At 38.1% G+C, this 70,364-nt stretch overlaps 1 pseudogene; it reads right to left on the minus strand.

Annotated features, from left to right (window-relative positions):
- Positions 1–12,675: 12,675 nt before the first annotated feature.
- On the minus strand, positions 12,676–32,884 carry LOC107773571 (putative disease resistance RPP13-like protein 1; annotated as a pseudogene).
- Between the last annotated feature and the right edge of the window lie 37,480 nt (positions 32,885–70,364).

Genomic DNA, 70,364 nt, shown 5'->3' on the forward strand with positions numbered 1-70,364 from the left:
AACTCAGAATCTAAGAAGAAAAAGACAAAAAAAAGATGTCCCGAGATATTCGGAAAGGCGAGAGGCGGATCGTTCAAAGGTTTGATCAAGGTCCCGAGTTCTACCAACCCCGTCCTATTCAGTATTGCAGAAATAAATAGGCGCCTACAACTTGCAAGCATCAAGATTCAGATCGGAGTCTACAAGCAGAATCAGCTAAGACCCAAGATCAAGTCATAAAAGAATCATAGATAGGAATCTTGTAACTAGCAGTTGACATGCATATAAGTAGTTAGTTCAGTTTCCAATTTTTGTTTGGTTGTAATAAGGCGGTCAGTGACGCAGCAGTGACAACAGCAACAGCAGTAGCAACAAGCATCGCAATCCCATGGTAGTCCCAGCTACCAAAACTTCCCGAACTACATTAACCTGATTCCCCTTTAGCCAGGGATATGCAGGAAACCTTTGAAGCAGAGGTTCGGTTAAATCTTTTTTTAAAAAAAAAAATGCTTCACACGGAGTACTCGGATAGGCAAAAATCTCTCACTTTATCTTTGCGCGAAAACCCTTCGTGTCTTCGGGAAAAGAGGGGCAGCTGTAAGCACGTGATTTTTGCCCTATATGAGAAATACTCCCAGAAAATGCAAAATAAAATGATTTTTCTTGGTGTGCAATTTTGAGTAATTTTGTGATATTTTTGGATAATCATTTGTATTTGTTTGCATTTGCTTATTTGTTAAGTTAATAAAAAATATAAAAATATGTCGCATTTTGCATGTAGGATTTCATTCTACAATTATTAGTAATTAAATTAGTTTTACAAAAATTAAAAATTACAAAAATAGGCATCTTTTGCATTTTTAGCATTTAATGTCCAAATGAACAATTTTATGCTTAATTATTACTTAATTGTGCGTTAATTGTTATTGGGAGTTAATTTGCGCTTTTATAATTTAATTTAGTTCTTAATAATAACTTAAGTATTTTTATAATTTAGTTTTAGAAAATAAAAGAAGAAAAGAGAACAAAAATACAAATAAAAATCGGATTGGGCCACTTCTTCAATTTTCAACCCCAGGCCCAAACAATTGTCCACGACCCAGTCCACTTCACACGGGTCGACCCGGTCCGCCCCATTAACCCAATACCCAACCCCTTTCTTCATTTTTTTGGTCTAAACACAAAAACAAAACAAAAAATAACAAAACCAAAAACCCTAAAACACTAACTCATCCGCCTCCTCTCAAAACTCCAAGCTCACAACCATGGCTACCTCCCCTTCCACACGAGCAGCTCCCATGCCTGCCTCCCCATCAATAGCACACACGCACACACATCAACCACACACAAGCTTCCCCTCTCGTCGGAACTCGGGCAGGCGCTGCTGCGTTGTCCAAACTCAGTCACGTCCAGCCCGTTCCGCCATGGACGTCGTCGACCAGCTGCTCCTGTTCTACGAGCTTCATCTTCTCCGAACTTCATCTGCTCCGAGCTGCTGCTCCGTTCCGTCGAGTTCGTCGTCGTTTGGTCGAGCTTCATCTTCTCCAAGCTGCTTCACCATGAACGACGAAAGTAGTCCGCCATGGCTGCTTTGACTGCCTCGTCGTCCAGTCCCCCCCGCTGCTGTTTCTTCATGTTCCAAACCCGTCGTCCAGTCCCCCCAAGCTGGTTACGTGACTGCCTCGTCGTCCAGTCCCCCCGTTGCTGCGTCTTCACAGAACCATCACTGCTGCCCGCGCCATTTTCTTCTTCGTAACCAAACACGCCCCAGCTGCTTCACAGGCCATCTTCTTGTGACGGGCGGCCATCTTCTTTGGTCGTCCGTTCGTGGTCGTCTTCGGCGACAAGTTATCTTGGTGCGATACTCGGTTCCGGACAGTCTGTTCTCATCGTCGTTTTTTCTAAGCTTTGGTCGACAAAACAGTCCGTACGTATTTCGTTTCAATCCGGTTGGTAGATTTTGAGTCTTATTTTTACCCGTATTTTGTTTTGATATTTTCGAATCTAAAATCAACAAATGTTTGTTTTGTTTATCGTTTGAATTAATTTTTAGTTCATGTTCATGTGTTGTTTGTTAAATTAATTTTTCAGATTCCAAATGAAAGATTAATTACTTGTTTTTCATGTTTATTTCATGTTTGTATTATTGTTGAAGTGAATATTTGTTAGTTTAATGTTTGTTAGATTCAAATTGAAATTTAATTAATTATTTCTTCAATTTGTTTCATGTGTTATGTATTTTCCAGAAAATATTAATGTTGTTTGAATCGTTAGAATCCATCATGTTTGTTGCTTAAAAACAGATTTAATTCATGTTCATCTTTGTTTTAAGTTCATGTTTAAATCCAGTGATTTAATGTGAGTTTATGTTTGTCTTTGATTTGTTAATTTAGTATTTTGTTATTTGTATTGTTGTGTTCTTGCTCATACATTCATGGTCTAAATTAACCAGGATTGGTTCCCGATATGGTTAATTCATTCCATTAATTTGAGTTGTGTTGTTCATAGTGTTCATATAATTGTTGTTGAAGATTGTTGAGAAATTGGTCATCTTGATCATATTTTGGTCGAGTTATGATTAATTGAGTGTTTAGAGCTGATGGGGGTAATTTGGTAAATTGTATTGCATTCGGGGGTAGATTTGTAATTGCAATAAGGTCGGAGGGGTAGTTTGGTAATTTAACATTATTTTGATTCTTTATGTTAAGCATGGGGGACCAATATAATGGGGTGGGGTTTTTGATGTACTTGTTTAATATAATGGGGGACAAGACAAAACATAATGGAGAGGAATCTTGTACTTGTTTAATGTAGGCATGGGGGACATATTGTAATGGGTTGGTAATGTGACATTTATTTAATGTAGGCATGGGGGACATATGGTAATGGTTTGGGAATGTGGTATTTATTTAAAGAAGACATTTAATAGTGGGAAAAAGCATGTCATTGGGGGAATAATTTGGGGGTTGGGAATTGAAGACTTGTCTTGCTATAAATATAGAGTCATTTCTTGACATTAAAAGGAGGGGAAGACTTGAGAGTTTTAAGAGGGATTTTTTAGGGGAGAGAAAAAGAGTTGAATATTATTGAGAGGATTTTTAAGAGAGAGTTGACAGATTCTTTTTACACTTGAGAGTTGACACACTTTTATACTTGAGAGAGTTTGTGATAGTAAAAGAGAAAGACAATTTGAACTTTCACTCGAACAATTCTGTTTGTTTTTCTTCGAGTGTTATTCAAAAGTCAGAAACTACTGCATCTCGTATCTTTTCTCTCTTCTGCTTTGACTGCGATTGTACTTTTGCACTGCTGAGTTTTCAATCTGTTACTGTGTTATTCTACTGGTTGTTACTGGTTTTGCGGTGTTGCTGAACCTGCTGTTGCCGCGTTATTACTGTTGCTGACTCCTACTTCTTTTGTTCTTGTACTGCTGTTTCCAGGTACACATTTGTACACTCTTGGCTTGAAGCGAAAAATGAAATATTAATCAGGCTCATGTTCCTGTTGAATTCTTTTGTTTGGATCTGTGTTTGAATATTAATTTTCCTCTCTTTGTATAAAAATGTAGTCGACTAATTAATGAGTAATGAGGCTGCATATGTATGATTTCTTCATCTAATAATGCTAGTTTAAATTACTTGAAGAATAACTAATCGGCTTTGATATTATTGTGTATCCCTCTCATGTTCCAGCATTAGTAAATAATAGAATATAAAAATGAAAGCAGTTTTTCTTTGTACAAACTCGATCGCAATTTTCCAATCGCATTAGCCGTAAACTAATAACTAATAAGTTACGTTTTCAGCATGTAAATAATTAAGAGATTTTCTTTTATTTTAGAGACAAACTTAATAGAAAATATAGTAACTATAGTTTTATCCTTTAAAATAAAAATGAGACGAGCCTCGCCAAATAAATCACAAACCGCCGGGGCCCTCAATAAAATACACAACCATTGACTAGACTTTGGATTTGGCCGTTTAATGAACCTTCACGGCCTCTTCCTAAAATAACAATACGCTAGTTGCTTTAGGCGTACCTTTAATAATTTAACCTTCTTAAACATGGGTGCACATTGATGTGACCCAAATCCAAATCTCAACGGAGTCAAAATGTGTCGACGACCACGGGTGCATTGATTGTGACGTGGTTCGAGATGCATTTTCACGACGTTGCAATTCTATAAAAATAAATAATAATAATAAAAGCGGTTTAAACTTAATAAAAGCACATAAGTCACAACATGTATTTAAATCAGATATTTAGCCATTATAATAATTTAAGCGACCGTGCTAGAACCACGGGATTCGAGGGTGCCTAACACCTTCCCTCGGGTCATCAGAATTTCTGGTTCGCAGACTTCATTTGGAAAAGTCGAATATTTTTCCTCGATTCGGGATTCAAGATAAACCGGTGACTTGGGACACCAAAAGCCAAACCTTTCCCAAGTGGCGAGTCTGAATTAAATAAATAATCCCATTTCGAATATTGTCACTTAAATTGGAAAAACTCCCTCGCGCATTTAACCCTTCGGGGCGGGCACGCAAAAAGGAGGTGTGACACAACTGATTCTGTAATTGAAGATGAAGAACCAGAAGCCGAATTTGAAGAAGAACTAGAAGCCGAACTTGGATCAGAACCAGAACCGAAACCGAGAGATAGAATCAAATGCAGAACCAAATCTGGAATCAGGACCTGAATCAAATTCGAATTCTGTTACTCATGAACCTACATTGAGGAGATCTAAAAGAGTCACGAATGCTCCAGATAGGTTAACTCTCTCTCTTCACTATTTACTTCTTACTGATGCTGGAGAACCAGAGCATTTTGTTGAAGCAATGCAGGTGATAGACTCTGATAAGTGGAAGCTAGCCATGAAAGAAGAGATGAATTCTCTTCAAAAGAATAAAACATGGATACTTACGGAGTTACCAAAAGGAAAGAAGGCATTGCAGAACAAGTGGGTGTACAGAGTCAAGGAAGAGCATGATGGTAAGAAGAGATACAAAGCACAATTAGTAGTAAAAGGCTTTCAGCAGAAGGAAGGAATTGACTACACCGAGATCTTCTCTCCTGTAGTCAAATTAACTACTATCAGGTTGGTACTAAGTATCGTAGCTGCAGAAAATTTGCATTTGGAGCAGCTAGATGTTAAAACTGCTTTCTTGCATGGTGACCTTGAAGAAGACATCTACATGAAGCAACCTGAAGATTTTCAAGTTTCTGGTAAAGAAAACCTTGTGTGTAAGTTGAAGAAGAGTTTGTATGGTTTGAAACAAGCTCCCCGACAATGGTACAAGAAATTTAATGGATTCATGCATAAAAATGGTTTCACACGATGTGAGATGGACCATTGCTGTTATATCAAAAATCTTGATGAATCCTATATTATTTTACTGTTGTACGTTGATGATATGCTAATTGCAGGATCTAACATAAATGAGATCAATTTGTTTAAGCAACAACTGGCAGAGGAGTTTGAAATGAAAGACTTAGGACCATCTAAGCAAATGCTTGGGATGAGGATTAGCAGAAACAGGTCGGAAGGAACCTTAAAATTGTCTCAAGAAAAGTACATACAAAAGGTACTAAGCAGGTTCAGTCTTCATGATGCAAAGACCAGAAGCACTCCACTCGGAAGCCATCTAAATCTGTCAAAGGACCAATCACCTAAGACATACGAAGAAAGGAAGTACATGTCCAAAGTTTTGTATGCTTCAGCAGTAGGAAGTTTGATGTATGTTATGGTTTGCACTAGACCTGACATAGCCCATGCTGTTGGAGTTGTCAGTAGATACATGTCAGATCCAGGAAAGGAGCATTGGGAAGGTGTAAAATGGATATTGCGATATCTCAAAGGCACCTCAGGTATGACACTTTGTTTTAAAAAGAGCAATATTATCTTACAAGGTTTTGCTGATGCAAATTTAGGCGGCGATCTGGATAGTCGAAAAAGTACCACGGGCTACGTGTTCACCTTGGGTGGTACTGCTGTTAGTTGGATGTCCAAACTTCAGAAAAGTGTTGCTCTATCTACCACTGAAGCAGAGTACATGGCAATCTCAGAAGCTGGAAAAGAGATGATTTGGCTCAAGAATTTTCTTAAAGAGCTAGGTAAAGAGCAGGACAATTGTGAACTTTTCCGCGATAGCCAGAGTGCAATTCATCTTGCCAAGAATCCAGTGTTTCATGCAAGATCGAAGCATATCCAGTTGAGGTATCATCATATCCGAGAGTTGATAAATGAAGGAACTTTTTCCCTACAGAAGATACCAGGATCAAAGAACCCGTCAGACATGTTGACCAAAGTTGTCGGTGTTGACAAACTGAGACTGTGCACTGCCTCAGTTAGCCTTCAAGACTGATAGCGTGAAGGCGCCACCAGAGAATAACAAATATTTTTTATTTTTTTCTTGTTGTAACATAGGTTTGAGGGGGAGATTGATAGGACCAAACCTATTGTTGTATGTGAAAGTAGACAAAACAAAAGAAAGAAAAATTAAAAAGAGATGAAAATATGATGTAAGCGCTTACATCGACATTCTTGTGATGTAAGCGCTTACCTCGGCATTCTTATGATGTAAGCGCTTACCTCGGCAGGGCATTCAAATGCCTATAAATAGGGGTCTACATTTTCATTTGTAGATCATCCCAAAACTTCTTCTTTCTCTCTTCAATTAATAAAGAGCTATTCTTTGTGTGACCGTGGAGTAGGCAAAAATTGCCGAACCACGTAAAACTTGTCTTGTGCAATTTATTGTTTTTCTCTCTTAAATATTCTTTTCTTTCTATTAGCTTGATACGCTTCCCAACAAGGATATGCACCAGATTTGGCCAATTCACCAAGTGTGCATTGACTACAACAATTACAAAGAAGTACAGGTTGGCCAGGTTTTTGGTTTCAACTCTTGGTTTTATATTTGCATAAACAAACAAAGTATTGAACACCTTTCTATTGGAAGAGCTATACTCAAGGAAATAAATGCTAGATTTTTAAAAATTTATATTTGTTTTTGTTCAATATATTTTCAATGTAATTACTGAACTGCACAAACACGCGTTCACCATGTGTCCATGACGTTTAGAGGGGCATTTCACATAATTAAGACAGAACCTTGACAACTCTCTGCCCAGCTTTTCCTTCCCATGTTAAGCAACAACGTCTGATCAGACAATCTTCAGATCGATGCCAAAATCCAAATGAAAAAATATTAAGCTAAATGTCAGCATGCCTAAGATTCTCATTCTACCTAGAAGTATTAAATTATGAGGAGAGAGCTTATATTCGTTTAACTTGGTGTGAATAAGAAATAGTATGTTTTTTTCATGTCCAAAACTGAAATTGAAAGCATAACAGAAAAAAGAGGTAGAAGTGTAGGAGATAACCATTCATGTTGTACTGGAGAATTGGAGATCAGAAACAGGGAAACAAAGGGACGAATAACTTTCACGACATAAATAAATTATGCACAACAGTCTAAATGATTTTAAAAAAATAATTTAATGAAAAAGCAAAAGAAGTTTTTTTTAAAAAAATAAAATATTTATTTGGAGAATCAATTACCTTGATAATACCACGAATGATCTTGCTGTTGAAGTTTGGCAAAATGCCAAAGTCCCACATTGGTTGGGAGTTAAGTTTGGAGGGGATTTTTCCCCTATAAAAGAAGGCCTAATGTTTAGGATTGAGACACACCTCTCATTTGCCTTCTCATCTGTTTAAGGCATTTGTATCTTCTCTCTTTAGTATTATTTCACTTGTATTTTGGAGTGGAATAAAATATTTGGTTGTGTCCGAGGAGTAGGCAAAATTAGCCGAACCTCGTAAATTCTGGTGTTCCCTTTATTATTGCTTTACTGTCTTATTTATTATTTGGTGGTTGTCATAATTTTTGGTATAGTAGTTGTGACTTATTCACACTCTATACATTTGGCTTCCGCAACAATTGGTATCAGAGCCAAGGTACTGTCTAAGTATGCTCTGTGGTTGCAGCATAGTCTGATCTTCCACATCAGAAAAGATTTATCTTGGTAACTGAGTCAAGGTTCTGTCTGAGTATGCTCTGTGGTTGCAGCTTAGTCTGATCTTCCACACCAGAAAGGAAATAATCTTGATTTGTGTCGTCAGCTATTAAATAATATTTGTGTCAAAGATGGGAGACAATAAACAAGAAGAATCTACATCAAGTGTCAACAATACGTCATCATTGGCATCTTCGCTTATGACAAGAATTGTGTCAAATGCGAAATTTGCGGTCGAAATATTTGACGGGTCCGGATATTTTGGGATGTGGCAAGGCGAGGTTCTAGATGTCCTTTTTCAACAAGGGCTAGATCTGGCCATTGAAGAAAAGAAACCAGATGTTATTGGAGAAGAAGATTGGAGAATTATCAACCGTGTTGCTTGCGGTACCATTCGATCCTACCTTGCTAGAGAGCAGAAATATCCATACACAAAGGAAACTTCTGCAAGTAAATTATGGAAAGCACTGGAGGATAAATTTTTGAAGAAAAACAGTCAAAATAAATTGTACATGAAGAAGAGACTGTTTCACTTCACCTATGTTCCTGGTACCACGATGAATGAACATATCACCAGTTTCAATAAGTTGGTTACAGATTTGCAAAATATGGATACAACTTATGATGATGGTGACTTGGCCTTGATGTTGTTGGCGTCACTTCCTGATGAGTACGAGCACCTTGAAACTACTCTACTCCATGGAAATGACGAAGTTTCTCTCAGAGAAGTTTGTTCGGCTTTGTACAGCTATGAACAAAGAAAGCGAGAAAAACAGAAGGGCGGAGAAGGAGAAGCACTATTTGTGAAGGGTCGTCCTCAAAATCAAACGAGGACAAAGAAGGGAAGATCCAAGTCAAGATCCAGACCCAGCAAAGATGAATGTGCCTTTTGTCGAGAAAAAGGGCACTGGAAGAAAGACTGTCCGAAGTTGAAGAATAAGGCCAAACATAACAATGGAAAGGCCATTATGGATTCAAATGTAGCTGATTGTGATGATTCAGACTTCTCATTAGTTACAACAGAGTCATCAACATCATCAGACATATGGTTGATGGACTCGGCTTGTAGCTATCATATGTGTCCCAACAGGGACTGGTTCATGGAATTTCAAGAAGGAGAATATGGAGTCATCCACACAGCGGATAACAGCCCTCTTACCTCATATGGCATTGGTTCAATACGATTAAGGAACCATGATGGAATGATCAGAACATTGATAGATGTTCGATATGTACCGGATTTGAAGAAGAATCTCATCTCTGTGGGAGCCCTAGAATCAAAAGGGTTCAAAATCATTGCAGAAAATGGAGTGATGAGAGTATGCTCCGGTGCACTAGTGGTAATGAAGGCTAATCGGAAGAATAATAATATGTACCGCTATCGTGGCAGTACAGTTATTGGGACAGCGACAGTGACATCCAGTGACGACAAAGAGGCAGAAGCAACCAAGCTATGGCACATGCGCTTGGGACATGCTGGAGGAAAATCCTTGAAAACTCTATCAGATCAAGGATTGTTAAAAGGAGTAAAGGCTTGCAACTTGGAGTTTTGTGAGCATTGTGTCAAAGGGAAACAGACAAGGGTTAAATTTGGTACAGCGATCCATAATACTAAAGGCATTTTGGATTATGTACACTCTGATGTTTGGGGTCCTTCCAAAACACCTTCATTGGGTGGGAAACACTATTTTGTAACCTTTGTTGATGATTTTTCTCGAAGAGTGTGGGTGTATACAATGAAAAACAAAGATGAAGTGCTGGGAATTTTTCTCAAATGGAAGACGATGGTGGAGAATCAAACAGGCAGGAGGATCAAGTGTATTCGCACAGACAATGGAGGTGAATACAAAAATGATCATTTCAATAAGGTCTGTGAAAATGATGGCATCGTCCGACACTTCACTGTTAGACATACACCACAACAGAATGGAGTGGCAGAACGTATGAACCGGACCTTGCTGGAGAAGGTACGGTGTATGTTGTCCAATGCTGGCTTGGGCAAAGAATTTTGGGCTGAGGCAATTACATATGCATGTCACCTCATTAATCGTCTACCATCTGCTGCTATTGATGGCAAAACACCATTTGAAAAATGGTACGGAAAACCTGCTGTAGATTATAACTCTTTGCACGTGTTTGGCTCAACTGCATATTATCATGTGACGGAGTCAAAATTGGATCCAAGGGCAAAGAAGGCTATTTTTATGGGAATTACTTCTGGAGTCAAAGGATATCGCTTATGGTGCCCTATGACAAAGAAAGTAATATTCAGCAGAGATGTTACCTTTGATGAATTTGCTATGGTAAATAAGGTAACAGAAGATACCAAACAAAATGAAGGTGCTTCTAAGCAGGTGGAGTTTGAGGGAAAATTTATTTTTCCTACACAAGAAGCAGAGGAGGAAACAAATGAAGATTACCCTCTGGAAGGAGAGCCAGTAGAGGAGATTCCAACTCAGGAATCTCAACAACAACTTGAATCAATAGCAACCAGCAGGCCAAAAAGAACAATAACGAAACATGTTCGTCTCATAGAGACGGTTGCTTGTGCAACCTCAATTGTAGCTGATGATGTTCCTACTACTTATAAAGACGCTGTTCAAAGTTCAGAAGAAGATAAGTGGAGGATTGCCATGAATGATGAGATACAGTCCCTTCATCAGAATCATACATGGAGATTGGCCAATCTCCCGAAGGGAAAGAAAGCAATTGGGTGCAAATGGGTATTTGCAAAGAAGGAAGGATTTCCTAACCAAGTAGATGTTCGCTACAAAGCAAGATTGGTGGCCAAAGGATATGCTCAAAAGGAGGGAATTGATTACAATGAAGTGTTTTCTCCAGTTGTAAAACATTCCTCCATTAGAATTATGTTGGCTTTGGTAGCACAATTGGATTTGGAACTAGTTCAGATGGATGTAAAAACTGCGTTTTTACATGGAAACTTGGAGGAGGAAATCTACATGACTCAGCCAGAAGGATTCAAAGTTGCTGGAAAAGAAAATATGGTGTGCAAACTTGAAAAATCGTTGTACGGATTGAAACAATCTTCTAGACAATGGTACAAGCGATTTGACGAGTTTATGTTGCGGCAAGGGTACAAGAGAAGCAAATACGATCATTGTGTGTATTTGCACAAGCTTAAAGATGGTTCCTTTGTATATCTTCTCCTATATGTTGATGATATGTTGATAGCTTCCAAGAATTCGGAAGAAATTGATAAGTTGAAGATTCAACTGAAGAAGGAGTTCGAGATGAAGGATTTGGGTGAGGCAAAGAAAATTCTTGGCATGGAGATAATTAGAGATAGACGTTCAAAGAAACTCTGTTTATCTCAAAAGGAATATTTGAAGAGAGTACTTCAACGTTTTGGCATAGATGACAAGACTAAGCCAGTTAGTACTCCACTTGCTTCCCATTTTAAGCTAAGTACTACTATGTCGCCAATGGATGAAGCTGAACGAGAGTATATGTCAAAGGTACCATACGCAAATGTTGTTGGTAGCTTGATGTATGCAATGGTTTGCACAAGGCCTGACATTTCACAAGCTGTTGGAGTTATTAGCAGATATATGCACAATCCAGGGAAGGAGCATTGGCAAGCTGTGAAGTGGATTCTACGGTATATTCATAATACTGTAGATGTCGGGTTAGTTTTTGAGCAGGAAGACAATCAGTCTGTAGTTGGATATTGTGACTCAGATTTTGCGGGTGATATGGACAAACGAAGATCAACTACTGGTTATGTGTTTACTTTTGCAAAGGCACCAGTTAGTTGGAAGTCTACTTTGTAGTCAACAGTTGCTTTGTCTACAACAGAGGCAGAGTACATGGCTATTACAGATGCTGTGAAAGAGGCAATTTGGCTTCAAGGATTGCTAAAGGAGCTTGGTGTTGAACAAAAAGGTATCACAATTTTTTGTGATAGTCAAAGTGCTATTCAATTAGCAAAGAACCAAGTTTATCATGCAAGGACGAAGCACATTGATGTTCGGTATCATTTCGTACGAGAAATCATAGAAGAAGGAGGAGTCACGGTGAAGAAAATTCATACTACAGAGAATCCTGCTGATATGCTGACAAAGGTGGTGACTGCGGTCAAGTTTCAACATTGTTTGGATTTGATCAACATTGTTGAACACTGAAGATTGAAGATGAAGACACAACCAAAATTTGTTATTGAGAGAGAATTGAAAATGTGGAATTTTGCCAAGGTGGAGATTTGTTGAAGTTTGGCAAAATGCCAAAGTCCCACATTGGTTGGGAGTTAAGTTTGGAGGGGATTTTTCCCCTATAAAAGAAGGCCTAATGTTTAGGATTGAGACACACCTCTCATTTGCCTTCTCATCTGTTTAAGGCATTTGTATCTTCTCTCTTTAGTATTATTTCACTTGTATTTTGGAGTGGAATAAAATATTTGGTTGTGTCCGAGGAGTAGGCAAAATTAGCCGAACCTCGTAAATTCTGGTGTTCCCTTTATTATTGCTTTATTGTCTTATTTATTATTTGGTGGTTGTCATAATTTTTGGTATAGTAGTTGTGACTTATTCACACTCTATACATTTGGCTTCCGCAACACTCATAACCTTCATTACAGCTGCAGTGGTAGCCACCAAGACCAGTGTCTGAATCAACACACTTGCTATTCCTTCTGCAAGCATAATCATCTCTTTTGAGCAGTGAACAACCAACATAGTGCATACACAAAAATATCATTTTTTGCTATGCCTAGAGTTTTCAAGAGATTGATGGAGTTGTTGCATAGGTTCTGGCGGATGAAAAAGAAGGAGTTTTGCCAAATTTAATAAAGAATTTCGACACAACTTTCTTGTCACCAACTGGCAATGAGCTAGAATAGCTAATTGTCACCAAAATCCTGACAAAGAAAGAAAAACGATCGTTAAGTTGAGATCAGATAATCATACAAAATAGCACTAATATTGTGCTGATGCTTTTAGAAGTTAAATTATGGAATACAAACTTTCTGTCTCGTATTCCTTTGAACTGCCAGTAGAAACATCAAAGGTCAAAGATAAAATTTGCTTTACTCCATAACCACCACCTCCTTCCTCAACTCACTGTAAAAAGAGAAACAACAAAAAATAACATGAATTTCTGTTGAGGTGAAACTTCAAGCAATACTTAGACGAAAAAACTGTCAAGTAAGATTGACTCATATTTCAAAATGACTATGCACATCTGGCTGACATATATGTGCATGATATAACGTAATATTTATATCTTCAGTCCAAACCTCTGAATATTCAAAACAAAAACTGTTGTTTTAACTATTGTGCTAACATGATAAAATCTTAGTATGTGCTATCAAATGCAGTCGTATCAACTTGAAATCAATCTGATATAACATGTGCTTAAATAACGGAAGCAGACATTGAGTATCATATCCAATCTCTTTAAAACTCAAGCTTGATGTAACTCTTTTCAAGGTTTGGCTACCTTACTGAAAAGTGAGGTTGCCTTTATCTGGACCTTTTATCTTCTGCATATATTTGACCAGTTGTATTAGAACCTTTGCTTCTTATTTTCCACGGAAAGGATATCGCAGGCAAGTTAACCGAAAAAATAGATTATGTTAATAAGAGGACAGAACTTCAGTCAGCATACTAGATGAGGTGACCATCAATCAATGAAGTAGAAGTATAGGAGATATTATGTTAGAGGCAAAATACTCATATTTCAAAAGACCTACATATGTCGTATGCTAATGGTAAAATTGTTTGTTAAAATTACATTTTGCTATGAACTTCCTAGATAAAATTTTCAATTTCAGCCGATACTATGTCTTTTCTTTTCTTACAATGAATAAAAATTTCTGTAGTTGTAACATATTACCTTTTTTTTTTGTCATCTTTCATCCTGATATGAAGATACTTCCTCGGCTTCATAGTGGCAATAGACGCTACACACTGCTCAACAATATTTCACAAAGGGAAAGAATCAACAAACAAAGGAAAGAAAAAACAGAATTACCTTAGATCAGTTAGAGCACCTTCGCTATTTCCCATCGACTCTTATGGTGGAAATATGAGCAGTTTTAGTCCAGTAATCCCCCTTGTCAAATTCTAGACGTGGTTTTAGCTGAAACTTCAGGCATCACATCATTCTAATCAACCTCCTTCTGCAAACGAAAAGAAGTTCGCTTCAAGTATCAGCATTTTGTTCCAGCATGGAGATTTGAGACCATACACGGCTTGAATGATTTTACACAAAAGTATAGAATGGGAAATAAATTTTGAAGAAAAAGCAATATTACCTTAGAAGATGTAAGCCTTATATCGTTTCAGTTTTTTCACCAATCAAAGAGCTGATAAATCCTGTTACCGATGCCTGTCAAAACAACCATTCATGTTATACAGGAAGTGACGGGAGAGTATAAATATGGGAATGAAGGGACTAATAATTTTTGCAACGGAAATAAATGATGCATAGCGGTCTGGAATATTAGAAAAGACAGCAATTAATAAACAAGCCAAGAGAAGCCTTGAAAATTAATAGGCACCATTTTTGGAGAATCACTTATTTACCTTGATAATACAGTGGGGGGATTGAGCAATCACTGGCCACTCCTCCATTTACTCAATTTCAAGACGCAATTTGAGCGGTATATGACCATCAATTGTAAACTTCAGCTAAAAGCTGAAAAAGCCTTCCAACAGAAAATGACATTGTATCGTTCCCAAATCACTCTCAAAATAGAGCAAACTGACTGATCATGCTGTTGTCAAAATCCTGATAAAATAGAAGAAAAAAGCAAAGTAGTTCTTAATTTGCCGTCAAACCATTCTACAGATGATTTTTCTCAACATACATACAAAACTGAAAAATTGGTACTCAAGAGCACTAGGTGATATAATTGATACAAAATTATGCACAATATTTTCTAAGAATGTCAAAGAGAAGTACTACTATGAAATTTCACATAAAAGAGCAGTACTTTTCTTCGCTTACACTTTGCTGAATAGAGAATGTCAGCACAACTTTCCATTCACCAACGGAGCTAACAGTAGTAATAGCTTACATATTGCTACAAATTCTGATTAAAATAATTGCTAAGCTGATATCTGATAATCATATAGGGAAGCAAACTTTTCTATTTTTTTAGATAGGAGGCAAACTTTGTGTCGCATATACCTTTGAATTCTGTTAGAGCTTCACATTCAATAGTGGACTTGTGCATTACTCTAAACCACCTCATCCTTGCTAAACTCACTGAAAAACGGAAAGAACAAGAATACATGAATTTCTATTGAGATGAAGGTTCAAGCAATACATGAACTAAAATTCATCAAGTAAGACGAAGAGTGAGGTATATGACAAGAATACATGAATTGCAATTATCTGTGCAGTGTAAAGATGACTAGTTTATCAATATTACATTTTGCTAACTACTTCCTAGAGCAAATTATTAAATTCTATTTATAGTAAGTTTTTGTCATAATGTATAAAGATTTCTGTAGTTGCAACATATTAGTAACTCTTTTTATAGCTAACCTTAAATTTCATTTCGAGCAAAGATGTTTCCTCGGCTTCACAGTGCAAATAGATGCTACGCACTGCTCAACAAGATATAACGAATAAAAGGAATTAACATGCAAGCAAAGCTAAGTAGTAAAAATTTGAAAAACGACTACTGATGGAGAGAACAACTTACATTTATCACAGCACCATTTGATTTAATTGTTACATGCAATCCTCATCAATTTGTATGATGGAAATTTGAGCAATTTCTAGCTAGTATTCCCCCTTTTCGAGTTCTAAATGTGGTTTGAGAAGTGGACCGGAAGGGGATTGGATGCTCGGAGAATTGTCGTCAACATCTCAGAAAGAGAGGAAAGTAATAGACTAAAAGAATCTTCCATGGTGAAATGACATTGTATCGTTGCCAAATCATTCTCAAAATAGAACAAAGTGACTGATCATACTGTTGTCAAAATCCTGATAAAATAGAAGAAAAAAGAAAAGTTGTTCTTAATTTGCCATTATACCATTCTACAGATGATTTTTCTCTACATACATATAAAACTGAAGAAATGGGTCCTTATTGTTGAAGTTTGGCAAAATGCCAAAGTCCCACATTGGTTGAGAGTTAAGTTTGGGGGGATTTTTCCCCTATAAAAGAAGGCCTAATGTTTAGGATTGAAACACACCTCTCATTTGTCTTCTCATCTGTTTAAGACATTTGTATCTTCTCTCTTTAGTATTATTTCACTTGTATTTTTGGAGTGAAATAAAATATTGGTTGTGTCCGAGGAGTAGGCAAAATTAGCCGAACCTCGTAAATTCTGGTGTTCCCTTTATTATTGCTTTATTGTCTTATTTATTATTTGGTGGTTGTCATAATTTTTGGTATAGTAGTTGTGACTTATTCACACTATATACATTTGGCTTCCGCAACAATTGGTATCAGAGCCAAGGTACTGTCTAAGTATGCTCTGTGGTTGCAGCATAGTCTGATCTTCCACATCAGAAAAGATTTATCTTGGTAACTGAGTCAAGGTTCTGTCTGAGTATGCTCTGTAGTTGCAGCTTAGTCTGATCTTCTACATCAGAAAGGAAATAATCTTGATTTGTGTCGTCAGCTATTAAATAATATTTGTGTCAAATATGGGAGACAATAAACAAGAAGAATCTACATCAAGTGTCAACAATACGTCATCATTGGCATCTTCGCTTATGACAAGAATTGTGTCAAATGCGAAATTTGCGGTAGAAATTTTTGACGGGTCCGGACATTTTGGGATGTGGCAAGGCGAGGTTCTAGATGTCCTTTTTCAACAAGGGCTAGATCTGGCCATTGAAGAAAAGAAACCAGATGTTATTGGAGAAGAAGATTGGAGAATTATCAACCGTGTTGCTTGCGGTACCATTCGATCCTACCTTGCTAGAGAGCAGAAATATCCATACACAAAGGAAACTTCTGCAAGTAAATTATGGAAAGCACTGGAGGATAAATTTTTGAAGAAAAACAGTCAAAATAAATTGTACATGAAGAAGAGACTGTTTCACTTCACCTATGTTCCTGGTACCACGATGAATGAACATATCACCAGTTTCAATAAGTTGGTCACAGATTTGCAAAATATGGATACAACTTATGATGATGGTGACTTGGCCTTGATGTTGTTGGCGTCACTTCCTAATGAGTACGGGCACCTTGAAACTACCCTACTCCATGGAAATGACGAAGTTTCTCTCAGAGAAGTTTGTTCGACTTTGTACAGCTATGAACAAAGAAAGCGAGAAAAACAGAAGGGCGGAGAAGGAGAAGCACTGTTTGTAAGGGGTCGTCCTCAAAATCAAACGAGGACAAAGAAGGGAAGATCCAAGTCAAGATCCAGACCCAGCAAAGATGAATGTGCCTTTTGTCGAGAAAAGGGGCACTGGAAGAAAGACTGTCCGAAGTTGAAGAATAAGGCCAAACATAACAATGGAAAGGCCATTATGGATTCAAATGTAGCTGATTGTGATGATTCAGACTTCTCATTAGTTACAACAGAGTCATTAACATCATCAGACATATGGTTGATGGACTCGGCTTGTAGCCATCATATGTGTCCCAACAGGGACTGGTTTGTGGAATTTCAAGAAGGAGAATATGGAGTCATCCACACAGCGGATAACAGCCCTCTTACCTCATATGGCATTGGTTCAATACGATTAAGGAACCATGATGGAATGATCAGAACATTAACAGATGTTCGATATGTACCGGATTTGAAGAAGAATCTCATCTCTGTGGGAGCCCTGGAATCAAAAGGGTTCAAAATCATTGCAGAAAATGGAGTGATGAGAGTATGCTCCGGTGCACTAGTGGTAATGAAGGCTAATCGGAAGAATAATAATATGTACCGCTATCGTGGCAGTACAGTTATTGGGACAGCGACAGTGACATCCAGTGACGACAAAGAGGCAGAAGCAACCAAGCTATGGCACATGCGCTTGGGACATGCTGGAGGAAAATCCTTGAAAACTCTATCAGATCAAGGATTGTTAAAAGGAGTAAAAGCTTGCAACTTGGAATTTTGTGAGCATTGTGTTAAAGGGAAACAGACAAGGGTTAAATTTGGTACAGCGATCCATAATACTAAAGGCATTTTGGATTATGTACACTCTGATGTTTGGGGTCCTTCCAAAACACCTTCATTGGGTGAGAAGCACTATTTTGTAACCTTTGTTGATGATTTTTCCCGAAGAGTATGGGTGTATACAATGAAGAGCAAAGATAAAGTGTTGGGAATTTTTCTCAAATGGAAGACGATGGTGGAGAATCAGACAGGCAGGAGGATCAAGTGTATTCACACAGACAATGGAGGTGAATACAAAAATGATCATTTCAATAAGGTCTGTGAAAATGATGGCATCGTCCGACACTTCACTGTTAGACATACACCACAATAGAATGGAGTGGCAGAACGTATGAACCGGACCTTGCTGGAGAAGGTACGGTGTATGTTGTCCAATGCTGGCTTGGGCAAAGAATTTTGGGCTGAGGCAATTACATATGCATGCCACCTCATTAATCGTCTACCATCTGCTGCTATTGATGGCAAGACACCATTTGAAAAATGGTATGGAAAACCTGCTGTAGATTATAACTCTTTGCACGTGTTTGGCTCAACTGCATATTATCATGTGACGAAGTCAAAATTGGATCCAAGGGCAAAGAAGGCTATTTTTATGGGAATTACTTCTGGAGTCAAAGGATATCGCTTATGGTGTCCTATGACAAAGAAAGTAATATTCAGCAGAGATGTTACCTTTGATGAATCTGCTATGGTAAATAAGGTAACATAAGACATCAAACAAAATAAAGGTGCTTCTAAGCAGGTGGAGTTTGAGGGAAAATTTATTTTTCCTACACAAGAAGCAGAGGAGGAAGCAAATGAAGATTACCCTCTGGAAGGAGAGCCAGTAGAGGAGATTCCAACTCAGGAACCTCAACAACAACTTGAATCAATAACAACCAGCAGGCCAAAAAGAACAATAACGAAACCTGTTCGTCTCATTGAGACGGTTGCTTGTGCAACCTCAATTGTAGCTGATGATGTTCCTACCACTTATAAAGACGCTGTCCAAAGTTCAAAAGAAGATAAGTGGAGGATTGCCATGAATGATGAAATACAGTCCCTTCATCAGAATAATACATGGAGATTGGCCAATCTCCCGAAGGGAAAGAAGGCAATTGGGTGCAAATGGGTATTTGCAAAGAAGGAAGGATTTCCTAACTAAGTAGATGTTCGCTACAAAGCAAGATTGGTGGCCAAAGGATATGCTCAAAAGGAGGGAATTGATTACAATGAAGTGTTTTCTCCAGTTGTAAAACATTCCTCCATTAGAATTATGTTGGCTTTGGTAGCACAATTGGATTTGGAACTAGTTCAGATGGATGTAAAAACTGCGTTTTTACATGGAAACTTGGAGGAGGAAATCTACATGACTCAGCCAGAAGGATTCAAAGTTGTTGGAAAAGAAAATATGGTGTGCAAACTTGAAAAATCGTTGTACGGATTGAAACAATCTTCTAGACAATGGTACAAGCGATTTGACGAGTTTATGTTACGGCAAGGGTACAAGAGAAGCAAATACGATCATTGTGTGTATTTGCACAAGCTTAAAGATGGTTCCTTTGTATATCTTCTCCTATATGTTGATGATATGTTGATAGCTTCCAAGAATTCGGAAGAAATTGATAAGTTGAAGATTCAACTGAAGAAGGAGTTCGAGATGAAGGATTTGGGTGAGGCAAAGAAAATTCTTGGCATGGAGATAATTAGAGATAGACGTTCAAAGAAACTCTGTTTATCTCAAAAGGAATATTTGAAGAGAGTACTTCAACGTTTTGGCATAGATGACAAGACTAAGCCAGTTAGTACTCCACTTGCTTCCCATTTTAAGCTAAGTACTATTATGTCGCCAATGGATGAAGCTGAACGAGAGTATATGTCAAAGGTACCATACACAAATGCTGTTGGTAGCTTGATGTATGCAATGGTTTGCACAAGGCCTGACATTTCACAAGCTGTTGGAGTTATTAGCAGATATATGCACAATCCAGGGAAGGAGCATTGACAAGCTGTGAAGTGGATTCTACGGTATATTCATAATACTGTAGATGTCGGGTTAGTTTTTGAGCAGGAAGACAATCAGTCTGTAATTGGATATTGTGAGTTGATCTTCGTGTGTCCAGATCACTCGCAAAATCTGAGTCACAATATCCAACTACAGACTGATTGTCTTCCTGCTCAAAAACTAACCCGACATCTACAGTATTATGAATATACCGTAGAATCCACTTCACAGCTTGCCAATGCTCCTTTCCTGGATTGTGCATATATCTGCTAATAACTCCAACAGCTTGTGAAATGTCAGGCCTTGTGCAAACCATTGCATACATCAAGCTACCAACAGCATTTGCGTATGGTACCTTTGACATATACTCTCATTCAGCTTCATCCATTGGCGACATAGTAGTACTTAGCTTAAAATGGGAAGCAAGTGGAGTACTAACTGGCTTAGTCTTGTCATCTATGCCAAAACGTTGGAGTACTCTCTTAAAATATTCCTTTTGAGATAAACAGAGTTTCTTTGAACGTCTATCTCTAATTATCTCCATGCTAAGAATTTTCTTTGCCTCACCCAAATCCTTCATCTCGAACTCCTTCTTCAGTTGAATCTTCAACTTATCAATTTCTTCCGAATTCTTGGAAGCTATCAACATATCATCAACATATAGGAGAAGATATACAAAGGAACCATCTTTAAGCTTGTGCAAATACACACAATGATCGTATTTGCTTCTCTTGTACCCTTGCCGCAACATAAACTCGTCAAATCGCTTGTGCCATTGTCTAGAAGATTGTTACAATCCGTACAACGATTTTTCAAGTTTGCACACCATATTTTCTTTTCCAGCAACTTTGAATCCTTCTGGCTGAGTCATGTAGATTTCCTCCTCCAAGTTTCCATGTAAAAACGCAGTTTTTACATCCATCTGAACTAGTTCCAAATCCAATTGTGCTACCAAAGCCAACATAATTCTAATGGAGGAATGTTTTACAACTGGAGAAAACACTTCATTGTAATCAATTTCCTCCTTTTGAGCATATCCTTTGGCCACCAATCTTGCTTTGTAGCGAACATCTACTTGGTTAGGAAATCCTTCTTTCTTTGCAAATACCCATTTGCACCCAATTGCTTTCTTTCCCTTCGGGAGATTGGCCAATCTCCATGTATGATTCTGATGAAGGGACTGTATTTCATCATTCATGGAAATCCTCCACTTATCTTCTTCTGAACTTTGGACAGCATGTTTATAAGTGGTAGTAACATCATCAGCTACAATTGATGTTGCACAAGCAACCGTCTCTATGAGACGAACAGGTTTCGTTATTGTTCTTTTTGGCCTGCTGGTTGCTATTGATTCAAGTTGTTGTTGAGGTTCCTGAGTTGGAATCTCCTATACTGGCTCTCCTTCTAGAGGGTAATCTTCATTTGTTTTCTCTTCTGTTTCTTATGTAGGAAAAATAAATTTTCCCTCAAACTCCACCTGCTTAGAAGTACCTTCATTTTGTTTGGTATCTTCTGTTACCTTATTTACCATAGCAGATTCATCAAAGGTAACATCCCTGCTGAATATTACTTTCTTTGTCATAGGACACCATAAGCGATATCCTTTGACTCCAGAAGTAATTCCCATAAAAATAGCCTTCTTTGCCCTTGGATCCAATTTTGACTCTGTCACATGATAATATGCAGTTGAGCCAAACACGTGCAAAGAGTCATAATCTACAGCAGGCTTTCCATACCATTTTTCAAATGGTGTCTTGCCATCAATAGCAGCAGATGGTAGACGATTAATGAGGTGGCATGCATATGTAATTGCCTCAGCCCAAAATTCTTTGCCCAAGCCAGCATTGGACAACATACACCGTACCTTCTCCAGCAAGGTCCGGTTCATACGTTCTGCCACTCCATTCTGTTGTGGTGTATGTCTAACAGTGAAGTGTTGGACAATGCCATCATTTTCATAGACCTTATTGAAATGATCATTTTAGTATTCACCTCCATTGTCTGTGCGAATACACTTGATCTTCCTGCCTGTTTGATTCTCCACCATCGTCTTCCATTTGAGAAAAATTCTCAGCACTTCATCTTTGCTTTTCATTGTATACACCCACACTCTTCGGGAAAATTCATCAACAAAGGTTACAAAATAGTGCTTCCCACCCAATGAAGGTGTTTTGGAAGGACCCCAAACATCAGAGTGTACATAATCCAAAATACCTTTAGTATTATGGATCGCTGTACCAAATTTAACCCTTGTCTGTTTCCCTTTGACACAATGCTCACAAAACTCCAAATTGCAAGCCTTTACTCCTTTTAACAATCCTTGATCTGATAGAGTTTTCAAGGATTTTCCTCCAGCATGTCCCAAGCGCATGTGCCATAGCTTGGTTGCTTCTGCCTCTTTGTCATCACTAGATGTCATTGTCGCTGTCCCAATAACTGTACTGCCACGATAGCGGTACATATTATTGTTCTTCCGATTAGCCTTCATTACCACTAGTGCACCGGAGCATACTCTCATCACTCCATTTTCTGCAATGATTTTGAACCCTTTGATTCTAGGGCTCCCACAGAGATAAGATTCTTCTTCAAGTCTGGTACATATCGAACATCTGTTAATGTTCTGATCATTCCATCATGGTTCCTTAATCGTATTGAACCAATGCCATATGAGGTAAGAGGGATGTTATCCGCTGTGTGGATGACTCCATATTCTCCTTCTTGAAATTCCACAAACCAGTCCCTGTTGGGACACATATGATAGCTACAAGCCGAGTCCATCAACCATATGTCTGATGATGTTGATGACTCTGTTGTAACTAATGAGGAATCTGAATCATCACAATCAGCTACATTTGAATCCATAATGGCCTTTCCATTGTTATGTTTGGCCTTATTCTTCAACTTCGGACAGTCTTTCTTCCAGTGCCTTTTTTCTCGACAAAAGGCACATTCATCTTTGCTGGGTCTGGATCTTGACTTGGATCTTCCCTTCTTTGTCCTCGTTTGATTTTGAGGACGACCCTCACAAATAGTGCTTCTCCTTCTCCGCCCTTCTGTTTTTCTCGCTTTCTTTGTTCATAGCTGTACAAAGCCGAACAAACTTCTCTGAGAGAAACTTCGTCATTTCCATGGAGTAGAGTAGTTTCAAGGTGCTCGTACTCATTAGGAAGTGACGCCAACAACATCAAGGCCAAGTCACCATCATCATAAGTTGTATCCATATTTTGCAAATCTATGACCAACTTATTGAAACTGGTGATATGTTCATTCATCGTAGTACCAGGAACATAGGTGAAGTGAAACAGTCTCTTCTTCATGTATAATTTATTTTGACTATTTTTCTTCAAAAATTTATCCTCTAGTGCTTTCCATAATTTACTTGCAGAAGTTTCCTTTGTGTATGGATATTTCTGCTCTCTAGCAAGGAAGGATCGAGTGGTACCGCAAGCAACACGGTTGATAATTTTCCAATCTTCTTCTCCAATAACATCTGGTCTATTTTCTTCAATGGCAAGATCTAGCCCTTGTTGAAAAAGGACATCTAGAACCTCGCCTTGCCACATCCCAAAATGCCCGGACCCGTCAAAAATTTCTACCGCAAATTTCGCATTTGACACAATTCTTGTCATAAGCGAAGATGCCAATGATGACGTATTGTTGACACTTGATGTAGATTCTTCTTGTTTATTGTCTCCCATATTTGACACAAATATTATTTAATAACTGACGACACAAATCAAGATTATTTTCTTTCTGATGTAGAAGATTAGACTAAGCTGCAACCACAGAGCATACTCAGACAGAACCTTGACTCAGTTACCAAGATAAATCTTTTCTGATGTGGAAGATCAGACTATGCTGCAACCACAGAGCATACTTAGACAGTACCTTGGCTCTGATACCAATTGTTGCGGAAGCCAAATGTATATAGTGTGAATAAGTCACAACTACTATACCAAAAATTATGACAGCCACCAAATAATAAATATGTCAATAAAGCAATAATAAAAGGAACACCAGAATTTACGAGGTTCGGCTAATTTTGCCTACTCCTCGGACACAACCAATATTTTATTCCACTCCAAAAATACAAGTGAAATAATACTAAAGAGAGAAGATATAAATGCCTTAAACAGATGAGAAGGCAAATGAGAGGTGTGTTTAAATCCTAAACATTAGGCCTTCTTTTATAGGGGGAAAATTTCCCCCAAACCCAAGAGCCCACCGATGTGGGACAAAAAATTTGCCAAACTTCAACACTCTCTTATTTCTCTCTCTAGCTGTGATGAACAGTAGCGACGCAACAGTTCACCGGCCATAACTTCATATTCTGGCTATGGAAATTCACCAAATTGGTTTCAAAAGAAGCGTCTTCTCATTGCGCACAATCCCCAATCGTTTTCATCCTCAAATCCATAGCCATCTACTACATATTTGAAGATAAATGTAGTAGGTACTGTAGCGCAAAAGCTTCAGTTCTCGTTTTCTCTTTACCGACAACAATGGGCAGTTAAGCAGCTATGAGCGTGCATCTATCTCCCACACATTTAGCTGTGGACGAACCACCTCCAGCAGCTATAAAGAGTGACCAAACCAATAACATACAACATACGTATGCTGCTCAATTGTCCCAAAAAAAGGCAGCTGCTACTTTGAATCAAAAATTGTTGAAACCAATTGAAATTATTCATGGCGTCCCAACAATCAAGTTTTCAACGGAGGAAAGGATGGAATTCACAAAAGAAGAAGGTTTACACCAAGCTATTGTAGTGAAGCTCTCTCCAAATGCACCAGATCTAATAGCATTAAGAAATGTACTGTCGAAACTGTTCGGAATCAAAGGACCATCTTTGATTGGTCAACTCGCACCTCGACAATTGCTTATCAGGGTGGATCAACATGAAGACTTCGTTAATTCACTTGCGAGGTCAGTTAACTACTTCAAATACAATGGTAAGGAGCATCAAATCCAAATATTTCCATAGTCCCTTGATTTTAAGGTAAATGAAGAAACGACGAAAGCAGTGGTCTGGATTTCATTGCCTAATCTGCCAACAGAGCTTTTTGCAATGAAGGCTTTGTTGTCAATAGCCTCAGTTGTTGGAAAGCCTATAGCCATAGACAAAACTACCCAGACTAAGTGGCGTCCTAGTGCTGCAAGAGTTAAAGTGATTCTTGATTTAATGGACAAATTACCTGAGAAGTTGCCTTTGCAATTTGTGGATAAACAAACGGGCAAGATTGTTGAATTCTTTCAAGATTTTGTTTATGATAACTTACCATTGTATTGTAACTGTTGCAAACATCAAGGACATGATGAAAAAATATGCCGCAGATTAAATAAAAATACAACAAAGAACGTGCAAGGTCATGAAGAAACTGTTGATATTGATCGTGTAATGCCTGCTGAAGTTTTGGCTTTGGCTGAGGAGATGAGTAAGGTGGAAAAATTACAAGGGGATGCCAAGCATTATTTAATTGCTAAGTCGCAACAAAAAACTAATGCATCACTTCATGCCGATATTCCAGTTGATCGATCTCTAGCTAGAGTTTCCAATACAGTGAATTTGGTTAGGGAAACAATGCTGATGAAGGAGACTAGTCAGGTTGTTAGTGCTGGAAATGTTGATGAATGAGCAATATTTAATGGTGGTGTAATAGCTCCAGTTGAAGCAGCGTTATACAGGATTTCTGAGGAGTTGCAAGTAGATGCGCATGCTGTTAAAGATCCCAAGAATAATCATGTTGCACTTGGGCAATTTCTACAAGAATTAACAAAACCTACTGCTGCAATTTCTACAAGGGTCCCTAATACTAAAGTTGTTGCTCTTGAAGCAGCTGTCCAAACACCTAGTATAGATGTTGCTGGTGTTAAAGGATCTGGTGTTAAAGAGGTTGGGCAATCTTGTAAGGGCCAACGGCAGGAAAAGGATCAACAAGTAACACAAGAGAAATTAAAAAAAATGAAGCTAATAAAGGAGGAGAGACAACTGATCGTGGAGCTTTGAAACCTACTGTTGTTCTGAAATATACTATTGATCCAGCAGTAATTGATCCCAAGTTTAAAAGTGCTGGGCAGTTGGAGGTAGTTGCTGCACAAAAATCTGATGCTCAGGGTGTGCAAAATGCAAAAGCTGGAGATTGGTCTGTGGTGCATCGATCACATCCATCTCCAAACAAAGCTACATCTGATCTTGTTCAGAATAATGCATCAGTAGCAGGGGTTGAGGTTCCTGTCATAGCTGGGGATTCTATAAGGTCTGGCTCAGAGCAACTTCATGGTAAAACTGGGCACCAAACACTGAATGCAAATGCAAGGAAGGTATTTCTTTCATCAAGCACGACTGATGCACCTAATACTCAATAGCAATTTTCATCAAATCAAAACAATTGAACAGTGGTGAGTAAATCACCTAGCAAGAAGCAAACTCCAGCTCTTCAAAATCAGATTATACCATCAACAGTCATTGGAGTCGTGAACTCTTTTGATGCATTGGTCAATGAGGGTGATGAGACACAATCAGTTGGTGGAAAAACAAGAGTTACATGCAATGTAATTCAGCAGAAAAATGCAAAGGACTTAGCTGCTAGACTTGGGACTGCAACAGATAAATATCACTTTGATGAGCAAAGTCAAGTACCTGATGATCCTACAACAACAATGCACATTTCCAATACAGAGCTAGATAAAATGGTAGAGAATGCCCATGCAACTATGATGATCAACACAACTCCAAAATATGGGCAACCACAAGCTCGAGGCAGTAACACACAACAGCAAAAGTCCAAGAACACAGGTGAACGACTCATTATTTCTAAGGACATTGTTCTTGTTGATGCGCAAAATGCAGAGGTACACAGCTCCAATGTACCTACATTGCACTTCTCCAATCCACAGGTTGAACAAATCATTAAAGATGTTCAAAAAGAAATGATGATGAACAATCCCATGGTCAAACAACCTTTGGTCACCTTAAACAAATCTGTTTTTGAGGTTCCTTCGCAGTCAATGGAATCTTGTGGAGGGGTTGAAGGTGAAACTGGGCTACTTATGTTATCAACGGGGAATAACAATGAAGTTACACAAGGAAATTTGAGGTTGATGGCTATCAAGTCCAAACTTTGGCTAGATCAACGGGATGATGATGATGATTAAGAGGATTGGGGAGATGGTTTTGCTGGTTATTCATCAGAAGAAGCTGACCGTGAGGCTAATCATGATAGTGCAGAAGTCCTTCATCTCCAGCTATTCAAAATGCAGTAGCTGGAACACCTACAACTAGCATTTTGAACTCCAATGCTCCTGCTTTCATTCCCAGAAGTCCTTCATCTCCAGCTATTCAAAATGCAGTAGCTGGAACACCTACAACTACTGTGCAGCAGCAACAAGTTATTCCCAACACTTCAAATGTTACTCATACTGCTGCTACTCATCTACGTGATCGAGAAGTCACAACAACAAATTCTGGACAGAACCAAATTGTTACAACCATCCCAGATATTTCAGAGGAGGAAAGAAGACTCTTGGATGCAATGGTGAGTTCTAATCCCTTAAATCCTGTAAATCCTACTGCTTCTAGCACTGGAATGTTGAGTAAGAGCAGGAACAAATTGCAAAAAATAGAACAACATCAAAGCAAGGCAATGGTGACAAATACACAAGGTCAATTTGCATTGGAGACAATTGTTATCGACCAAAATGTTCCACAACCTATGCACCTGGGGAGAGACTTGTATGAAGACGGAGAGGAAGAAGCAATGTTACAACAGTGTAGAGCAGAGACAGCAAGAAAATGGGATCTATCACCAATGCATAGCGACAAAGATAAGAGGACTCATACAAGGAAATTTAGTGGGGACGACAAGGTTAGTGATTTTTTAAATGTTAGGCGACCTCCAATGAGAGTTGCCAAACAAAAGAAGGCCGTCCCAACTACATCTACAAAGTCCAATCGTTCAAAAAAGAAATCATGAATTTTGAATACATCTTGAAGAATTGGGATTGTGATGAAAAAGAGTTACAAATTGAAGAAATTACAAGTTCGGACAAGAAGGGACAACATTTTAACTTCCTTCATCATTTTATTCTACCATTATATTAGTATTCTCATTTGTAATATCATCACAGAGTATGTTATAAACTCTGTGATGATCATTGAATATTTGGTACTTTCCCGTTCTTATTTTTTACATGCATGTTAGTAGGTGAGGCTATTTAAAGCCTCAATAGGATTAGTAAGGTAAGGTTTAGCCCGGTTTGAGTTGCCTTGGTCCTATGCCTTTGGAAAAATATCCACACGGCTATGAGATTATATGCCCTCGTGAGACTTTGCCGGCAGCTACACCATGAATCCTCTACATGAGGCTGCCATCATAAGGCAATGTGAGACGCAGAGGAGTGATTATATAGCCAAGGCATATGGTTAACAATACCGGTGCTATTGTCCTCCTTATTTGTACTTTTCCGAATTGTTGTATTTTTTTTTCTTTTTATTTTATTAATAAAAAACTAGCTCTAGGCGTTTGCCTAGCGGATTGCCAAAAAAAAAAAAATCCTGACCTGAAGATGATTCCTCGGCATTATAAGCTCCACACTGCTCAACAAGATTTAACAAAGGAAAAGAATTAACAAACAAGCCAATAGAAGTAACCAAAAATAAAAAGCTGCTGAGATAAAAAAAAAAGAGAGAAAGAATAACTTACATATGCTAGAGCACCTTCAGGATGACTTAAGAGGAATGACTAGCCCTTTTCACTGACTGATTAAAGAGAACTAATGCCGGCAAATTACACACAAAAGAAGTATGATTCTTCACTTAAATTCTGATGACATATCACAGTTGGGGTCATTGCCTATTCAATAGAGAATATCAGCACAACTTTCCTTTCACCAACTGAGTAAGGAGCTGTAATAGCTTACAAGAAGTTACCAAAATCCTGACAAAGGAAAAAAAATTGCTAAGTTGAGATCAGATGATCATACATAATAACATTAACATGGTCTTTTGTCTTTTATAGATAGGAAACAAATATTCTATCTCATGTACATTTGAGTAGGAAAAAAATGGATTTTACACGTCCAGTAGACAGATCAAAGCTCAAGAATGAATATCTGCATTACTATAAACTGCCGCCTCATTCCTCAACTCACTGGCAAAAGGAAAACAATAAGATTACATGAATTTCTATCTAGTTGAAACATCAAGAAATACATGAACTAAAATTTTCAAGAAATAATGACTCATATTTGAAAAGGCAATGCACATCCGGCTGACATGTCAATGTATGTGCATGGTATAATATTTCTAGTTTATTAATATCATATTATGCTATCAACTATGTGGAGTAAATTGTTTCAATTTGAACCTATACCTGGTTTCTCTTACAATGTTTTAGTGCGGATATAAAGATTTATGTAGCTGCAACATACCACCGTTCATCCCAAAGTGAGGATGCTTCCTCTGTTTCATAGTGGCAATAGACTCTTCACACTGCTCAACAAGATTTTAACAAAGGAAAATAATAAACGGAAAAGCAAAGAGATGTAACGAAAAAAAAAGCTACTTGAAAAGAAAAAAAAGAAAAAGAATAACTTACATCTGTTAGAACACCTTCGTTTTAATCATCACAAGTATTCTTGATCGATATATAATTATATATGGTGGGAACATGAGCAATATTTGGCCAGTAACCCCCTTTCTCAAATTCTAGGAGTGGTTTGAGCAATGGGCAGTGGCGAATAGATAGTTTGAGCAATGGGCAGTGGCCAGTAACCCCCCTTCTCAAATTCTAGGAGTGGTTTGAGAAAGAGGGCATCCCTTTTACCGGAAGAGATTGGAGTTTAGGGCAATCCCTGATATCCAGCTTAGAGAGGGAGGAGGGCAGCGCTGATTCTGGAATAGATTTGAGTTGATAGAAGAACTTGATCTCTAGGCGTTGAAGCGAGGTGAGGCGCCGAAGACCTTCGGTCGGTAGTGAATTGAGCTCATCATGGCCAAATAATATAAGCCGAGAAAGAGACGAGGGAAGCCCGTCTTCCAATAGTGACCCAAAAATTTGAGGTAAATTAATAGTAGATAAAGACTCAAGAGAAGTGAGGCTTTTAAGAACTTGGCTACTTAATGTTTTCATACTGGATATCAAAAGAGTTTGAATAGAGGAAGGCAACTCCCAATTTTCACCAGTAGGAATCTCTTCGACACTACCATCATGGGAGATGATTAACTCTGTGAGACGGGATTCTCTGTAAACCCCACTCCTTTCGCCCATTCACCAGATTCTTGCAATTATAGATGGTAAGGACTTCTAAATTGAAGGGCAATCTTCCTTCCGGAAAGGACTCTATTTCTGGACAATCATACAATTCCAGTTTCTTAAGAGATGGAAGGAGCCGCCAAAAGTATTTCAAGATTCTCAAATTCATAAATTATGAGATCTTCAGTCCCGTTAGGAATCAAAAGCCTGGTAAGGTTGTGGCAATTTGTTACACTCAAATAGCGTGCTTGTGGGACCAACTCAGGTGATATCTCATTTATAGAATCACATCCTTCCAGTTCCAATTTCTACAGAAACATGTTACTTCCTATAGAAATCATATCACCAACTGACGACTCCAATTTCAATTTCCCACAATGCTTTATCTCTATTTTCTTCAATGTATTTGGCAGACTACTAAAAGGCAAGGAGGTAAGAGACTGACAGTCAGTAATATATAATTCAACAATCTATTTCATTCCCTGAAATTGAGACAAAAACAGTTCATCAAGATCAAAAAGAACTCCAACTTTAGGAGAACCTTTAACTTCAAACTTTTTTAGAGAACAAAGATTTTCAGGCAACTTTCTAATGAACTTGGGGCAATTTTTAATTGAAAGATTCTGAAGTATAGGAAACTCTTCTCCATTCCCTAGTACGGGCCACTGCTTCCACTCCAGCATCTCTGCAAATTCAAGCATTTCGAGAGAGTTAAAAGGCTTTTTGAAGGACGAACTACCATAGAATTCTTTAGTCACCTATGTTATTCGGCGCATCCCTCTAATGGTAAGGAATTTCAGAGAAGGAAGTTGGCCTAATGCTGGCAAGGAATAACAGTCCTTGCAGTTACATAGAGACAATTCCGCCAGCTCAGAAAATGAATAATCAGCTAGCCAATTTGGAAAGTTTGTCCCTCTATATCCGTTGATCTCAAGTTCTTTTATGTTTGGATTTGGATGTAGCTCACCAAGTATGTCTCTTTCATTTTGTGAAATCTCCGCAATACTTACACTCCACTCCAATGATAACTTTTCAATATGTTCCTTTCCTCTCATGTTTGCCTTCAAAGCTTCCCTTTTGTCGGCCACATTTTCCAACTCTAGAATAGATAGAGTTCCATATAAGTTATGTAGTTCACCCAAATCTTCCAATCTCCAACAACTGTGATCACCTAGAAGAAGTTTAGCTCCCAATAACACACGGATGCTTTTCAACTTCTCGGATAATGCGGCTTCCTCAAGCAAGTAGTGTTGCTAATGTCAAGGTGACGCAACTTTTTCATCTGCATCGGTAACTCCGCAAGACTTCGGCAATTTGATACAAGAAGTGTCTCTAAGTTATAGAGTACACAAATGGAATCTGGTAACTGCTTTATCTTTGTCCAAGAAAGGTCCAAAAATCGTAGAAGTTTTAATTCAATAACCAAGACATTTGGCAACTCCTCAATCTCATAACCAGACAATGAGAGTGCCCTTAAGGATGTTAGTCTTGGCAATATATTATGCAACATCCTCTTGCTTAGAGATGGACCATAGAGCTCGATACTATTGATTGAAAGCAATGTCCTCAGCTGCTCCAATTTGTCAAGTGGTTTCAATTTCTTAAAGTCACCACCATCTCCAATTGAGTATGACATGCGTCGACTTTTTTCCAACATATGAGATCCTTTGCTATCTTCCAACCTGATGGAGTACAAAGTTTTGAAGATGCAATTTGGGCCAAATCATTCACAAGGTCATACATTAAGAATTCCTCTGCATTATTTTTAGAAGAATTTGGGACCTTTTCGAAAAGTGATCTTGATTGCAACTCGAGAAAGAATAGGTTGCCTAAATCTTCAATTATTTCATCTTTTTGTAACCCCTGTACTAGACCATTAGCAATCCACAACTGAATGACTTGCTTTTTTCCGAAATGGATAATCTTTCGGAAATATTGCACAGTACGAAAAACATTGCTTTAAATGTGCAGGAAGATCATTGTTGCTCAACATCAATGCTGGTAATATGCCATTGTCGGGCAACTCCCATACTTCACTTCTCAAAATACGTTTCCACCCTTCAATCTCTGATTTGGACCGTAAAATGCCAGCAAGCGTCTTTAGAGCTAAGGGCAATCCTTTGCACTTAGCTGCGATTTATTTCCCGACTTCTACATGTTCTAGATGTTCCTTAGGATCCATGTTGTCAAATGCATGTCTTTTGAATAAAGACCAAGAGACATCACTAGACAAAGTATCCATGCTAATTTGCTTATTACCCATCGTCTTGGCAACACTTTTCTTACGTGTCGTCACAATGATCGTACTTCCTGCATCTCCTTGAACAAAAAGATTTTTCAAGTCATCCAATGCATTATAGTTGTCATTCCAAACATCATCCAGAACAATAAGAAATTTTTTGCCCTTTAAGCTTTCCTTCAATTTGACATGTAGCTGATTAAGATTGTTATCATCCTTTAAGTCAAATGAGCCAATTTCTTGAAGTAAACCTTTTGTTAATCTGAAAGTATCTTATGGTTCAGACACACAAAACCAAGCTTTCAATTACAGCTGAATGCCTTCTAATTAAGCTTTACATGCATACATATCTTCCAAACAAACAGCAAGACAAATTAAACTTTAATAAAAACAAAAGCTGTAAAACTTTCATAAAGCAAAGTTAATACGACAACTCTTGAAGAAATTGAACCACCATTAGCTGAGGCTAAAATTGTGGATGGAAATAATGATGAAACAGAGGACAAAGATTTTGAAAGACATCCTTCTTTTACTACTGCGTCTAGACAAGTGAAGGTTTTTCCAAAACAAAAGAAAATCAAGGTAGGCCTTTTTCTTTAATTTCCTCATTTAACATTTTTGTTTTTTCAAACATCGTTTTTTTTAAATAATTGTGGTGTCCGATCTTAGCTTGCATTTACCTTGATTAATTTCACGAGTTCCTTTTTTTGGAAAATTGTGGTGTTCAGGCTATTTTACGAGCTCTCCTATCTCTCGCCAGCACAGTAATCGAGTAATATATCCACCAAGTCATTTTTGGATGACTGTACCGTTCGAGGCACCTTGCGTGTACCTCAACTAATTTCACATGTTCTATTATTTCCTATTTTTTGGATAATCATGGTGTTCAAACAACTGTACCTCGAGTAATTTTACCAGTTTTGCTACCAAGATTATCTGTCCACCTGAACATATATAAAAATGACCTTGTTTTATATTTGCCCGAATTTGAACCTAAGAGCTCCCACTATAAACACCAGCTTCTCTTATTGAAGAAAAGTTATGACAAATGAATCTAGTTTTCTCAGAATTTTGTTTTATTTTGATATATTTATTTACCTCTAACTTTTTTTTTTATTTGTAGAAGGAACAAGACCATAGAGCAAAGAAGAAGGAAGAAAGGAAAGTTGAAATTATCAAGTCAAACCTTTTGATTTCAGGGGCTATAATTGTGATTATTGGAGCTCTTTTTGCCATATCTAACAAGTTACGAGAATCTTAACGAATCAAACTTCCCCTTCTGTAAAAAGGGGACAAAGAAGTTCATTTAAGTTTTTCTTTTTTGTTGAAAGAAAAATGGTTTTTGTTTTCTCTTGTCGGTACTCAAGTTGTACTACTGTGAATATATCGAATTATATTTTTAATAGGTAAATTTTGGTATTATATTTATAACTAACTTGAATGGCATTCTTAAGGTCCAATTTTTATCGATTTAATTGAGGCAATTCTTCCTGGGCCATGGGTTTATGGGAGACAGTCTCTCTACTCCACAAGGGTACGGGTAAGTTCTCCGAACATACTACCCGTCTTGGATTTCACTTGTGAAATTATACTAGGTTGTTGTTGTTGTTGTTTAGTTGAGGCAATTCTTACTTGTTCGTCATTGCCGCACTCATCGCACAACACACCCTCCCTTGGCATAGTCCTAAAAATGTGAAACCAAGATTGTTAGTGTTGCGGAAGCCAAATGTATATAGTGTGAATAAATCACAACTACTATACCAAAAATTATGACAGCCACCAAATAATAAATAAGACAATAAAGCAACAATAAAGGAAACACCAGAATTTACGAGGTTCGGCTAATTTTGCCTACTCCTCGGACACAGCCAATATTTTATTCCACTCCAAAAATACAAGTGAAATAATACTAAAGAAAGAAGATACAAATGCCTTAACAGATGAGAAGGCAAATGAGAGGTGTGTTTAAATCTTAAACATTAGGTCTTCTTTTATAGGGGGGAAATCCTCCCCAAACTCAAGAGTCCACCGATGTGGGACAAAGAATTTGCCAAACTTCAACAAATCTCCACCTTGGCAAATTCCACATCTTCAATTTTCTCTCAATAACAAATTTTGATTGTGTCTTCATGTTCAATCTTCAGTTTTCAACAATGTTGATCAAATTCAAACAATGTTGAAACTTGACCGCAGTCACCACCTTTGTCAGCATATCAGCAGGATTCTCCGTAGTATGAATTTTCTTCACCGTGACTCCACCTTCTTCTATGATTTCTCGTACGAAATGATACCGAACATCAATGTGCTTCTTCCTTGCATGATAAACTTGGTTCTTTGCTAATTGAATAGCACTTTGATTATCACAAAAAAATTGTGATACCTTTTTGTTCAACACCAAGCTCCTTTAGCAATCCTTGAAGCCAAATTGCCTCTTTCACAACCTCTGTAATAGCCATGTACTCTGCCTCTGTTGTAGATAAAGTAACTGTTGACTGCAAAGTAGACTTCCAACTAACTGGTGCCTTTGCAAAAGTAAACACATAACTAGTAGTTGATCTTCGTTTGTCCAGATCACCCGCAAAATCTGAGTCACAATATCCAACTACAGACTGATTGTTTTCCTCCTCAAAAACTAACCCGACATCTACAGTATTATGAATATACCGTAGAATTCACTTCACAGCTTGCCAATGCTCCTTCCCTGGATTGTGCATATATCTGCTAATAACTCCAACAGATTGTGAAATGTCAGGCCTTGTGCAAACCATTGCATACATCAAGCTACCAACAGCATTTGCGTATGGTACCTTTGACATATACTCTCGTTTAGCTTCATCCATTGGCGACATAGTAGTACTTAGCTTAAAATGGGAAGCAAGTGGAGTACTAACTGGCTTAGTCTTGTCATCTATGCCAAAACATTGAAGTACTCTCTTCAAATATTCCTTTTGAGATAAACAGAGTTTCTTTGAACGTCTATCTCTAATTATCTCCATGACAAGAATTTTCTTTGCCTCACCCAAATCCTTCATCTCGAACTCCTTCTTCAGTTGAATCTTCAACTTATCAATTTCTTCCGAATTCTTGGAAGCTATCAACATATCATCAACATATAGAAGAAGATATACAAATGAACCATCTTTAAGCTTGTGCAAATACACACAATGATCATATTTTCTTCTCTTGTACCCTTGCCGCAACATAAACTCGTCAAATCGCTTGTACCATTGTCTAGAAAATTGTTTCAATCCGTACAATGATTTTTCAAGTTTGCACACCATATTTTCTTTTCCAGCAACTTTGAATCCTTCTGGCTGAGTCATGTAGATTTCCTACTCCAAGTTTCCATGTAAAAAAGCAGTTTTTACATCTATCTGAACTAGTTCCAAATCCAATTGTGCTACCAAAGCCAACATAATTCTAATGGAGGAATGTTTTACAACTGGAGAAAACACTTCATTGTAATCAATTCCCTCCTTTTGAGCATATCCTTTGGCCACCATTCTTGCTTTGTAGCGAACATCTACTTGGTTAGGAAATCCTTCTTTCTTTGCAAATACCCATTTGCACCCAATTGTTTTCTTTCCCTTCGGGAGATTGGCCAATCTCCATGTATGATTCTGATGAAGGGACTGTATTTCATCATTCATGGAAATCCTCCACTTATCTTCTTCTGAACTTTGGACAGCGTCTTTATAAGTGGTAGGAACATCATCAGCTACAATTGAGGTTGCACAAGAAACCGTCTCTATGAGACGAACAGGTTTCGTTATTGTTCTTTTTGGCCTGCTGGTTGCTATTGATTCAAGTTGTTGTTGAGGTTCCTGAGTTGGAATCTCCTCTACTGGCTCTCCTTCCATAGGGTAATCTTCATTTGTTTCCTCCTCTGCTTCTTGTGTAGGAAAAATAAATTTTCCCTCAAACTCCACCTTCTTAGAAGCACCTTCATTTTGTTTGGTATCTTCTGTTACCTTATTTACCATAGCAGATTCATCAAAGGTAACATCCCTGCTGAATATTACTTTCTTTGTCATAGGACACCATAAGCGATATCCTTTGACTCCAGAAGTAATTCCCATAAAAATAGCCTTCTTTGCCCTTGGATACAATTTTGACTCTGTCACATGATAATATGCAGTTGAGCCAAACACGTGCAAAGAGTCATAATCTACAGCAGGCTTTCCATACCATTTTTCAAATGGTGTCTTGCCATCAATAGCAGCAGATGGTAGACGATTAATGAGGTGGCATGCATATGTAATTGCCTCAGCCCAAAATTCTTTGCCCAAGCCAGCATTGGACAACATACACCGTACCTTCTCCAGCAAGGTCCGGTTCATACGTTCTGCCACTCCATTCTGTTGTGGTGTATGTCTAACAGTGAAGTGTCGGACGATGCCATCATTTTCACAGACCTTATTGAAATGATCATTTTTGTATTCACCTCCATTGTCTGTGCGAATACACTTGATCCTCCTGCCTGTTTGATTCTCCACCATCGTCTTCCATTTGAGAAAAATTTCCAGCACTTCATCTTTGCTTTTCATTGTATACACCCACACTCTTCGTAAAAAATCATCAATAAAGGTTACAAAATAGTGCTTCCCACCCAATGAAGGTGTTTTGGAAGGACCCCAAACATCAGAGTGTACATAATCCAAAATGCCTTTAGTATTATGGATCGCTGTACCAAATTTAACCCTTGTCTGTTTCCCTTTGACACAATGCTCACAAAAATCCAAGTTGCAAGCCTTTACTCCTTTTAACAATCCTTGATATGATAGAGTTTTCAAGGATTTTCCTCCAACATGTCCCAAGCGCATGTGCCATAGCTTGGTTGCTTCTGCCTCTTTGTCATCACTGGATGTCACTGTCGTTGTCCCAATAACTGTACTGCCATGATAGCGGTACATATTATTATTCTTCCGATTAGCCTTCATTACCACTAGTGCACCAGAGCATACTCTAATCACTCCATTTTCTGCAATGATTTTGAACCCTTTTGATTCTAGGGCTCCCACAGAGATGAGATTCTTCTTCAAGTCTGGTACATATCGAACATCTATTAATGTTCTGATCATTCCATCATGGTTCCTTAATCGTATTGAACCAATGTCATATGAGGTAAGAGGGTTGTTATCCGCTGTGGGGATGACTCCATATTCTCCTTCTTGAAATTCCACGAACCAGTCCCTGTTGGGACACATATGATAGCTACAAGCCGAGTCCATCAACCATATGTCTGATGATGTTGATGACTCTATTGTAACTAATGAGAAGTCTGAATCATCACAATCAGCTACATTTGAATCCATAATGGCCTTTCCATTGTTATGTTTGGCCTTATTCTTCAACTTCGGACAGTTTTTCTTCCAGTGCCCTTTTTCTCGACAAAAGGCACATTCATCTTTGTTGGGTCTTGATCTTGACTTGGATCTTCCCTTCTTTGTCCTCGTTTGATTTTGAGTACGACCCCTCACAAATAGTGCTTCTCCTTCTCCGCCCTTCTATTTTTCTCGCTTTCTTTGTTCATAGCTGTACAAAGCCGAACAAACTTCTCTGAGAGAAACTTCGTCATTTCCATGGAGTAGAGTAGTTTCAAGGTGCTCGTACTCATCAGGAAGTTACGCCAACAATATCAAGGCCAAGTCACCATCATCATAAGTTGTATCCATATTTTGCAAATCTGTGACCAACTTATTGAAACTGGTGATATGTTCATTCATCGTGGTACCAGGAACATAGGTGAAGTGAAACAGTCTCTTCTTCATATACAATTTATTTTGACTGTTTTTCTTCAAAAATTTATCCTCCAGTGCTTTCCATAATTTACTTGCAGAAGTTTCCTTTGTGTATGGATATTTCTACTCTCTAGCAAGGTAGGATCGAATGGTACCGCAAGCAACACGGTTAAGAATCTTCCAATCTTCTTCTCCAATAACATCTGGTTTCTTTTCTTCAATGGCCAGATCTAGCCCTTATTGAAAAAGGACATCTAGAACCTCGCCTTGCCACATCCCAAAATGTCCGGACCCGTCAAATATTTCTATCGCAAATTTCGCATTTGACACGATTCTTGTCATAAGCGAAGATGCCAACGATGACGTATTGTTGACACTTGATGTAGATTCTTCTTGCTTATTGTATCCCATTTTTTACACAAATATTATTTAATAGCTGACGACACAAATCAAGATTATTTCCTTTCTGGTGTGGAAGATCAGACTAAGCTGCAACCACAGAGCATACTCAGACAAAACCTTAACTCAGTTACCTAGATAAATCTTTTCTGATGTGGAAGATCAGACTATGCTGCAACCACAGAGCATACTTAGATAGTACCTTGGCTCTGATACTAATTGTTGCGGAAGCCAAATGTATATAGTGTGAATAAGTCACAACTACTATACCAAAAATTATGATAGCCACCAAATAATAAATAAGACAATAAAGCAACAATAAAGGGAACACCAGAATTTATGAGGTTCGGCTAATTTTCCTACTCATCGGACACAACCAATATTTTATTCCACTCCAAAAATACAAGTGAAATAATACTAAAGAGAGAAGATACAAATGCCTTAAACAGATGAGAAGGCAAATGAGAGGTGTGTTTAAATCCTAAACATTAGGCCTTCTTTTATAGGGGAAAAAATCCCCCCCCAAACTCAAGAGCTCACCGATGTGGGACAAAGAATTTGCCAAACTTCAACAGTTAGTGCCTGGAAAATATCAAGCAGAAGAAACAATATATTGGAGGCAAAACATCACTCTAATATGGAAAGAAGCAGATAAGACTCCAAACCGCGTCTGGTAGACTTCCTGTTCCGCTCATCCCTTCATCAGCTCTTTCATCTTGATACTATACTATTACCTATGTTCCTAAACTTGGAACGGATGGCGGTGCATAGGTGGGTAGAGTGTGGAAATTAGCAACCACATGTTGGAGGACAACATAGATGGATAGATGGTTATCTACTGAACTACTTTCTTCCCATGATATCAACAGGTTATATGACAGGTACAAAAGGTGAAAAACAAGTATTGAAGTCGAGTTCTTTTCCCTTAATAGCCGCAGATCAAACTTAATTTTTTAAATACGCTCTAATATAGATGTGATATTGTACATGCCGCCGGTAGAAACCATATCAAAAGGACATGAGATGAAGAAAATGTTTTCATACATGATCTTGTTTTGTTTTACTTGAGTTGTTACTATGAACGACGAATACTTCAGTCCTGTACTTCTTCAGTCTTGTCTTTTGACAGAAGATACCAATCGAAAGAACCAACACCTATTACTAGTCCAGCTACTACAACATAGTTGCGATACTTGTCGTCCGATACCCCAGGCGTTGAGGAGGTCTGTGCACCTATCTTGCTCGGATTCTCCGAAAATGTGGCAGGATACGTGTCGGATCCTTCAAATTTTTGAAAGATCCGACACGTATCCTGCCACATTTTCGGAGAATCCGAGCAAGATAGGTGTGCACTTGCAGTAGCATCAGTTACTGATCCTGATCTGCCAGAGCTTGTTGCAGCTTGTTATGGCTTAGGACCCTTCAAAAATTAAGACATCAGGCAGGAATTTTATGTAAAATTCAAAGGAAAAAGTAACACATTCAAAGAAAGGTAAAGAATAGGCCTAATACATAAACAGACCCTCAATCTTGGCATCAGCGGGCAAGTATGCCCTCCAACTTTGGGTGTACACAAGTAGGCACCTCAACTTGTATGAAATTGAACACGTAAACACAAATGCTGACATGGCACCAAAATTTTTGAGGTGTCCAGATGATTATTTTGTTAGTTGGAGTATTTAACTGACAAAGTGGAGACAAATTGAGGTGCCTACTTGTGCACACCCAAAATTGAAAGGCATACTTGCGAGCTAAGGCCAAGTTTGAGTGCCTATTTATATATTATGCCTACAGAATAAGATGTTTTATTAAACGAGCTACACTAATCTAAGAGTTTCTATAAGAGAAGAGGTTTTTCTTAACATTGAAAATTAGGCAACAAACATTGAAGTGGCTATCATGACCTCTCATTCTAAAAATGAAAAAGATGAAAGGAAAAGGTCATTCTAAAATTTTAATTTTCCATTCTCTTTGTTTTTTTTTTCAATTCCGTTCAGCGTAAAGAAGAGGATAATTGTCCCGGAGATTCTCATATCAACACTTGAAATGGCAAAAAATTATGAAAAGCAAGAAACATACACAAACCCAACTAGGCAAGTAGTATGATGGATTTTAACTTAATGTATTTCACGCCATGCTAGTGGCTTTCTTTACTGCAACTACAGTTACCAAGATAAATACAGATAGAAAATGGGTTAACCGGCTGATAATATGAATATCCATATTATCTATGGCTTCTTGAATATGATCATTGTTGGGAGAAAAACAGAATAGCTCCGCCTACTCAAAACTAAGAGGGGATGTTGTTGAGTGGCAAGACTCCCACATCGGTGAAGTACCAATTTTGGTTGGTACTTCACCCTATAAAAGAAGGCAAAATGTTTAGGATTTAAACACACCTTTCATTTACCTCCTCATCTTCTTAAGGAATTTGTATCTTCTCTCTTTAATATTATTTCACTTGTAATTTTGGAGTCGAACAAAATATTGGTTGTATCCGAGGAAGTAGGCAAAATTGGCCGAACCTCGTAAATTCTAGTGTTCCTTTTATTGTTATCTTATTGTCTTATTTATTATTTAGTGGCTGCCATAATTTTTGGTATAGTAGTTGTGACTCATTCACACTATATACATTTGGCTTCCGCAACAATTGGTATCAGAGCCAAGGTACTGTCTAAGTATGCTTTGTAGTTGTAACATAGTTTGATCTTCCACATCAGAAAAGACATGCCCCTGAGCCCCCCACCTGGTCCCCCCTGTCATTTCTGCAGTTTTTTTCCTTGAAACATATTGTTTTCAAAAGTGGATAAGATTTAAAATTAATGGACTCAAAGTGTTGGAGATTTTTTATGTACTTCATATTAGTATGAAATTATCTCTTCTATCTGAATCCGTTTTATGAAGATTGACACCTTACAGATTTTAAGATTCTTAAAATAATCCAGTTATATAAAGATTGACGTGCATTCTATTTATAACCTTAAATGATATATTTTTATAAGAATTAATATGACATATTGACCCTTTGGGGTTGCCCAGTTGGTTTGGAGGGTGGTCATCCATACGGATGACCTGGGATCGATTCTCCTATCAATGCCTTCTGGGTTGAGCATGTCGCATAAGGCTTGCCTAGTACGGTTTACATCCCATGTGTGGTTTGCAGGCTATCAGCGATTTACATCCCCTGTGTGGTTTGCAGGCTATCAAGGGGAGGTTTACCCAATGCGAACAAAGTGTTCACCATAGAGTGCTCATCCGAAAGCAGAGGTTGTGGCAGAGATTGTAGCGGTTGCAAGTTTCCCCTCTTACCAAAAAAATAATATGACATATTGAAAACTACCAGATATTAAGGATATTTTTAATATATTATCTCTATTAAGTTATATGTATCAGAAGTATTTCATTCTTTCTTAAATTCTATATTTAGTCAAATACCATCCTATAAAATAAAATTGAGGGACATAAAATAGATCCACTCATGATTGTTGATCTATTGAGGGTTATCTCAAAGGTAGGTATTAAAATACACATAGAAAATCATCCAATTCCTTTCACTTTTTTGTAATGGCTAGCTCCAAACTCAGATAAAAGAAAAGAGTTGTGATACCTTGATATCTAAAGAATGAAAAAAATAGTGATAATGCATAAAATCCTTCTCGACCTATGACCATATTAACAACTACATGCTTTTTCTTTTCGGGGGTCCTATTATCCCCCTGAACTATTTCAAAGTGTAATAAACACCACCATAAGTGTTGACGTGGCATAGAGAGTGTACACATTCTCTTTAGGGCAAGTGGAGATTACAAAAATAATTTTAAAATTGATTAACAGGTACAAGTGTCATCCTTTGATTGGACATTACATAATTAATTAGTCTGCTTCGTCATCAAAACCTCTTCTCGCACGAACAAGGGGGTCATCATTTTAACAGTGAAATGCTGGAGCGAAAATCCAATACAATGCAAAATCAACCCAGAAATCAAAACAATATATGTTTAATAATAGAAACAGAGCTACAACTAGAGGGAGCAACGAGCATGATTTAATAAGAACCTACGAACAATCAAAACTGTCAACAACAATGGAGTTTCGCCGGAGCAAGGGTCTTCATCGGAGTTTCATTCTCCGGGCAGATCTGACAATATCAAACAATTATTATATAAAACCTATCAAATGAGGATTTTTTCTTTTAGCCGGATATGGTAATGAAGGCCTGCAAATAGGAAAATAAGGAAGAAGGAGAAAATGGTGGAAAATTTTTTTTAAGTAAGAAATACACATTTTAGGCGCGTGTATTTCACCACTTTGCACGCATCTGGTTGTAGCTTTGTAAGGGGTAAATGATTGGGGGATTTGCATCTATATCCACTTTTTGGATCACATTTTAACTTGTGCCCGCTTTGAAAAAAAATTGCAAGCATACCCGCTTTTTCGCGTAACTTCAGCATACGGAGCTGAAGTAGCAAAGGCAATCACGCAAAACTTCAGCAGTCTAATAGATGGGCCTGAAGTAGCAAGTGTGTTGAACCAACTGTGCTGAAGTTTTTGTTTGTAATTGCTGAACTTAAGCATAGTGGCTGAAGTTTTGTTCTCTATTTGCTGAAGTTTTTGTTTGTAATTACACTAAATAAGCTGAAGTTTTTTGTCCTTGATTCATTAGTTTTGTCATTAAGCCTTTTCAAAAGCTTCAGCAGAAGATGCTGAAGTTATTTAGTTCATTTATAAAAACTTTAGCACTAAATAAGCTGATGTTTTTTTATCCTGGATAAGCTTTTTCAAAAATTTCAGCAGAGATGCTGAAGTTATTTAGTTCATTTGTAAAAACTTCAGCTTATGTAGTGCTGAAGTTTTTATAAAAAGTGAAAGTTTTAAGACAACGTCGTCAAATTCTCAAGCCATTGTTGCGGAAAAGTTTGCAACCTTTCCTTGCTGAGCAACAATTGACACATGGTTTAGTAATCCTTTGTCCAGTAGATGGGCAAACCATGTAAGCTACATCTGGATATCCAATACTATGAATTAAGACTTTACCAGACAAAAGAAGAAGAGCAATAAAAGCAACTTGGTGAATAGCCAATTACTGTATCTATGAATATCTGTATTACTGTATATTCATAGCAACACCAACAGAAGAAGAAGAAGAAAACGAAGGAGGAGAAATGTCACGACCCCGATTCGTCCTCCGTGAACCATCGTAATGGCACCTAGTCTCTACGACTAGGTAAGCCTAAAATGCGAAAGATAAACCAATTTGCAGAAGAATACAAGTTATAACAGAAATAGTATAATAAAACAAAATTTTAAAAGTGCCGCTCGGCATACAAAATATAACTCTCAAATCCAATATATATCTCTCCCAAAACCCGAATCACAAGCTAAGGATATTACATAGTGCTCTAACTCCAGAATAGTCTAAAACAAGTAAATACAGAAGGGTTGTAACTACAAGAGAGAATAGAGAGAGACTCTTCGGTCTGTGGATGCAGCAGATATACCTCGAAGTCTCCAAAGGGTAGCCTCGCCTCAAGGATGGTAAGTCTGAGTCAAGGTACCTGGATCTGCACATGAAAAATATGTGCAGAAAGGGCATGAGTACACCACAGTAGTACTGAGTAAGTGCCAAGCCTAACCTTGGTCGGGTAGTGACGAGGAAGGTCAGGGCCCTACTGAGATAAAATAAAAATATAAGATATGACTGTATAAGATAAGCAGTACAGTCGAAAACTAACACTAAGAATTTAATACAGGAACACAAGGAATTCAATAACTGAAACAGAGATAAAAATAATCACAAGGAAATAACCGAGGATCTCTCAATATCCCGAGGATCTCTTAGTAGCCTCAATATATGCCAAGGATCTCTTGGCATCCCGAGGATCTCTCGGTATCCTCAATATATGCTAGAGATCTCTTGGTATCCCGAGGATCTCTTGGTATCCTCAATATACGTGCCAGGGATCTCTCGGTATCCCGCACCTCAGTTCAAATCATAAATACGTACAGGAGATCTCCCAGGATGCCGTCCCATAGTCCCAAAGTAGAACACACAGCAGCAACACAGGAATACGCAATTAAGCTTAATTTCGTATCAAGTAAACATGTACTTCAAATCTAACATGCTTCACATAATTCAATTAAGGCAGTTTAAGCAAATAAACAGTTAAGTCAATTAGACATGCTTTTTCTAAGTTAACAGCAGGTTTAAATTTCAAGTAAAATGAAACAGGAAAAGGAACACAATTGAAATTACTTAAAGAAAACCGGATTTTCAACAATTAGCTCAAGTACGCACAAGTCACCTCACGTACAAAGCATTTCAAACATCACATATACCAAATCCTAAGGGGAAGGTCCCCCACACAAGGTTAGACAAGCCACTTACCTCGAACCAGCTAACCAATCAACCCGAGACCACGTTCTTGCCACGAGTACTCGACTCCAAATGGCCCAAATCTATTCAATTCAGTTGCATAATGTAAATAACACTTCAAGTAACTGATTCTATAATTAAATTCTAAGCTAATACACGAAATTAGGTAAAATGACCAAAATGCCCCTCGGGCCCGCATCTCAAAATCGGGTAAAATTATATTTTCAGAATCCTCATACTCTCACGAGTTTATGCATACCAAAATTATCCAAATCTAAGGTCAAATTCCCAATCAATAGTTGAATTCTAGGTCTAAGAACTTTCTTCCAATTTTTCCCCAATTTTCATCTCCAATACGAAATTAAATGATGAAACTAACTATAGATTGATGGAATACAACTAGAAAGGGTTAAAGAATTGTTACTCACTGATCTCCTCATCAATTTCCTCCCAAAATCACCCTCTCCCGAGCTCTAAATCGAATTTTCAACTTTTGAAACTAAACCCACGAAATTTCATATTTTTGCCCAGTTGTTACCGCATCTGCGGTCCCGCTTTTGTGGAACACTGGTCGCATCTGCCACTCCTCACTTAAAACCAGATTTTGTATCTGCGACTCGCCATATGCAAATGCAGCACCGCTCCTGGGGAAAGCCTGCCGCTTTTGCTGCTCCTGCTGAACCTCCCCATTTCCGCTTTTGCGATTGATCCGCCACTTCTGCGGGTTTGCATCAGCGGTCCCACACTTGCAGGTGCGGTTATGATAGTAAAACAGCTGAAGCTGCAACTCCAAATCCCAAAATCTTTCCGTCAACCATACGAAATCATCCCGAGGCCTCCGGGACCTCAACCAAACCTACCAACATATCTCATAACTTCATTCAAACTTGTTCCAACCTTCGGAACGCTCAAAACAACATCAAAATATCTATTTTTCATCGGCTTCAAGCCTAAGAATCCCAAAAACTCTAAAAATACGCTTTCGATCAAAAAGTCTATCAAACTCGTCTGAATGACCTGAAATTTTGCACACACGTCATATTTAATACTACGGAGCTACTCTAACTTCTGGAATTTCATTCCGACCCTCGGACCAAAGTCTCACTATCGAACCGGAAACTTCAAAATTCGACCTTTCGGCATTTCAAGCCTAAATTAGCTACGGACCTCCAAAACACAATCCGAACACGCTCCTAAGCCCGAAATCACCCAACGGAGCTAACAGAACCATTAGATTTCCATCCCGAGGCCGTTTTCACACTGTTCCGACTATACTCATTTAGGGACTAAGTGTACCAAAACTCTCCGAAATTCAAAATCGAACATCCCGACAAATCAAAGTAGCAAAAATAAATTAGGGGAAAGCAGTTAATAGGGGATCGGGGCGTAAATTCTTAAGACGACCGGCGGGTCGTCATAAGAAAGGGGGCTAAAGTTGTTTAAAAATTGGGTACAAGTTAAAACTTTAACAAAAAGGGTATAGGTTAAATGGGGGCGACCAAATAGGGCACCCCGTGCAATTTTTACTAAATAATTTTATTTTAAAATAGTTTAGGGGGGTAATAGAACCCTCGAAAAGAAAATATGTGTAGTTGGTAATATGGTCATAGGTCGGGGAGGATTTTATGCATTATCCCAAAAAAATATGAATTTGTTGAAGTGAACAATTGCTGCATGCAAGCCTGTGTAGGTTTTGTTCTATTTTTCCTTTGTCAATCTAAAAAAGATTCATTACTATTTTCATTTTGCTCTATAATAACTCAACTATCACCCAACATCTACCAAACACAGTATTACAGATTTCGATGTTGATAGCATATGAGTAAAAAATACAATGGAAATAGGCTGACTTCCTACTTCTGCTCCTATCTAGGAAAGCTGTGCAAAAATCTCCTTATTACATTAGCACTATCGTCTTCGGAGTTTTTTTCTCCAGTTTGTACATCATCGTTTCCATTTTCTACTTGTCCCTCTTTCTGCTTACCCTTCCCATTTTCAGCAGGTTGATCTTTCTGCTTAGCCATTTCGCTAGATTCTGTAGACGACGATGATTCTGAGTTCCTTTTAGACTTGCTGCTACTGTACTCTGTGAAAAACGAAAAGAGGGAGAAAAGAAAAGATAGCAATGAGTTCACCAACACTGAAATATGCCTAGAGAAGGGTTATTTACGGGTATCATCGTTCCTCAATTTGAACTAGCTAACTAGGATAACATAACTGTCACTAGGAATGGCAAACGGGCAAGCTGGGACGGATATAGGCGGGTTGAAAACGGATAATGCAAAAATGGATAAATTAGCCAACCTGACCCATATTTAATACAGATAGAAAATGGGTTAACCGGCGGATAATATGAATATCCATATTATCCATGACTTCTTGAATATGATCACTGTTGGGAGAAAAACAGAATAGCTCCGCCTACTCAAAACTAAGAGGGGATGTTGTTGAGTGGCAGAACTCCCACATCGGTGAAGTACCAATTTTGGTTGGTACTTCACCCTATAAAAGAAGGCCAAATGTTTAGGATTTAAACACACCTCTCATTTGCCTCCTTATCTTCTTAAGGCATTTGTATCTTCTCACTTTAATATTATTTCACTTGTAATTTTGGAGTCGAACCAAATATTGGTTGTGTCCGAGGAAGTAGGCAAAATTGACCGAACCTCGTAAATTCTAGTGTTCCTTTTATTATTGTCTTATTATCTTATTTATTATTTAGTGGCTGCCATAATTTTTGGTATAGTAGTTGTGACTCATTCACACTATATACATTTGGCTTCCGCAACAATTGGTATCAGAGCCAAGGTACTATCTAAGTATACTATGTGGTTGCAGCATAGTCTGATCTTCCACATCAGAAAAGATTTATCAAGTGTCAATAATACGTCATCATTGACATCTTCGCTTATGACAAGAATTGTGTCAAATACAAAATTTGTGGTATAAATTTTTGACGGGTCAAGACATTTCGGGATGTGGCAAGGCGAGGTTCTAGATGTCTTTTTTCAACAAGGGTTGGATCTTGCCATTGAAGAAAAGAAACCAGATGTTATTGGAGAAGAAGATTGGAAAATTATCAACTGTGTTGCTTGTAGTACCATTCGACCCTACCTTGCTAGAGATCAAAAACATTCATACATAAAGGAAACTTCTGCAAGTAAATTATGGAAAGAACTGGAGGATAAATTTTTGAAGAAAAATAGTCAAAATAAATTGTACACGAAGAAGAGAATATTTCGCTTCACCTATGTTCCTGGTACCACAATGAATGAACATATTACCAATTTCAATAAGTTGGTCACATATTTGCAAAATATGGATGCAACTTTTGATGATGGTGACTTGGCCTTGATGTTGTTTGGGTCACTTACTAATGAATACGAGCACCTTGAAACTACTCTACTCCATGGGAATGACAAAACTTCTCTCAAAGAAGTTTGTTCGGCTTTGTACAGCTATGAACAAAGAAAGGGAGAAAAACAAAAGGGTGGAGAAGGAGAAGCACTGGTTGTCAGGGGTCGTCCTCAAAATCAAATGAGGAAAAAGAAGGGAAGATCCAAGTCAAGATCTAGACCCAGCAAAGATGAATGTGCCTTTTATCGAGAAAAGGGGCACTGGAAGAAAGACTGTCTGAAGTTGAAGAATAAGGCCAAACATAACAATGGAAAGGCCATTATGAATTCAAATGTAGCTGATTGTGATGATTCAGACTTCTCATTAGTTACAACAGAGCCATCAACATTATCAGACATATGGTTGATGGATTTGTTTGGCCTTATTCTTCAACAGAGCCCTAGAATCAAAAAGGTTCAAAATCATTGCAGAAAATGGAGTGATGAGAGTATGCTCTGGTGCACTAGTGGTAATAAAGGCCAATCGGAATAACAATAATATGTACCGCTATCGTGGTAGTACAATTATTGGGATAGCGACAGTGACATCCAGTGACGACAAAGAGACAGGAGCAGCCAGGCTATGGCACATGCGTTTAGGACATGCTGGAGGAAAATCCTTGAAAACTCTATCAGATCAAGGATTGTTAAAAGGAGTAAAGACTTGCAACTTAAAGTTTTGTGAGCATTGTGTCAAAAGGAAACAAACAAGGGTTAAATTTGGTACAACAATCCATAATACTAAAGGCATTTTGGATTATGTACACTCTGATGTTTGGGGTCCTTCCAAAACACCTTCATTGGGTGGGAAGCACTATTTTGTAACCTTTGTTGATGATTTTTCCCGAAGAGTGTGGGTGTATACAATAAAGAGGAAAGATGAAGTGTTGGGAATTTTTCTCAAATGGAAAACGATGGTGGAGAATCAAACAGGCAGGAGGATCAAGTGTATTCGCACAGACAATGGAGGTGAATACAAAAATGATCATTTCAATAAGGTCTATGAAAATGATGGCATCGTCCGACACTTCACTGTTAGACATACACCATAACAGAATGGAGTGGCAGAACGTATGAACCGGACCTTGCTGGAGAAGGTACGGTGTATGTTGTCCAATGCTGGCTTGGGCAAAGAATTTTGGGCTGAGGCAATTACATATGCATGCCACCTCATTAATCATCTACCATCTGCTGCTATTGATAGCAAGACACCATTTGAAAAATGATATGGAAATACTGCTGTAGATTATGACTTTTTGAACGTGTTTGGCTCAACTGCATATTATCATGTGACAGAGTCAAAATTGGATCCAAGGGCAAAGAAGGCTATTTTTATGGGGATTACTTCAGGAGTCAAAGGATACCGCTTATGGTGTCCTATGATAAAGAAAGTAATATTCAGTAGGGATGTTACTTTTGATGAATCTGCTATGGTAAATAAGGTAATAGAAGATACCAATCAAAATGAGGGTGCTTCTAAGCAGGTGGAGTTTAAGGAAAAATTTATTTTTCCTATACAAGAAGCAGAGGAGGAAACAAATAAAGATTATCCTCTGGAAGAAGAGCCAGTAGAGAGGGAGATTCCAACTCAGGAACCTCAACAACAACTTGAATCAATAGCAACCAGCAGGCCAAAAAGTACAATAACAAAACATGTTCGTCTCATAGAGACGGTTGCTTGTGCCGCCTCAATTGTAGCTGATGATGTTACTACCACTTATAAAGATGCAGTCCAAAGTTCAGAAGAAGATAAGTGGAGGATTGCCATGAATGATGAAATACAATCCCTTTATCAGAATCATACATGGAGATTAGCCAATCTCCCGAAAGGAAAGAAAGCAATTGGGTGCAAATGGGTATTTGCAAAGAAAAAAAGATTTCCTAACCAAGAAGATGTTCGCTACAAAGTAAGATTGGTGGCCAAAGGATATGCTCAAAAGGAGGGAATTGATTACAATGAAGAGTTTTCTCCAATTGTAAAACATTCCTCTATTAGAATTATGTTGGCTTTGGTAGCACAGTTGGATTTGGAACTAGTTCAGATAGATGTAAAAACTGTATTTTTACATGGAAACTTGAAGGAAGAAATCTACATGACTCAGCCAGAAGGATTCAAAGTTGCTGGAAAGGAAAATATGGTGTGCAAACTTGAAAAATCGTTATACGAATTGAAACAATCTTCTAGACAATGGTACAAACGATTTGACAAGTTTATGTTGCGGCAAGGGTACAAGAGAAGCAAATACGATCATTATGTGTATTTGCGCAAGCTTAAAGATGGTTCCTTTATATATCTTCTCCTATATGTTGATAGCTTCCAAGAATTCAGAAGAAATTGATAAGTTGAAGATTCAACTAAATAAGGAGTTCAAGATGAAGGATCTAGGTGAGGCGAAGATTATTCTTGGCATGGAGATAATAAGAGATAGACGTTCAAAGAAACTCTATTTATCTCAGAAAGAATATTTGAAAAGAGTACTACAACGTTTTGGCATAGATGAAAAGACTAAGCCAGTTAGTACTCCACTTGCTCCCCATTTTAAGCTAAGTACTACTATGTCGCCAAAAGATGAAGCTGAACGAGAGTATATGTCAAAGGTACCATACGCAAATGTTGTTGGTAGCTTGATGTATGCAATGGTCTGTACGAGACCTGACATTTCACAAGTTGTTGGAGTTATTAGCAGATATATGCATAATCTAGGAAAGGAGCATTGGCAAGCTGTGAAGGGGATTTTACGGTATATTCATAATATTGTAGATGTTGGGTTAGTTTTTGAGCAGAAAGGCAATCAATCTGTGGTTGGATATTGTGACTCAGATATTGCGGGTGATCTGGATAAACAAAGATCAACTACTGGTTATGTGTTTACTTTTGCAAGGGCACCAGTTAGTTGGAAGTCTACTTTGCAGTCAACAGTTGCTTTGTCTACAACAGAGGCAGAGTACATGACTATTACAGAGGCTGTGAAGGAGGCAATTTGGCTTTAGGGATTGCTAAAAGAGCTTGGTATTGGACAAAAAAGTATCACAATTTTTTGTGATAGTCAAAGTGCTATTCAATTAGCGAAGAACCAAGTTTATCATGCAAGGACGAAGCACATTGATATTCGGTATCATTTCGTACGAGAAATCATAGAAGAAGGTGGAGTCACGGTGAAGAAAATTCATACTACGGAGAACCCTGCTGATATGCTAACAAAAATGGTGACTGCGGTCAAGTTTCAACATTGTTTGGATTTGATCAACATTGTTGAACACTAAAGATTGAAGATGAAGACACAACCAAAATTTGTTATTGAAAGAAAATTGAAGATGTGAAATTTTGGCAAGGTGGAGATTTGTTGAGTGACAGAACTCCCACATCGGTGAAGTACCAATTTTGGTTGGTACTTCACCCTATAAAAGAAGGCCAAATGTTTAGGATTTAAACACACCTCTCATTTGCCTCCTCATCTTGTTAAGGCATTTGTATCTTCTCTCTTTAGTATTATTTCACTTGTAATTTTGGAATAGATAAAATATTGGGTGTGTTCGAGGAAGTAGGCAAAATTGGCCGAACCTCGTAAATTCTAGTGTTCCTTTTATTGTTGTCTTATTGTCTTATCTATTATTTAGTGGCTGCCATAATTTTTGGTATAGTAGTTGTGATTCATTCACGCTATATATATATTTGGCTTCCGCAACAGATGCCTCCTACTACTGAAATCCCGATTTTTTCAATAGTTGCATTCTTCTATGCAAGAATTTACGTGCTTGGTGAATGTAGAGCGCATCTAGAAGAATAGAATCAGTAAACGTCCAAGAAGATCTGATGTCATGAAGCTGAAAATAGTCTTTCAACCAGTCCGTAATTTGTTAAGGAACCCCCAATTTGAGTCTTTATAAATGTAAAAGTTAAATCCATTAGTTATCCATTGGTTATCCATTTTCTAAGTGAATAATATGATTCTTATTCATATTTGACCCATTTTTAAAAAGTTCATTATCTAAATCATTTTTAGTGGATAATGTGGACGGGTAATTATTTTTAATCCATTTTGCCACCACACACTGAGAAAGTTTGTATTACACAACTATAACCACGCAACGTAATCTGATGATCTTCTTACCTTCCCATTTTCGGTAGGTTGATCTTTCTACTTAGCCTTTTTGTTAAAATCTGCAGCCGTTGATGATCCTAACTTTATTTTAGACTTGCGTTGTCTGAACTGTGTGAAGAGGAAAGAGAGAAAAGAAAAGAACACGGAATAGATAGCAGTGAGTTCACCAACATTAAAATATTCCTAGAGTTGGACTAGCTAAAGGTATCATAGCGCCTCCGTTCGAACTAGATAAATCAAACATAATTGACACTGCCAAAGTTTGGATTATATAACTACAACCATGTAAAGCAATATTCTACTTATTATCATATGCATTATCTGATAACTCATATATCTACATAGGAGTGACAAACGGGCGGGTCGAGTCTGTGAACATCTAATTTTGACCGTATTTGAATTTTTTCCCACTTATCTCTCCAATACCTCACTTCTCACCCATCTTTCCCACTTTCCCTTGTCCCCTACGTTGGTCCCCCCTACTCTCTTTTATTTCCTCACATCCACCCCCTTTGTTCCCCACTTCTTGTCCCCCACTTTGTTCTCCACTCACAATCCCACATCCCCACTCCATTCCACTCATAATTCCACTAAGCCAATTCCCATTTTCCTCTACTCAAAACCCATGTTCTCCACTCCAAAGGGGAGGAACAAAATATTACCAATTGTCTTCTCTATAAAGAGACAACAAAGACTTAGTGAAAGAGAAGGAAAAAAGAAAAATAATAATTCAAGTAAAAATAAACAAGAGGAGAAGTTCAAAATACAGAGACGAAAAAAAAGGGATGGCTTCTTCTTAACGGAGACAGAGGGTATACACTCGATATACGGTCAGTATACATTCTATATACACTAGAGATACTCTCGATATACACTGGATATACAGAGGCAGCCAACGAAAAGAGGGTCTTCTTCCTCCTAAAAATTCTACATCTAGAGCTTAACATCCACCATGAAAGACCCATGAGAGCTCATCTTTTCCACCTGAAAAACACCCCCATAAAACACCCCAAAGTCCTAGTCAAAACCCAACTAAAATACAATGAAATTCCAGCGTGTAATCACAGTCGAAAAACCCATGTGAAACGTCACTGCTTCAGCCGCATACCCGCCAGATCTCTCACTAGCTTCGTCCGCACTGTCATCGTCTCCCATCTCTCGTCCATTGCTGCTTCAACCTGAAGTTAGCTCTTAAACCACCCTTTAACGCCACGAAACAGCCCCAAGGTCTTTGAAAATCCAAGTCGTCGTTGAGGTGGTCGTCGTCTGAGGTTCCGTCGATGAGATCGACGATGTTTGGTTATAGTTCTAATGATTTGTTGTATGGGTTGGAGGAGGATTGTTATCATCATATCAAATAAGTACTTTGCTTTGCAATACTACAAGTTCCCTTCCTTGTGTTTATTTTATCTCATATTCATTTTACTTGTTTGGTGAAAGATCTTGAATATTTTGCTTCTCTGTATTGGTTTTGTTCATGTAATTCGCATGGTATGGGTGTTTCATCTTTTATTTTGTGTGTATGGTAGCTTTTAGGAGTGGATAAAATACTCCTAGCTAGGTCGAACAAACATACAAGGGACTATCTCATGATTGCCATTCATTTTCGTACAGTTTTAGCACTAGTCAATAATTTTTACACTATAAGACTTCCTCGTTGAATGGATTTAACTATTTGTGTTAAGTTAGGAAATGAGCTCTTCTTTTTGGTTGAGTAATAGTAAGTACTGCTGTTAGTGAATTATCTTTTTTCTAGTTTTAATCCTTTGTCCATTGTGGTAAATAAATCATCTTTGAAGGAAGTGTATAATTCATTTTACAAAGGGCAATTTTCACAGAGTTGTAGTACAAAGTTGGCTCGAGAATAAAAAGTATATTTTGCAGCCTTGTTTTGTGATTTGATCACTCTTTAATTTACTGTTGTTCTTGATATGTGTATATAAGTAATATAGAGTAAATAATATTTTTAGTTTGCTTTAGGCACGTTAATTATATAATTATCATGGCTACTAAAATTCGGGAGTACATTTCATGTGGCCCGATTCTAATTTCCAACAATGTTATATAAAATGTGTCGTGAACCACGGGTGCATTTTATGTAGCGTGGTTTACGATGTGTTTTAAATAACTTTGAATATTTTCCTGAAATATTAAAAGCGGCTAAAATATTAGTAGTATTTTTCGCTTTTTGCTTTTTTGCTTTTTGCTTTTGCTTTTTGCTTTTTGCTTTTTGCTTTTAGTACCAATTATGGGTCTGTAATTTTCACGTTAAGACCATTTTGGAAGATCACTAAATGAAAAAAAGTGTTAGAATAAGATTTTAATTTAATCCCAACAATTCATCTCATATATTTTGTTTTAGTAGCCTCTTTGTTAATTAATTTCACATTGAGACTTTGGTACAAAAGCATTTGCACTATGTTGATCCGTACTTGTTCATTATATTGTAGTAATTCATATGTGGGGATGTATATTTGTATGATCTCAAGAAAAAGAAAAGGAAAATAGTCATACTTAATTACTTACCTAATTGATGCCACTACTACTGCTGCTTGTAATTCAAAATAAGAAAAAGAAGATTAACGCAATAGATGGTTGATTAGTCATGAATATCGTTGGTTGATTTGTCCATGTGGTTATCTAATTTAGGAATAATAATAATTCAAGAACATCGTAGTTTGCTTTAGGCTCGATTTAGACTAGTATTGTGATTATGTATACGTTCCCGTAATATAATTGCGATTTTAATACCAAAAAGTAACTCGAGGGATGCGTTCGCGCAACTTCAACTAAACCTTTCTTAATATAAATAAACCAAGTGTTATTAATTGTGGACACGTTTGCGTGACATGATTTTTTGACGCGCCAAAAGAAAAGAGTATACGTACGCGTAACTCAATTCTTTAATTGCAAACAAATCAAGTGATTAAAAGCGGTAAAAGGTAAATGCACATGTTTTAAAATAAGTAATTAGGCAATTTTAGCCAAGTATAAATCACTAAGCGACCGTGCTAGAACCACGGAACTCGGGAATGCCTAACACCTTCTCTCGGGTTAACAGAATTCCTTACCCGGATTTCTGTGTTCGTAGACCATTAAATAAGAGTCAACTTTCTCGATTCGGGATTTTAACCGGTGACTTGGGACACCATAAATTATCCCAGGTGGCGACTCTGAAATAATTAAATAATCCCATTTCGAATAATGTCACTTTAATTGGAAAAACTCCCTTATATATCTTCGGGTGTAGGAAAAAGGAGGTGTGACAGCTCTGGCGACTCTGCTGGGGATCTAACCCAGAATCTCTCGTTCAAGGTTCAAGAATTCGAGCTTATAATAATTGTTATATTTGGCTTTATTTATTATCTGATTTTTACATGTTTGTGCCTAATATGCTAAATGTTGCTTTTTACCGCTTTGATATTATCTGAATTGTATATATAAACTGCTACGAAACCCTTCTTCTTTCTGAGTCTTCTGAATTTATGGTGCACACGTGCGCGTGACCCACTTTTCTATTAGAAGTCATACCAAGTAGAACGAGGTTGGGTCAAGTAACTAGGTCGGGTAGACTTTCGTGCTCCCGGTACGTTGCCCCCGCCTCGGCTCGAGCTGTCCGCTCGGGTAAGCTAGGTCTAGAACAAATGTACCCAGGTTTTTAAACCTATAATAACATAGTCTCATGCCGGATCCCTAGTAGGAACGCTTGTTTGCATCACGTGCATCTGACTTTGGGGACTCAACACAGGGGTTGGGTCTGTCTAGGACAGGTGTACCCCATGTGAGCACGTGATTTTTGTTTCGCGCGATAATCGCTCCAAAAGAAATAAAAATAATAACAAATGGTCCTGCTGTACAATTTTTGGATTTTTGCATGACACTTTGTTAATTATTTATGATTGTTGCCCATTTTATTTTATTAAAACAAAATACAAAAAAATGTATGTGTCATGCGTAATTTGAACCGTAATCCGGTTGTTAAATAGAAAATCATAAATAGGCATCTTTGTCCGTGATTTTTGTTTTGTTTGATTTTACCTGTTTTAAATATTTTAATATATGTGTGCAAATAATTGTATTAAGTGTTTATTTAATTTTAATTTGATTTACTTAGGTTTTGTTTTAAAATAAAAAAAATAATAATAAAAGAGAGTGCAAAATTGGGTTGAAAATCAGTTGGGCTTATTTTCATTTTAATTCAGGGCCCAAATGAACAACCCAACCCAAATTACCCGGTCCAGTCCAGTTCAGCCCCTAGCCATCCAAACGACACCGTTTAATCCAGTATGATCTGGGTCGTTGATCTCAGATTGATCAACGGCCAAGATCTCACACCCCATAACCCACTAATGAACCCGACCCATTCCACCCGAACCAACCCTGACCCTTACTAAACCAAACGACACCGTTCCACTTAAGCCGTCAGATCCAGGCCGTAGATCTAGATTGATCTAATGGTTGAGATCAAGCCATCCACCCCGTATATAAACCCTTCCCCCTTTCACCCCGCGCCCTAATCCAAACCCCCCTGCCTTAGGTCGTCTTCACCAGACCCTTCCCCTTCAAACCCTAGCCGCCCCTGTATACTTTCACCATAAAAGCCGGCGGCATGGACGCCGGTGACCCCACCCTTAACACCATAGATGCTCCTCACCGTCCTGAACCCAAATCCACCAACCACACACCTCGAATCCCATCCTACCTTCTCGAATATTCATTTGAAGATTCGAGTCAAAACTCGATCTACACCGATCTGCCCTCAACTTCACACCAGACACTCCCCAGACCCCCTCGTGACCAAACCATGCTTGGTTTGGTCCGAATCTGACCAGGGAAGCATGAATCCCGGATCTAATTTTTGGAACCTTAGGGTTCCTCGTCACTGGTCCATATCTGGTTCAAACCGAAGAGATTAAGGTCTAATGGACCTTAATCGAAGTGTTTCTCATATGAGAAACACTTCGATTAAAGTCTGTTCAGCCTTAAGAAAGGTCTGTTCGAGTCCAAGCTAAGGTTTTTGATTTTTCGGGGTTTAAGGTGAGTTTTGCTTTCTTTTCTTTATTTGTTTTAGTCCATGTGATTGTTTAAAAGGCTGTTCATGTTCTGGGAAATTTGTGTTTCAAATTTTACCAACTGTGTCCTGTCCACCTTGCCTGAACCTCTGCGTTTGATTGAGTCCTTCTTCTACTTATTCTGATAATGCGTATGTATGTATGTGTTGTGCAATTAGCTGAATTTCAAATTTGAACCAATTAACTGACTCCTCGAGTACAATTCTGTTTGGTCAGTACAATTCAAATCATGTGTCGATACTGTTAAATGTCTGATTTTTGGCTACGATTGTGCATGTTATGACTAATATAGTCGAGTCGACATGTGTCGTCAATTAGTTTCAACTGTCTGAACAATAACAAATCGATTTGCTTCTGTTAAACATTGCCTGAATCAATTAAGAACTAAGTTTAGTTACTTATAGTTGTTAATGTGATTTCAGAAACCTAAGGTTTGGTCTGTAATTGCAATCTGAATTGATGGCATGTGCACTTGTGCACAACATGTGCACAAAGACCCTTTTTGAATTAAAATAGTTTTGACAGCATATGCTGTCAGACTACATTCTGCTGCACATATTCTACTTTAGTTCAGAAATATTAAACCTTACTTAAAAGTAAGTCTGCCAGGGAATATCATGGGGTTGTGTTCTTATTTAAATAGTAAGTGGAATCTGAAAATAGGATAGCACATGGGAGGGTGGTCTGATTGTCTAAAACAGGCTGTTAAAAGGGTGATTGGAGGCTTATAAAAGGGAGGTCTTCCATCAGTTTAAGGGGATGAAAAAAAGGACACCTTATATTAGAGAGACATTAGGAGAAGATAAGAGAGGGAGGAGGAAGATAGGGATACACCTGAAGAGAGATACACACAAAAGGGAAGCTGAAACCAAACAGAATCAGTTTCTAAGTGAGAAAGAGAGTTTATTTTGGAAATCAGGAGGGGGAATTTAGAAAAGAAATTCTTTGTTCGACTGGAAACACTACTTTTCCTCATCCTTTCGTGTCTGAAGTCCAGTATCCAGTTTGTTTTGTTTCTATCAGATTTTAAGATTTTCCCTCTGAGTTTTGGAAAAGATCAAATATTGATTATTGCACCATTGGTTTACTGCTCTGGTCTGTTGGTCTGGAATTGTCATTGCTGCTGTATTGCTTTGTTTGTTACTACCATTCTTGTGCTGCTGCTGCTGACTCTTCTGCTTCTACTTCTTCTTTGCATTTCAGTATCCAGGTACACATTTCAAGTCCCATACTGGTGTAACTATAACAGTCTGAAAGCATGAAATGAAAGTTGGAGAAGTTTAAATGTCTGTTGTAATACTCATGGCATGTTGATTTCTTTCTATATATATGATTAGTTTGTAAATTTAAATAGCAGGAAAAGATCAGTTTGGTGCTTAGCTGAGTTCTAGTCTCTTGCGTCTTAGTTTATAGTTGTTTGTTAGTACGAGATGTAATGGTACAATATGTAGAATGCATGGATAATTGACATAGAATTTTTGACCGGATTCCTGTTTAACTATAATGACATGCATAGGATAGAATATTTCCACCTTACACAATGATGTTTTGTTTTACTTTAGTTCTTTTATCAGGACCCGCTAGGCAGTATATAGGAGCACGTTCGAATCCCCACTAGCAATAATGCCTAGTGTTCAATTCCCTTAATCTAGCCTAAAATAAGTCTAGTTAAGTTAAATTCAAGAAATGTTTGGATACAAGTATAGCATTTGGCCAATCTCGCATGCTTCACAAGGTATGACGCCTCTTCACTTTGTAAATAATTAAGTAGAAATTGATAAGAATCCAGGTTAGGCCAAAGCATATAATTAAATTAGCATGTACCTTCCCTTCTAGTTTTAGGGACAAACATAATAGAAATGTAGTCACTTTAGAATATCCCTTCTAAAATAGAGACGAGCCTCGCCAAATAAAAAATGTAATTGTGAGGCCCTCAACAACTAACCATAATAAACATTTAGAATTCAGGACAGGCCGTTTAGTGAATTTCACGGCCTTCTCCGAAAATAATAACGCGTTAGACTCTTTAGGCGCAGCTTAATTTAACCTCCTTAAACACGGGTGCACATTGATGTGATCCAAATCCAAATCTTAACGGAGTCAAAATGTGTCGACAACCGCGGGTGCATTGATTGTGACGTGGTTTGAGATGCATTTTCACGACGTTGCAATTCTATAAAAATAAATGACAATAATAAAAGCGGTTTTAAATTTAATAAAGCACATAAGTCACGACATGTATTTAAATCAGATATTTAGCCATTATAACAATTTAAGCGACCGTGCTAGAACCACGGGATTCGAGGGTGCCTAACACCTTCCCTCGGGTCAACAGAATTCCTTACTTAGAATTTCTGGTTCGCAGACTTCATTTGGAAAAGTCGAAAATTTCCTCGATTTGGGATTCAAGATAAACCGGTGACTTGGGACACCAAAAACCAAACCTTTCCCAAGTGGCAACTCTGAATTAAATAAATAATCCCATTTCGAATATTGTCACTTAAATTGGAAAAACTCCCCTCGCGCATTTAACCCTTCGGGGGCGGGCGCGCAAAAAGGAGGTGTGACAGCTCTGGCGACTCCGCTGGGGAAGTAACCCAGAACCACTGGTTCAGGGTTCAAGAATTCAAGCTTAGAATAATTGTTATATTTGGCTTTATTATCTGATCTTTATTACATGTTTTGACATAACGTGCTGCAATGTTTGTTTTTTTTTACTGCTTTGATATTATCTGAACTGCATATAAACTGTGCCGAACCCTTCTCTCTTCACCTCCGGGGAGAAGCTCGCTGGTCGAGGCTCCCTATTCTGTTAGTGTCGATACCTGAAATAAGAAAGAGGACGGATAAGTTACGAAGTCGGACGGCCTTTTGGTTCCCGGTAAGTTGCCCCTCCTCGACTCGAGTTGTCCGCTCGGGTACACAGTCTAGAACATCTACCCAGGTTATAAACCTAGTATAACGAAACCTTTTGCCGGATCCCTAGTAGGAACGCTTATCTGCATCATGTTGCATTTGACATAGGGGACTCAACACAGGGGTTGGGTCCGTCTAGGACAGGCAACCTGGAATGAAAAGACCATCCTGCTGCATCCCATTTGTTGTGCGCATCTATTTGCTTCGGATCTGCATGTTGACCAGTTTCCGAAAATTTCAAAAAATAGCAGGGTAGGGAGATAATTACTTATTCTTTTTAAAAAAAAAACCATGTCCGCGTAATATCAAACCTAACCGGAATTTTATAAAAAATATAAAAAAGCTGATAAAAAAAAGAGCTTGCCTTTCAGTTCGACTATTCATTTTAATCACTTTCAAAATCAAAAAAAAATATAAATAAAATGTTTCATTTGTAGCACTTCTTTAAAAGATTTTCAAAATTTCAAAAAAAGAGGAAGTTTAAAATGTGTAAATAATTCCTTGGTCTCTTTTCAAAAATAAATAATAAAATGAAAAACAAAACATATAACAAAATTTCAAAAAAAAAGGGGGTTATTCTTCTTTTCTTTAAGGGATTTTATTTTTGTTTCCCCTATTTTGATCCGACCGAACTACGCCGGTTTGATTCTCGCACGAGGTGAGATACATAGGCAACCCTCGGCGGGTCCAACCTCCCGTTTTTGCAAAAAAAACAAAAAAAAAATCTAGATAATTTTAATTTTTGAGTCTAATAAAGTTTATCTCCCTAAATAAATATGCAGGATGAGCACGATACAAAACGAACCATTTTCAATAATGACCAAGATCCTTTTTGAGTTGCGATTATGGTGGAACGACTTAGGCAAGGAGGGGCAAGGCAAAGTGAGGAAATATCTGAAAAATCTCCCGGATTTACTAGACATTCAGCCTCGGGGCGATATTACCAGATCATTGGTCACTTACTGGGATTCGGCGCACAATGTATTCCATTTTTCAGACTTCGAACTCACCCCGACGTTGGAAGAAATAGCGGGATACATTGGGGGTGATGAAGCTCCGTTAAGGTTCAAGTACTTGATTGCACCTAGGGCCGTCACGGTACACCGGTTTTTGGATTTTCTGAAAATACCCCGAACATTTCACCATCCAGATCTTGCCAAAGGTTTCTGCAGTCTCCATCTCATGTATGCTAGATACGGTCATGAAGGCGGGTTCAATAAGCCGGATTTCAAACTATATAGTAAAATCAACCGACAAAAGTGGGACGAGCACAGGCAGTTAGCTTTCATGACGGCTTTCTTAGGTCTTATAGTGTTCCCGAGGAAGGACGGCAACATCGATCTAAAAATAACTGGGGTTGTCAGTACTTTGCTCACCCAAGATAAGAGTACTCTAGCGCCTATGATTATGGCTGACATTTTTCGGGCTCTCACTGCTTGTCGAGCCAGGGGCGACTTTTTCGAAGGAATGTAACCTACTATTGCAAATATGGATGACCGATCACTTATGCCGCCGCTCTCCGCTCTTGGGTTACGGTTCGCCTGAGAAGACTTGCATTGAAGAATTCTACACTAGAGTCAAAGGTTTCAATCTACCTGAGGGCGTCACATCATGGACCTCATTTTTCCGAACTCTCACTACTAACCAAATCCAATGGACGCTCGGATGGTCGCCTGTTGAGGAAATCATATACATGCCAGCAACCAGGCCCCACTTTCTGTTGATAGACTTAAAAGCATCCAACCCTACGCCCCATATCGGGTTCTGAGGCAACTTGGGAGGTATCAAGTGGTGCCGAAAGATGAAGATCTGAGTACCCAAGTGATTGAGATCAGTCCAGATGGGCGTTTCCCCGAAGAAGAAGTTCGCCAAATCTGGAGTGAGTGCCAACATCTGACGGCAGGAACCTGTGTGATAGATATAGCAAAAGGGGAAGTTTCCCCAAGGTATCACGCTTGGTTCAGAGGCGACCTGTCTTGCGAAAGACCAGCTAAGAGACCGCATCTCAAAGACTTTGTAGAATCATCCCAAGGGCAATGGAATTGGTTAGCGAAAGAAAAGGAGTATCGGGCAGAGATCGGTGATTTGAAGCTATAAATTGACAGTCTGAAGTTCAATAACAGCATACAAATCGCGGCGGATCAAAGTGAAAAGAATAAATTGGTCCAAGAGAATGAAGAACTTAAGGCCCAAATCCAAAAATTGAGATTGTCTCTTGATGAACAGCCCAGAAGTCGATCAGACCAGCGGTTGATTAAAGGTTTAAAAAGAAAAGTCGCGGAGTGGCGAGATGGTTTAGAAGAATCGGGAAAGGTTATGGCAAAGCTCAAGGCACAGTGGGGAATAAGAATAGAGAAGCATCGCCGCCATTTGAACCAATCGAAACGCGACCACGAGAAAACTGTTGCCAAAATGAAGAAAGAGATGGCTATACTTGAGATCAAAGCAGCTGATCAGGCCAAGAATTTCCAAATTGAGAGCAGATACTGGTATGACTCATTAGCCCAGATGAAGTTAGAAGTACGGCGACTGAAGAATCAGCATATGCAGGATGCTCAGGTATTCAAGATATGTAGCGATCAGATAAAACGCCTACTCGTAGAGAAGAAGCAAACCAGGGATAGGATCAAGGCCATTGCCCATGCCATCACCAGACGATGTCTACGATGTGAGAACATGACCAGCGTTACCTTCCTCTCGGCAGTGATGGGTTATGTCAAGCAGACTATGCATGAGCTGGAACAACTTGAGAGGGATCTCACGCCTAGGACCGCGGCGAGGCCGAACGATGCCCCGCGGACACCAATTTTCAAAACCATAATGCACTCATAAGTCAAGTCTGTATCTTAGCATCTTCTGCCTGTTTTTCCCATCAGGGTGATTTTTAGTCTATTTTGAGTCTAAGTTTGCTCTTTCTTTTGCAAAATGTAGTTTGTAATAGACCATTCCAACAATAAAGAGGTTGCTTCTTTTACGCTCATTTGTGTTTTTCGAACTACGTAATGATCTGATTCACGTAGGCATCGTGATACGTAGGCAATCCTCATCGGATCCGGTCGCATTTCTTTTACTGCAAAATAAAAAAAATATAAAAATAATAATAAAAAAAGAAAAAAAAAAAGAAAAAAAGGGGGAAACTAATAAGAGGAAAAATGCCGGAATGACGCATGCGCTCGTAGCAAACATGTAGTAATCCACTTAACTGTATAGGTGCATCATGCCCAACGTGAGATTGACTATCTGTTATTTGCTGCAAATTAACCGTGCGTTTGTCGTTGAGTATCTTCCAGGGTTTTGAAAAAGACGGTTGGTTTGGTGAAAGTCTGGCCTCGCACTCATACTTCACGAGGTCAAGGAGAAGTGTTCAACTACCCGTTGTTAGGACCAGAAGCAGTACTCACACTTACTTCACCAGGTCAAAAGGAAGTGCGGAAATGTCTTCAGAAATTCCATTGCAAACAATCCCTGTTTCCGAGGAGAGCTCGATCTCAGCCGTCCTCACACCTGAATCCGCAACTGCGGAGGAAAATAGAATCCTACGGCTCCGCATGTTGGAAATGCTGGACGACTGGAATAATGGGAAAGAGCCGCCAAGTATCGTCCTCGGGTTCCCTGAATTATTCTCCAGGTCAAGTGGGACTTCTAATGTCCCCATAAATTATCCTGCTACCCCATTCGGGTACCCAGCCACCTCAGCCTTCTCTGCTGGATCGCCTTTTGAGACTCATCCCCGAATGTCAGCCACCGATGCAAGCATGAACATCTTTACTGCATCACCTTGCCCGATTACGGCGCAGCCTGCCACGTACAAACCAAACTTTGACTCATCTTCTTTTACATTCCAAGCACCATCGTTCTCAATGGAACCAACTAGGTTCGCTACCAGCACTAATCCTCTACCGCCTCAGTGCGAGCTTGCACCCGGGCAGGATCAGAACCCCAGAATTGCAGAACAAAATGAGATTGCCAAGAGAATGAGAAGCCTTGAACAAAGTTTGAAGAATATGCAAGGATTGAGCGGACAGCAGAGCGTCTCTTACGCCGACTGTCGCATCTCCTTTTTCCCGCGCCCGCGGGGCGCGTGGGGAGTTTTCTCCAATTAAAGGACAGTCGAAACGGGATTTGTTTATTTGTTTCAGAGTCGCCAGCTGGGAATTTTGAGGCGTCCCAAGTCACCAATTATAATCCCTGAATCGAGGAGAATATGACTCTGTTTATTTTTCTGCGAACCAAAAATCCTGAGTAAGGAATTCTGTTAATCCGGAAGAAGGTGTTAGGCATTTCCGAATTCCGTGGTTCTAGCACGGTCGCTTAACTGTTTTTATTATTGGCTTAATTATCTTGATTTTTATTAAATACTTTTATTTACATGATTTTTTTACCGCTTTTACTTATTGTGGTTAAGAACCCTTCTTTGAATCGAGTTACGCGTACGTATATTCGTGTTATAAATTTGAAAATGCGGAATTGTGTCACGCGTACGTGTACACAATAATTTCGGATAATATAATTATTGAGCAATCATTTTTCGAAATTGTGTCGAATCAAGAATATTTGTTTTTCTGAATAGTGAACCGTACATCTCGGTTTTTTTTTATGAAATTGATTTAACGCCTTTGGGAAAAATCCTTTTATTAAACATTCGTTCGAAATTGCGCGTACGCATAATCCGAATTTTTGCTTTTAAAAATATAATCAGGGTACGCGAACGTATCCCTAATCGCGCGACATATTTATAATGATATTATGGAATTTCCACATATAACATGTTTATCCAAGACTATTCAAGTTCAAAGAACAGAATAAAAACATGATTAGTACTATTTTTAAACATATATGACATATATATATATATATGCCAAAGAATAAATTGCATATGAAACTGAAAATAAATGATTCATAAAGGAATGAAATATTTTCCGAGAATTTTCATTATTTATTTAATGCAAATTCTACTTCTAATTATCATTGATATGAAGTGTGGCAATTTATGCTTATACATCTTTTTCATTCTTATATGCTTGCTTTTAATCTAATAGGCCTAATTACTTGGTTAATTTATTTTAAGAAGATAGATAGGCATTCGAGTTTATAAGAAAGGAATTATTATACAAGCCAATTCAACAAAATTACCTTATATGCAACTTAGTTATATGTTGTAAACCTTCATAATATTTTAAACATCGTAACAAGCTATACCATGTCACCTTTCACCAAAGTTTATACACACATCTATTATCTTATCGACATCATCATCTTGACCTTATGTAACAAAAATATCACTACTATAGTTATCTCGGCCCTTCTACATCACTTCTTACTTAACCAACAACAAAATTTAAATAATGAACAACATTCATACCATATTCCCTACTTCGACAATTTAATATGATTAAACTAATGAGATAATGAGCTAATGTTATTACAAATCTTTATACGAACTTTCGAAGTAAGACAATTAGCTCATAGCTATCAAATTGAATTCACTACTAATTAACTAACATAAAATAAAAAAAAATAAAAAAACGAGATTTAAATTGATGAATTTGGACAGATAAAAACAGAATTTCAATTCAATCTTCATTTATCCACCATATTGAATCTCTTTCCAACATAGAATTTAAAAGGATATATATACCTGAAAATGAAGGTAGAAGAAGTAAGTTTCAGCAGTTGCAGCAGTAACAAAAACAGCGAAATACCAGTATTCCCTCAAATTTGAGCAATAAGAGGATCCGAAGAAAACAGATACACAGTACAGCTATTTTTAAAGCTGGACACTTCAAATATTAATTGAATCAATGGAACCAAGTAAGGTTGAACAAATTCAACAAAAGAAACAATATTTCAAATTTCAATTCCTTTTCAGTTTCAAAATCCCATTTTTTCTGATTTTTGTTTTTCTGTTGTTGTATATCTGTGTGTGTGTGTGAATGCTCTTTTGTTCCTTTTCTGTTTCTTTTTCCTCTTTTAAAATCTCTCAAACTCTCCTCTTCTGAAAACTGATCCTAAAATCTGAAACTCTCTCTCAATTTTCCTAAAATTTCTTCAAAAGGAACTCTTAAACTTTCTTCCAGTTTTTCTGAAAATTCCTCAAAGACTCTCCTAAATTCTGCATGCAAAACTCTCTCTTAAAATTCTCTCTTTCTTACTCAAAAATTCTGTCTTTTTTCTCACTCAAAAATTCTGCCCCTTTAACTGTCTGTCCAGCTCCTGTATTTATACAGGGCTGGTCCTAGGCAATTTAAGTGCTTCTTGGACCCCCTTCTTCTTTTTTTAAAAACAGAAAATCCCATTATGTAAAACCTTTTCCCTGATTTTCAACAGCCCATTATCCCTTGTTCCCCATTAGTATTATTAACTAATAGCAACTAACATTACATTATAATATACTAGTACTAACACCCTGTTTTTACTGTTTAATTCCCATAAGTGCCCCTGAAATCCTAATGTTATTACTGAAAAATCAAAACCTTCAGCAAAACATTATTCTAAAATCTGTACAGACTCAGTTATCTTTCTGATTTACAACTAAATCAATCCTATTAACCTCCTAAACACAATTGTATTTGACCAACCTTTGTAAACTGGAATTCAAACTGGACATTATAACACTGAATTCAGAACTAACATCATAACAGCATATTTCTGAAATTATCAAAATCATTCAGACTGGACTTAACATTAAACCAAAATCAAACACACACAGGATCATTGTCAATACTGACAATGCCCTGAAACTTTTAATGTTCAGACAATAACATATACAACATACATTTGAATTCACTGATTCACAGACAATCATGATTTAATTGACGAGCATTAATCAATTGACTATTTACAACATTTGTCAATAACTAGTCTAAAATAGAAGCAGACTGTTTTAGTCAACATTTTCAGAAATGAAAAAATTCGTAATATAACTAATCGACGAACTTAATCGAGTCGATTACACATATTGTAAATAACCGCAACCAACAGAAACAATTTACATTAGGATCAAATAGACAGAAATGACAGAATTGATGAAAAATTAACAAGCTATTAATACGGACAACAATACACGTAGAATACACAAAAATAAATAGAAAAATACCTCTGAACTTTAATTAAATTCTGACTCGAACTCAACTTGGATTTCGGATTTTATTTTGTTTGAAATCAAACTGACCTTAGTCGAAGTATTTTCCACTGAAAATACTTCGACTAAGGTCGATTAAACCTCAATCTTCATCATAATCTGAACCGAATCCGGAAGTTTGGTATTTTTTAGGTTTCTTAAAAACTCGATTTGGGATTTAACCATTTCTGGTCAGATTCGAGAAGAACCAAAGATATTCTAGGCACGAGGGAGGCCAGGAGGGTAACTGGTGTGAGTTTGAAACAGATCTGGGTAACTTTTTGTTTGGTCCGAATCTTCAAAAGAAGATTCGAGAAGTTCCGAACGGATTCGAACCTAACAACCAACAGATCCATACTTAGGATGACTAGGGGAAGCCATGGTGTTAATTTGGGGCTGATTGGTTTAGATCAAGTTTTCAGGCCAACCTTCGATTTAAGATTCGAAGAGTTGTGGCCTGATTCGAAGGAAACTAAGGTTGGATTCGTGTAGGAGAGGTTCAGGAGGTCCTAGGGTGTTAAGTTGGTGACCGGCGGCGTTGATGCCGCCGGGTTTCTGGCGAAGGGGAATAGGGGCGGCTAGGGTTAGGGGTCTATTTGGAACGATGATGAACAGGAGCGGAGAGGGGGGGTGTTCAGTTAGGGGCTGGGTAAGGTTTGGGATTTATATAGGGGTAGGGTGGATTAGTATCGTCCGTTGGATCAATTAGAATGGAGGGCTAGGATCTATTCACTTAACCAAACGATGTCGTTTGGTTTAAGTTGGGGGACGGGTTGAACCGGGTCAATGGATCGGGTAAGGGTCTTGGGTTCGGGTGATGAGATCTTGGCCGTTGGTTGGATTTAATCCAACGGCCCTTGATGAGAGATGACCAAACGACGTCGTTTGGTTCTGGCTTTGAATTGGACCGGACAGGGGCTGTTGGGATTGGGCTTGTGAAGGGAATTAATTGATTTGGGCCTGGATTTAAATCCAGGTCCAATCTTGTATAACTTGTGCTATTTTTTTTTTTTAATCACTATTTTCTAATTTCATTATTAATTAACAAAAATCTTAATTAAAAATTATAAAAACAAAATTACCATTACAAAGATATTAATTACCTTTTTAACAACTATTAACATATAGACAACATTAATCACACAGTGGAATATTAAAAATAGGACAAAATGCATATTTTTATGATTTTATTTAAATTATCTCTTAAATGCATAATTAAATCCTATATGCATGCAATATGTATTTTATTTTATTATGACAAATATAAACATTTACGGACATAATACAAATATTTAACACCACGCAAATTCACAAATTACACAGTAAAGAAATTTATTTTGATTTATTTTGGAGCAATTTTTCGTAATGCAAAAATCACGTGCTCACAGCTGCCCCTCTTTGTGCGGAAACTCGAAGAGTTTTCGTGCAAAGATAAAGTGAGCGGATACGAGCGATTTTTGCCCGTTCGAATACTCCGTGGGAAGCATTTTTAGAAAGATTTGACCGAACCTCTGCTTCAAAGGTTTCCTACATATCCTTGGCTATAAAGGAATCAGGTCAATGTAGTTCGGGAATTTTTGGTAGCTGGGACTACCATGGGACTGTGATGTTACTGCTGTTTCGTACCGTTTTTACTGCTTACTGACCTCCTTATTACACCTTACTTTAAAGGAAATACAAAATTAAACTAGACTATGGTACATGAATTATAAAATCTTATCTAGATCATGCCCTTGCGTTTTTTGTTGTCTTGATATCTTGGTGAATCTTGGGCATTTGGCTTATTCCGTATTCCTCTAGGAACTCTTTGTTGTTTCTTGCTGGGGATTCTGTTGGACTCCTCTGCTTTATTGATTCTAAGTGTGCTCCTTCCTCACATGAGTGGGCTTTTGGTTTCAACACTTCAATTGCATTCCATCGTTCTTCAGGTGGGTGCCTTGACTGCTTCTTTTCTTTCTTCATCCTCATTTTCTAGGTGGACGCCTGACTTCTTTTAATTTTCATCCTCATTCTCCAGGTGGACGCCTGATTTCTTCTTTTCTTTATCCTCATTCTCCAGGTGGACGCCTGATTTCTTCTTTTCTTTATCCTCATTCTCCAGGTGGACGCCTGACTTTTTCTTTTCTTTATCCTCATTCTCCAGGTGGACGCCTGATTTCTTCTTTTCTTTGTCTTCATTCTCCAGGTGGACGCCTGATTTCTTCTTTTCTCATCCTCATTTTCCAGGTGGACGCCTGACTTCTTCAATTCTTTGTCCTCATTCTCCAGGTGGACGCCTGACTTCCTCTTTTTCTTTATCCTCGTTCTCCAGGTGGACGCCTGATTTCTTCAATCCTTTGTCCTTATTCTCCAGGTGGACGCCTGACTTCTTCTTTTTCTTTATCCTCGTTCTCCAGGTGGACGCCTGATTTCTTCAATCCTTTGTCCTTATTCTCCAGGTGGACGCCTGACTTCTTCTTTTCTCATCCTCATTCTCCAGGTGGACGCCTGACTTCTTTTAATTTTCATCCTCATTCTCCAGGTGGACGCCTGACTTCTTCTTTTCTCATCCTCATTCTCCAGGTGGACGCCTGACTTCTTTTAATTTTCATCCTCATTCTCCAGGTGGACGCCTGATTTCTTCTTTTCCTTGTCCTCATTCTCCAGGTGGACGCCTGACTTCTT

The sequence above is a fragment of the Nicotiana tabacum genome, chromosome 10, assembly GCF_000715075.1.
Source record: "Nicotiana tabacum cultivar K326 chromosome 10, ASM71507v2, whole genome shotgun sequence".
Classification (NCBI taxonomy): Eukaryota; Viridiplantae; Streptophyta; class Magnoliopsida; order Solanales; family Solanaceae; genus Nicotiana; species Nicotiana tabacum.